Below are 72089 nucleotides of genomic sequence, written 5' to 3'. Positions count from 1 at the left end.
ATTTTCATCTTTTTGGTACAGGAGGAATTTTTTGATGTATCTGTTCTGCATGACTCAAATTAGGCAATATTTTTTTAATCCCAATTCTTTCATGAAGACTAATGAACTTCTCTCTATCCTGATCAATTTGACAACTTACTCTTATCCCAGCTGATACTATATTTCTCAGTAGCCTTGCTGACTGAGAGGATTTAATATCCCTTATTTGACATTTAGAATGAAACTAAAGACAAATTATATTGGAGCTAGATTGATTAACAAGGTCTCCATCTTGGGTGACTTGTGAAGTAGTGTGAAATAAAACACAGGAAAAAAAAATGAACTTCAGATTGCTGGTAATTTCTTTTAAAATGGTGCCCTTTTTATTGTTCCTATTTTTAACAATTTAATACAATGTTTTCTTTCTTTTCCAGTTACAGTAAAGCAATACACAATATAATGTGCTTGCTATTTAGTTGACAATCAACAAAGATCATCCAAGCAATATTTATTAGAATTCACCTTTTCCCTATGCTATTGAGAAATTTTGATCTCCACTACAGTATGGGATGTGATTTGCAAAAGATAATGATTTGTTTTAGAATCACTGTTAAATCTGCTCTTTTCTGTAAGCTAAGGTCACATAGCACTCTTAGTCATAATTGACAACTACATCTTAGTTTGAACTCCAATTTATACCGTTTTTCAATTTATACAGGTTTTCCTTTATACATTTTTTTCTCATATTAGGCAAATAGAATGTTCTTGCAAGTTTAAATCAGTCAAAGGGCAGATAAATGTTGTGTTGTTCTAGCTTCCTCTAAACAGCTTGGCTAACAGCTCTGCCTCAGCAATAAGAACTGTGATTCCCCTTGGGCAAGAATTTCACCATATTTCACTGAAGAAAGAATGGTATGTTCAACATTCCATATTGTCAGCAAAAGGTATTTGATATGTATACTATTAATTAGTATCAGATGTTTCCCCTAGAACTGTCCCTGAAAAATAATTTCAGAAGTCCTGCTAAGGAGACTGGTGTTTATATTACAAAAGGGCATACAAATTTGCTTATGCCAATTTGCCTCTCAAGACAACTAAATGACTACTAGTGCTCCATTTGTAGGTGTTTTCTGGCTCCTATGATTTAGTTTGCTGCTTTCCTGACTTTAGGGTTCTGTGTACAACACCTCTTCACAAACTTTGATATACATAACCCCTAAACTGTTTCATTTTTTATACTCCCCATTTCACTTCAGCTACTTGTAAGAGACCCAGATTTCCACTCCGATATATTTCTAATAAATGACTTAGCAGTTTATCTTGCTTAAGGAAAGAAGATACATTCCTCATTCCTTGACTGTAATTCCAATTTCTTGTTTGAATGCCTTCCACTCATTAGACCCATGCAAATCATCTGCTGAAACTTGATAGTGAAGGAAATCTCCTGTGTGGCGTGACTCAAGAGACCTTTCATGAGGGAAACATAATGTCTTAAAAGGAGAAAAACAAAGATTGATGGTTACAGAAAACTATAAACTCAGCTTCTGAATCCAGAAACTGATGTCTAATGATGAATCTGGTCTTAGTTGAGTCACATCCTTATATAACTGCTAAAAAAAATATATTATCCAATAATACTTGCTAAAGCCCAGTAAAGAAGACTTTATTCAGGGCCATTGTAGTAGATACAGAAGCCTCTGCAATAGACTCAACCCTGAATACAGCATGAGCATGCAGGAATTTATAGCCAAGGAACAATATGAGAGTCTGTGAAAAAAAAAGTTATTAAGAAGAAACATCAAAGGTAAGATGTGCTTCTGATTAAAATGAACTTTGACTCTGTCAAAGACAGAGCAGTGTAATTAGGCATCCCCTGGGGGATGTTAGAAGATGAACAACCCGACAAGGTACTGAAAATGATCATATATTGAAGATGATTATAAATAGAACATGTGGGTTTCCTACAAAACCAATTTAGCAGGATTCTTTTACAAAAACTGGATTTATAAGGAAGTGTTGTGATAGGCCTAGGAGAATGTTCAGAATCTTGACTCAAGTTTGTCTAAGCAATAAATCTTTGTCAATATGCACTCTTGCCTTTGCATTTTTTCTTTCATTTATTTTCTATTTGTCCTGAAGAATCTCTTGACAAATAATAAAAACAATATATTAATATGAAATATGATTTGGTCTCTTCCCTTTTAATTTATCATGAAATGGTAATTACTATAAAGAGCAGGAATGGGAGATACTTAATACTGATATAACACGTACTGAATTATTTTTTAATATAATAAAAATTGATATATAAAATATAAACATGCATATTTATCTCATGTTTCTCTAGACCAAACACAATAAGAGGTAAAGGTTAGGCTTTAATAAAAGTGTTTTCTTCTCGAATTTGCTCCTAAACTTTTTCTTCAGTGACTCCACATCAATTTATTCTTTCATGGAATACTTAGGAATGCTTTAAACAAAATCTACTTGTCTGACTTACTGAAAAGTCAATACTATTATCTTCTCTTATTTTCAGTTTTAGTGCTTTTTCTATCCATTATCAGTGAAGGCTTTTGTGAAAACACTTATTTGAACTCTACCAAGCCATTCTTTAATCCAGTCTACTAATACTTGATTAATGCCATTTACAGCAATTATACTTAAATATTTAAAATCTTTTTTTTTCTGTCTCCCCCTATTAACATTTTTTTGTTAGTCAGGTTGCCATGGCTGTGACAAACTTCCTGAGAAAAACAACTTAAAATGTTGCAACTTACACAGTAAAAGATCACAAAGAGAGGTTGACAGAGGTATTTTTAAGCAAAGCTGATACCAGGTGGAACGCTATCCTATGATGGAAGAATAGTGACCCAGAACTAGCTCATGTACATTTAGGATCTCATTTTCCAAGAAGTTCAACCATGGAAGCTCTGCAAATTGCTCAAGTTCTGTGATATCTCAAGAGGCTTGTTTGCACACTTAAAGGTTTCAAAGTTGGGAATATTTGGCAGCTGTCCTGCAGTACTCAGAAAACCCATTGTACTAGAACATCTGATAACTGTTGGCATCAGAACCAAGCATCAAGGTTGTTTACACATCCTTGCATCTGGTAAGGAATGTTCCCAGGCGTGGCTTTGCGGACACCTCAGGATCAACCAATGGCCATGGATCATGTGCTCTCCACATTAAAGGAGGAAAATTTTATCTTGGCTCTTAGTTTCAGAAGTTTCTTCCTGTGGCCAGCTGATTTCATGGCTTTTAAGTCGAAGCAAAAATATCATGATGAAAGTGTGTGGTGGCAGAAATTTGCTTACCTTGTGGTGGCCAGGAAGCAAAGAAAAAGCAAGAGAAGGTGCCAGGGAAATGATTTACCCTTCAAAAGCATGCTTGCAGTGATCTACTTCCTCCAAATATGCTCCACTTCTAAAGTTTGCATCCCTGCTGATAGCATCACCAGCTAAGAACCATGCCTTTGACACGTGAGACATTGGGGTTATTTAAGATCCAAACCATAATGCATAAAAACTTCACATGAGTGAGAAATGTGTGTAGTCTACCAGGTCCTTCTTGCTCTTATAAAACAAGTGATAGGCACTCAATAAATACTTACTTTATGACTTATATCAATGAACAGATTAATGCAAATAATTTATTATTTCATTTAAGTTTTATCTCTGTATCACTGATGTTAGCATATTAATTCATCGCAAATTCTACAAAGACTTATTTTAGTACCTACTATATGCCTTGCAGTATTATAGGCATTACAATTATGACAAGCTTGTACATTATAAGCCCTGAATAAATATTTACTAAAAATATTCAGCATAATTACATTAACAACGGAATTAACATTCTAGGAAAAAAAAATGGCACTGAATAATTGTTGAACCCAAGGGTTCAGTATCCCTCATTTATTTTTGTTACCCTCATTTCTTAATAATTTTACCTGAAAAAATTAATCATGACATATGAAAAGTGATAATTTGCAAAATAAATAATGTATTAAGTGTATAAAATAAATCTTTAAAAAGTCCATATACTTTGTTTTCAAAATCAAAATTAAATTTTTATTGCTTGTATTCTTTATATTAATTCCCAATGTCAAATTACCATGTGAATATAAAATAATATATGAGGTATAATTTCCTTGTAATATGACTTATGTTTTAAATACTACTAATAAATAATAAGTTCATCTTCCAATTTGTCTAATTTAAAATAAAGAATATATTAGACAATAGGAAAAATATGCTTTAATATGAATTATGCATTTAAAGTTAAATAGAAAATAAGTGCAATTATATGGAAACATTAAGCCAAACATTTATTTTCCATCAGTTCTCTGTTTTAAAAGACAGCAATAAGCTGCATTTCACATCTTTATGTCGTTACTGCAAATAAAATATATGAGATAATATGTTAAATATAGATAATTGTCTTAATGTAATAACTCATTAAATTATAAAAAATGATTCAACACTGTTTAAAAGACTAGTCCTTTTAAAAATTCTCTGATGGGTACAGCCTTTAGAAGATACAACAACTGATTTGGAGTTTTTGTTATAGTAATATAAGTTAATAATTTACAGGATCTTAAACTACTAGAGAATTCTAAAGTATCTTATACTATAGGCAAAAACAGTGGTTGTAGCACATATAACGTGGTTATATGTTGGTATTCTTTGGGTAGGCTTCATGATCAATTAAATTGTCATTAAAATTTAGATTGTCAATTATATGGAGAATTAAATAGAAAAAACAAGAAACATAATTGAGGGAAAACTAATTTGTCCTGTTGAAATGTGTGTTATTAAAAAAAATAGAGAAATCAGAAAAAGAAAATCTCTCAAAGAAAGATTCTAGATAACACAACTTTAAAATATATTTATAATGACAACTTTAAAATATATTTATAAGTGATAAAGTGGTTAATACAACACTATGAAATCTATTGTTGTCATATTTCAATAAAAAATCCTTCCTCTATGGGACAAATTAAATATCCTAAAGTGAAGGTAGGTAGCATGAAAAGAATCTGAGAGAATCTCAAAAGAAGAATTAGTCATATTTAGTAAAGTATTTGATGAAGATTTTATTATAGAGGAGCGTTTGGAATCATTTACGGGAGAAATCTGGAAGACTGTGGAGGAGTGGGCTAGAGAAATCTTATAACCAAAGTAAAAAGAGCTTAATGGGCAATTCTGCTGGAAGCTCAAATGAATGCTCATAGAAATGTACATGGTAAAATCCATGATGATGAAGTTTCAGATGGAAATGAGGATTCTATCAGAAATTAAAGGAAAGCCCACTCTTGTTGCACCATAGCAAAATTAGGATACATTTTGTCTATGAACTGGGATTTTTTAAGAGATTAAACTTGAAGAGGGATGAACTAGTTTGGTGAAGGAAATTTCAAGGCAGCAAAGCATTCTGACTGACATGGGAATTACTGGCTGTCTTTAGTCAAATTTACAATGAGAAGAAAGAGCAAAAAGGGGTAGAGTGGAGAGATTTGAAAACTTTGCATGCACATAATGGTGTGGCTAAGGAAGATGTAGTTGCTTAAAAGATTAACACTGATTAAAAAAAGAAAGAAAGAAAGAAATGTTCAGTGCTTTGAATTAGGGGAATATGAAAGGTGCCTCTAGGGCATCTTAGAAATCCACAAACTTCAGTTCCTATCACCAGCTAAGAAGTGTAGAAATGCAAATTTGTTTCAAAGATTTTCTGGGACAAGATTTTTTCAAGAATGAAAGAATGAGCCTGTAAGTCTAGGCCTCTGGGATTAATTTACCTCTGTTCACCCAGAAAAGCTGTCAGGGGCTACAGCCATGGTTCAAGTGGGCCTAGGTGCAGCTTATGCTGGTGAGAGACCTGGGAGTCATCCACGTGCTGCTAATTTTGCAGGCATGCAGAATAAAAGAGTTATGGGATCATCACAGCTTCACATGAGATTTCAAAGGGCAATGTAGCAGACCAGGAAATGTGCTAAGGGATGGAATTCCCTGCAGAGAAGCTTCAGTGCCAGTGCTGAAATATGCAATGGAGCTGTTGCAATAAAGTTGCAGTGGAGACCCCAGGAAGGTGAAAGTATCAGCAGCATGCAATTCCTATTGAGGAAGACTGAAAGGCAGCATGCAATACCAGCCTGAGAGAGTAGCCTCAAGAGCTGCAAACAGTAAAGCTATTCAAGCAGGACTGGCCAAGCCTTTGGGGACCCACGTCATATTACAATGTTCTCTGAAAGCCAGAAATGGAAATTTAAGAGTTAATGATTTTCCTAATGGGTTTCAGTCTTGCTTTGGACCAATCACTTCTTTCTTTTTGCCTGTTTCTGTCTTATAAAATAAGAGTGGTTACCCTGTGCCTGTCCCATCATTGTGTCTTGAAACTACATAATTTAAAAAGGTATGTAACAGTTTTTACATTTGAATATGCCTTGAGTCTCAGATGTGACTTTGAACTTGAACTTTTTAGAAATGTTTTGAACTCTTAACACTTTACATTACAAGATGAACTTTTGAGGACAAGGGGCATAATACTATGGTTTGAATAAGTGTCCTCCCAATGGTGCATGTGTAAAGGATTAGCCCCCAGAGCAGCAATATTGTAAGGTGTTGCAGACTTTTAAGTGGTGGAACCTTATGGAATTTCCTTAGATCGTAGCGTTCTCTCAAAAGAGAATTTGTGACCCCAGATTCTCAGTTTCATTCTTCTTCCTGATTTGTGATGTAAGCCATTTGCTCAGCTTGTGATCCCTGACATTTACATCTGATGTGCTCACCAGAGACTCAAAGAAATGGACCACCAAATGTTAAGATGGAAGTTCCAGAACCATATGCCAAATACATATTTCCTCTCTATTGAAAAAAACCCATCAGTTTTATTGAAAAAAAAAAACCTAAAGATTTACCTTATGCTTAAATATATTTAAAAATGATGAGAAAAAAAGTTAATAATTACAAAATAATATTTTTTGAAAAGATGAAAATGAGGAAAGAATAGAGGAAGAGAATGGGAGATGCATCTTCAAAATTTGAGATATTGATGGAGGATATACTGAATTGAACATATTTATATACCTTGATTTCAAGAGACTTATAGTTAAAAATGAGTTGTGGAATAGGGAGAATTATTCAAATGTCTATTTACCACTGAGCCAAAGAAGAATTTGCAATCTGCAATAACACTGTTGGTTACAGAAGATCCATGCCAATTCACTGCTTCTCATTTAATTGGACAAAGCAATTAGAGAAACATGACCCTCCCTTATGTGCAAAAATAGAACCAAACTGAAACTTGGTAAGCTATAGTAATGATGGGGATGTCAATCGATAATAAATAAGTAAGCAAATGAATGAATTAATAAACTATAACTGGAAGGACACAATTAGGAAAGCATTTTATAAAGTATGAACTCTCTACTACTACTCTGAAAGTTTTCATGTAAAGTCATAAGCAACAAATTTAGCTATCTACTGGGTCTTTTTTGTTCATACCCCTCTTGAATTCTAAGAATTCAGTACTATGTTTTTATTTTTCTTAAAAGCTTCTCTTATTTTTTTCTCCAAAAAAATTAATAAATTCTTCTGAATTTCAAATTACTACTTTTCTCTTTTTTAGACCATTCAGTAGAAAATGCTCTTTGACCCACAAACATCTTCTCCCCAAGCCCTTCTACTGCACTTTGGCTCCACTTCCAACTGCCATAATAGGACTTTCTCTAGTGTCTCAAATCCATTCTGTCACCTGCATGAATGCCAGAAGCGGAAGGGAATTAACATCCCCAGGAAGAAGTCTTCTATAAATACACTAGCTATGTGATCTATAAATACCCCAACTTCCTTTTCTCCCAATTCAAATAACACTAGTACGCATTTTTTACACTTGAAAAACACTAAAATTTCTCTGCAAGATCAAACATCAGTTTTCTACTAGATGTAGACACTTATTTGATATCTTTCTTATTGCATAACAAGTAGTTTATTGATGAACTCGTTTCCCTGCTTCACTTTCTCCTCTCCTCCCAGTATTTCCCCAAGTCTTCTTCTAAAGAAACTACTTGAATTTAAATCTTTTCTCAGCATCTATTTCTGAAGCAATACAAATTAGGGTAAAAGATTTCAAGTCATTTTTTTTTCACACAACTATTTTTCCTTCACTCCCAAACTCTGTACACACTACCATTATCCATGAAGTTAGCAAGGTGGAAACCCAGATTCATCAAGTATTTCCCCCTTTCTCACTCTCTTCCATATGAGTCTCTGAAATCATGCAGATTCTTGATGACTTATGCCTCATTGGTCAGGTCAAAATCAATTCTCATTCAGATTGCTAAAACAATCTTTACCAGTCTGGGCTCCTTCATTTTTTTTTCACAAAGCAATTTAAATCAACACATTTAAACTATCAGTATTAAATGCATCACCAAAATATCACTGGTTTACCATTGCTTTTAGGAATTTTAAATTCTTAAATGTCTTTCAACTACTTTCTGATCCTACTTCCCATTTATCACTCCAATCTCAATTCCCATTTATTCTTTGGAGAGTATTTTTCAATGCTAGCAAATGAACAGAAGCAAAATAAGCCTATAAATGGGAATTAGAGTTGGTGGAGGAGGGGGTATGTATAAGTGTAAAATACAATGATAGTTGATCAATAAGGGATTTTCTTTTATTGAAAAGAAAACAACAGTTCTTTTTTTTTTAAAGATAGAGTGAGAGAGGAGAGAGAGAGAGAGAGAGAGAGAGAGAGAGAGAGAATTTTTCAATATTTATTTTTTTTATTTTTTTAGTTTTCAGCGGACACAACATCTTTGTTTGTATGTGGTGCTGAGGATCGAACCCAGGCCGCACGCATGCCAGGCAAGCCTGCTACCGCTTGAGCCACATCCCCAGCCCCAAAACAAGAAATCTTTAAAGACAGGATTATTAAATGTGTGCTTTTAAATGTGGTTATGTATATAAAGATTACTCCTTGTAATGTAAAATTATTTATTACAGAAATTACCTAAAGAATAATCTTCAGTTTATGCTGATTGCAAAGCATAAACAGGAAAACATGGCTAGTGAAAATGGAAGTGGGTATAAATTGGTTTGCTCCTTCAATAAGAGAAACACAGATGATAGTACTATTCTTAGAATACAAACTAAATTCCCCAAATTACCATACAGAGATTCTTATATTTTATAATAGTGAAATAAATATTGTACTATATCTTTTGTGCATTATGTGAATATTAATATCCATAGTGTCAATAACTAAATCAACTTTTTAAGTTACAAATTAACACATCCTTACATGATTTTGTATTTCTCTTGTGTCTAGGAACGAGTTGAAAACTAGTTTGGTTCCATAGGAAAATTAGAAAAGTAAATCCAGTTTCTGTTTCTTGGTATTACATAGATTAAATATTATATATATATGTATATACATATATATATATATACACACACATACGTGTGTGCATAGCTATATATGTATATCTATGTATATAGATATATATGTGTATATCTATACACATACATACATATGTACACACACATATGTATACACCAACTTTCATCTGGAGGGAGTGTCATATACATTTACCTTAATGATACAGCTATTTTACACTGTAAACATAATATGGACTAAAATATTCTAACTTACAAACTAATACGTTTAAAAAATAAAATATTTATATTAAATTTGGTCAAATGAACATCATCATATAATGTTGAGATGGGATTCTAACATTCTAACCCAGAAAAATCACTACCATTATTAAATATGGTAAGTCTTGAATGGATTTGCTGCTTTCAATCCCACACTAGACAATTTATTCTACATATGTTTGTACTCTTTCTTGTCTTCCATTTTTGCTTATTATTTTTTCTCCTGTGGATCGAATTCTTTGTTTTTGCCATAAGATTATTGATCTAAATCTAACAACTAAAAGTCATTTCATACTCAAAAACCTTGGGAAAATATTATATAAGAGAACTATAAGGGAAACTGAGTAATGCTTTGTTTTTCTCTCATCTTCATTATTGTATGAAAAAATAAACATCTGCTTTAAAAGCAAGGAAATAAAATATACAGTATAACTTATTCCACAAATATATGTAGATAGTGTTATAAAATCATACACATAGATGCTGCTCTTGACATAGGGAGGAGATGTCATATCCACAGCCCTTTGGTGCTAGGGTAGTGAGGAGATGGTGGGAAATCCAAAGAAAGTGCCCAGACACCCCATGAGATTTATTGGTGAAAGTTTTTGAGAGTCCAATAAGTGCACAAAAGGGCATGGAAAAAAATAATATGGCATTTTTACAAAAATGTAAATATTAGTATTGCAGATTTATAACTAAGAAGTTCAATTTATGGCTTTTATGACTGTATTTAGAAATAAACAAAAATTATGATAGTTAAAATTAAATTATTGTAGGCATAAATGATACATTGCAAGTTGTTGTATCTTTCATTCTTTTTATGCTTAACTCTTTATTATTCCTCAAGAACTATTGTTTATTTCGTAATCTGAACAGGACAGTCCACACTGTGTTCAATTATCTAACACATGATACTGCCCTTTTCCTTGATGTGAATGAGATAAATAACATTTTGTAACTCACACATCTGTGGATGATGGTCCCCAAAGATGATCAATGGTAGAAGTGAAGAAATGTTACATTTGACTCTAGCAAGAATGTGAAGTAAAGAGCTCTGTCTGATCAATACAGAGCCTATTAATTTTGATACAAGCTTGATGATTGCTGTTCCCTCCCTAGAGTTAAATTACTTTAAAACAGCACAAAAACTACTCAGAAAGCTTAGTCAGAAACCACAAAAAAAATGTTCTTTTTCTAACAGTCCAGTTATCACTGAGTTGCACACAATGAAAAGGCGAGAATTTAGTTCTACAGTGTATATTTCCTGCCATAGAACTCCCCAAATGCGCTCCATAATAGAAGCTAATATCAATCTGAGTAATTCCGAAGCTATGCAGTGAGTGCTCTGTAAGAGTTTGCCTTGGGACATTACAGCCCATTTTGTTGATAGGTAGAATGTTGGCTAGGACCCCAAGGACATTCTTTATCACTTCTGGAAATATGCTTGATATTGTTTTTCCATTTCAACTGGAAAAATCATAAGCTCAGTTTTTCAAATGACTAATATGTATTAAGGGCCAAACAGTGGGCACAGAGGACATACAAACATGATTTAAAAGTGGATCTTGTACTCCAACTGCTCACGAAGTAGTCATTTTAACCACCATAAGCATATGATTATAATCAACTTTGAAACTTGGAGACATTCACAGCCCGATCAGAGGATATCTACACATGGATTGAAGTTTGAAGATGTATCAAATTCAAATCAGATGTACCTCTCAGATTTATGAAATTTAAAAAAATAGTCCAACAAAACAAAAATAACTTTTTAGGTACATACATCATAGCATGTCTGAGAAAACTATCATTGATGCATTGTGGTTATATTTTAGGATGTGAAGATATATAGAAGATAATAACTCAGACTGTGTTGTGGAGATTTTTTTTGAATTAAGAAAAATGGAAATACATGAAGCTGGAAAAAATGATGATTCTATTTGGTGTTTTGCAATGAAAATTCTGGCAGTGATACTGTAGATGGATTAAAAAACTAATGAGATCACAAAGATCAGTAAGACAGTGAGGTTGAGATTATTAAGAAAAAAAAAGGGATCGATGAAAGGGTTAAGAGATGGTCAGAGTGAAAGGATTCTTCAAGAATATTTTAGACTTACAACATATTTAACAGTAAGTTTTACAACTTTAGCACTGATGTATTTTTAAGAGTTTTTTTTTTTCTTAAGGTAATGAATAGCTGATTATACAATTAAAGTACAACTAGGAAGATTCTTGGTAAAAGAAACTGATACGATGGCCCATTTTTAACTTGATATTATCTGCAGAGCATTCATGAGACAATATGCTGGAATAGGAGAAATACAGATTCCACAGATCAAGCTTTAGGTGTTATAAGTACAAATAGTATTGAGTGGCATAGGCGATGATGAAAGGCCCCTCAATGAGGAAAGTGAGGACATGAAATGACCAAGAACAGAACTACAGGGAATAGGAAACGTTCAGTATTTATCCAAAGGCAAAAAGGTTCTATATACATATATGTGTAAGTTACACAGTATATGTTAGGAAAAGAGAGATGGAGGGGCGGTGGGGGAGAGAGAGAGAGAGAGAGAGAGAGAGAGAGAGAGAGAGAGAGAGAGAGAGAGAGAGAGAGAGAGAGAGAGACTTAATTAGTGTTATGAGAATGAAGATAATCGGGAGGCAGAGTAATAGACAGCAAGAGAAAAATTCTCTAAAAATGTGCTTACTCATTTCTCTGTGCCCTTAGCCCACTTGTGAGAATACATATTTATCAAGATACCAGTCAAATATCCAAACTCACACTCTAGTTATGTCTCCTTCAAAATTTTATCCTCTAAAATGATATATTTGAAGAAAATGTGTTATATCCGGCAGCAGTTATGCAACATGGCAACTTAGAATACTTTCAGGTTTGCAAAATGAATCCTACGTGTAACTTCAACTTTTAAAGGATAATTTGTGAGAGGCTACACAAGTTAGACAATGACTACATTTATTTCATTTGAGTGACCCGGCATAGCACAAAGAAATAGCAGGTTCTTCCAAATGTTCCCCACTCTGACTTAACTCCCTCTACTGTCACCTGCTCTGTCATGTGGCAATTGCCCAGTAATTATGTAGGAAAAGTATCAGACATTACAATGCATGCTGCTGGTTACTTCTAAGATTTACATAAAATGTGTTATAAAAGTAAATATTTGTATATATGTATGTCCTATTTAAAAAATAATAAAATTTAAAGTAATTCAAACCAAGTTATCATGACTTGTTTATCCCAATGTGGAAAGCAGAATGTAGAATATAGAAAGCAGAATGTAGAATATAGAAATATTCTATAGGCCCTCCCACAAAAAGCAGTGTAGTTTTTATATCAAAAACATATTTATCTCCGAGAGAATGTTGCCTTTATTTTATTATTCAGTTTTATTTACTTATAGTTTATTTTCCTAAAACATACATTGACTTAATTTGAACAGATGGATTAATGTTTTAGATAAGACATTAAGCCACAAGCTATTTTAAATTTAGGCTCTTTTAGAGCTATTTACCATATCCCACCATGGATCCATACACATAATTGCCTATTCAAATCAGTGACGCATTCTGAAAAAAAAATATACATATGGCAAGATGAAGAAGTTACAAACATTGATATGGTCTTCACAAACTAAAATCTCTCCCATTATGTTTAACTTCTGTACTTAAGAGAATTATGTAGCTTTTAATAATACTAAAAAAAAAATGTTGCCTGGCTGAGGCTGTCCCACAACTATTTAATATATCTTTAGCTACTTTTTTACCTTTCTCAAGTGGAAAAATAATAGTAAAATATGCATTAGTAGCTATCTTTTTCACTGTCATTTATTCTTTAAATTGATTTTCGGGAAGGAATTCAGAGTTTAGAAATTATTCCAAAAAAAAAGGTCTTGCATAACATACTTTAAAAGAGTAGAGAATTTCAAATGAGTACAACAAAATATTACAAAACTATGAATGAAAACAAGTTATAAACAGTTACTAAATATTAAAGATATTCTCTCTAATGAGCCCAATCATTAGTTTTTTCAGATGCTATAAAATTGTAGAGATACTTATAAGAGTTAGTGAGTAAAAATTATAAAAACAGTTTTGAGATTTAAGTGAAAATAATCTGCCTCTACCATAATTTCAAGACTTGCATAATTTTTAAAGTTATCGTTTTTTCTCCTCCCTAATCCCTGTCCTTCAATAATATTAAAACCTTATTTGTCTATATCTTTATTTATGAAATTATGACTGAAACAACTGTCAAACAAAAATACAACCTATCAATAATTCATTTCTCTGTATATATATATATATATATATATATATCAATATACATATATATGTAGAATATATTATGTTAAGAATTGGAGATAGGGCACTGAATAAAACATTCAAGATATCTTTTCAAGACATTTTAATGAGAATTCGTAGCACTTAATTGTTTTAAAAAATTCTCATATGTGGTTAATATATATGGAATACTAAATGGTTTGTTAAACAGTGCATTAAAAATTTATATTGTAATCCAGATATGATTTTATGTGACCTTTCCTTGTTGCTAAAGGGGAATATTAATGCTTACCCCCATGGTTAAATTTTTTAGTGAATTAATGTGATCAAATAATAATATTTACAGAATATCATTTATACTACTCCAAAAAACCAGAGATACTGTATTTTGCCCAATAATCTTTCATCAATATTATTTCTATCAATCAGATTTCTTAGAGAATAGATGTTTAAATTTTGCAAATTGTGGTTTCACTGGCGTTCTCAGTGGTATTTTATATGGTGGTTTGAGGATAGATTCTTATACTTAAAACAACAACAAAAAAGTTTAAAAAAATAGGCAGTTATAAAAAAAATTGAGATTCTAATTTGGATGTTCAATTTGTTAAACAGCCCTGAGAAATTCATCAGAATAGGAGAAAGCAAAACCAAAATTTTCTTTAGGAAGCAATTTTCTACTACAATACATGAATATGTTTCCCATGGTGTCTGTAAAATTTTATATCAAAAATCAAAATGACTTAAGCCCAGTTAATTTTCTAAGGAATTGTCTACAGAACTTGTAGAGAAATCCTATAATGTTCCCTTTGTGCCCTAATTACATGCAAAATAGTTTCTTTCTGAAGCCAGTGAGATGAACTAATGGAAAAACATACTCGTAGATGACTACATTGATTTATTAAACATATGTAGTTATTTGAACTAAAGAAATATGACTTGCAGACTGAATTCCAAATATAATTTGATTTTAGTTTTGCAAATTAATCTTTCTGACAATAATTGTTTCTAGTATTAATTGTCAACTGAGATGAACAGTGTTTCTTGAATTGAAGAATGATCTTCACAGTATAACTTTGGAAACCTTCTGAAATGTCCAATATAAATATATAATAAACATACATGTTTATTGGTATATTGGTGTAGTAGAATAATGCATATTTATTAAAACAACATCATTGAATTATTTTTCTCAGAAAATTTTTTATTATACATTGTAAATTGACAGTGCTGATTGTATGAATTTGATTATTTATATACTCCATTAGCTTAAAAGTTACATTAGAAAAGCAAAACACTTATTACTTGTGGGCACATATTAACTGTGCTTACTCTGAGTGACAATAACTAATTTTATTGCTTACTTTCTCTGTGTTCTTAATGTTTAAAAATGCATAGCACTTTACATATCACTCCTCTTAAACTTATTATTAGAGTAAGTAACTCTACTCTTAAAAGATTTCAAAATACTTTGATAAAATATTTTAAAATAAATATTCATTTAATTTTCTGCATAATGAAAGAACATTTAAAAATATATTACTTCAAAAAACACTCAAAAACAAAAGAAAATTGTGTGAAGGGTTATTGTGAAGCATGGCAGATAAATCAAATATATTTACTCCTATTCATACTAAACCTGCCCCAAAATTATATCAAATGCATTTTGTTAAAAACATAACATTATAAGGTAATAGAAGAGAAAATTATATAATCCAGGAAATCCTCATCCTGCTTTTATGAAAAGACACAAAACAATAGAAATTAGATCATAGAACACCTGTACCATAAAAAAAAAAAAAAACTTAGTAACGGGCCACACTAAGGAGTATGAGACTACATAAAGAGAATTGAATAAAAGGCATTTTAAGAATCCCTGAATCATTTCACACGCAGCATGTCAACTGACCTCACTCCTTCCAGATAAAAGATATTTTTACCCTATAGAAGATTTTAAAAAAATGCAAGAAGGTTGAGAGCAAACACCACCCACTGGGAAAGAAAGAGTAATGTCTAAAATCAAAGGTTTCATGATGCTGAATAATGTGGCCCCAGCATTCTGTTCCTACTCATCCCTAGCATGCTGGCAGCCAGTCTCATAACAGGCAGTCAGGTGTCTGAAAAAGGCTTATCTGGAGCAACAAAAAAGAGAAGAAGACTATAAATACTGACATCTAGGGAGTTCCCAAGAGAAGAATCTGACAGTTTAGTGAAAAGTAAGGCCGCGATTAAGAACAGAAAAAATAAAGATAAATGGTTGGAAAATGAAATGACAATCGAGGACCAGTTTAGAAAAATATTATCTACATTATAAGATTGTTCAGACATGAGAAGAGCCAAGCACAGTGGTGCATACTAGTAATCCCAGCCGCTCAGGAGGCAGAGGCAGGAGGATCATGAGTTCGAAGCCAGCCTCATCAACTGCTAGGCAGTAAGCAACTTAGAGGTTGTCTCTAAATAAAATACAAAATAAGCCTGGGGATGTGGTTCAGTGATCGAGTGCCTCTGAGTTCATCCCCAGTACCACCACTTCTCCCCCAACCCCCCCCCCAAAAAAAAAATGAGAAAAAAGAAAATAGAAAAGAAGAAATGTGGGCTAGGGAATGTGAACTTTAATTAATGTCACATACACAGAGGACTAAGTAAGCAAAGAGAATACAGATGGTATCTGGTTTGCAAAAGTTTGACTTATGATTTTTTTTTTTTTTACAGTAGAATGGTGTGAACATGGCATGAATTCTGTAGAAACTATACTTTGGATTTTGATCTTTTCCTCAGCTACTGATATGAAGTAGAAAATTATTTTGTGGTATTGAGTAACCACAGCTTCAAGCCACAGCTTCCTGTCAGCCATATAATCAGGAGGGTGAACATTTGGAACTCTACAGTGTCCTATGTCATTAAGCTATGCTACTGAGTAGGTTACATACAAATGCATTCTGATTTATGGTATTGTGGACTTATGATAGATTTATTAGTAAGTAACCTTGTTGTGCTCATCATAAGTTCAGGAGCATCTGTATTTCTTTCAGAGAAAGCATGATTGTAGAAAAGCATACATACTTTTGATAGAACACATGTAAATGATATTTTTATTGTCATAACTTCTCAATTTTAAACAAAAATTAGTAAGTAAATATTTTGAGAAAAAGAGGACAGAAACAGTGTGTGGCTCAGATAGGGTAGTGTAGTCAAGGAAAGAAAAAAAGAAAATTATTTTCTAATGAGGAAAGTTAAAAGACTATCTCTAAAATTGAATATGTATTTGGTAAGTGTCCCCTAAAGACCTATGTGGTGGGGGCTTAGTTTTTGTTCTTGATAATATTTGAAGGTAATAGGATGATTAGGAGATGGGGACTAACAAAAAGAATTTAGGTCAAGGGGACGTGCCCTTGACAGGATATTGGGATCCTGGCCCTTCCTCTTCCTTTCTCTTTGATTCCCAAATGCCATAAGGTGATAAGCTTACTCTGCCATAGGTTCCTGCCATGATTTACTGCCTTGCCCAAGCTCAAAATCAATGAAATCTTCAACCATGAACTGAAATCTTCAAAACTATGAGACTTAGTAAATCTTTCCTTCTTTCAAACTAATTACCTCAGGTATTTTGTCACAGTAATGAAAAGCTGATGAACATATTTAGCAGTATGATTGGTTGTCATAAAATAAATAGCTCTAAAAGTTCAAATTCCTTGTAATCTAAATAAAAACAAGTTCTATAGATTATTTGACTCTTAGTTATAGCTAAAAAATTCATATAGTAATGTATTCATATTTTTAAATGGCATATATTCATACATGCAAATATTGAAATAATAGTATAGAATATTGACATTTATAAGGTCAAGGTCATGAGTTATATGAATCGCAATACAAATAAATATTAATAATGGGCTAAATAAACAGATAAATAAAATTTTAGAGTTAAAAATCAAAATAGATACATCTGTTTGATAACAGCTGAATAAAGCTGACAAATATAGTTCAAAACCTAGTGAAGGGAAAAAATTTGCAGCCTACCTAGTAAAACAGGAGAATACCGCCCAAAGGGATTTCAAATTTTATTTAACCATAGCAACAACAAAAAAAGTACTACAGCATGTTTTTATTAAAGGGAATGCATTCTGAAATGTCACACCATACAGTATGACTGAGACAGTAGCTGAGAAATTTTTAGATTAGATTCAGACTAAATACACTCAGTATAGTTTAGATAATCATCTTAACGGCCTATTGTCAATGCATTCAGAATCACAAACTCTTCTTCTTGTCAATTGTGCTGCATTCTAAAGACACTTTACAACCCTCATCGCAATAGACTGTGAGCAGTCCTTCAGTCCGGCAGCCACTCAGTTAGTGTTATCAACAAAGATGTGAAATGCTCTATAAAGGTAAACCAGATAAAGTAGATCAATATGGAGTCTGGCAATATACACCCCGTGGCATATGTGAAATGCCAGGATGATGCAGGCTCAGCAGCTGATATTGTGCTACTGAAAGGCTCTCAATAAAACCTGCAAAAAAGACAAACAATCAATCTGGTAAAAATCCCTGCAGATGTTTCAGAATCGAACTGAAACATTGCTGTCTGAGAACCTCCCATAATGACCCTTCAACATGATTAATTCATACATAGACTGTCTTTTAGCCAGGTTTCCCCAATTCTCCCAGCTACCGTCTGAGAATCTACCTCAGCTGTGTCAGAGTTACACTTAGAAAGACTAGACCATTTCAAATCTCCGTAGCAGTCCCTGGACATATTCTGTTTGTGGCTTGCTTATCGCTCCATCCCAGAGAGCTTCTACATCTCCAATGTTATCTTTCATCAAAAAATTCTACTCGGAGTTTTTCATGTCTAGTGTGTAAGAAGCTTATGGGTGGCTATTCAAAATAAAAAAGCAGAACAAACTGAAAAAGCAACAATCCTGAGATCTGTCAGAGAGTGAGAAGGCAGGTCAAACTGCTGCTCCCAGAATTGAAGTGAAAGACAGGCAGACACACAGAATCATAACTCACTGGAGCAGAAGCCTCTAAGAAAACCAGCATTGGGGTAGGAAAACTTAAAGCATAACTTAAAAATTTACTAGAGACTCACTGAGAACATTTCTAAGTGTTGAAACTCTGGGAACAAAGTTATAGAGGACCATTACATTTTTGTTTCTTTCTTTTCTTTTTTAGTTTAATTTCTTGGAGTTCTACTAGATGCTCACAGTAATTCCCTCTTGCTGCTTGGAGTAGGAAGGGGCGAGGGGAATCCCACCTTGAAAAATAGGATTCTGTTCTCAAAAAGTCTTGCAGAAGAAACTATTTTACCAGAGCCTAAACTTACTGGGATTATATAAGAGGCTAACATTGATGAAGAAAAATAACCAACTGAAGTCACCTTGAACCATCTTGTCATACCTAAGGTGGTGGAGAAACAAAACTGAGAAGCATTTGTGAAGCTCACAGCTAAGAGACACAGCTCATTCAAGGACTGAGATTGATTGGTAGAACTATGGAATGCTTCTCCTCCCTGTCCACACCATTGAATAGACCTATTTGTTGCAATTCCTTTTATACTGTATATCATGCCCACCTTTCTTTCTTTTTAAATTGTTTTTAATTGTAGATGGACACAATACCTTTATTTTATTTATCCATTTCCATGTGATGCTGAGGATCCAACCCAGTGCCTCACACGTGCCAGATCTTTCAACACAGAAATTACAAGGCATAGTACAGGACAAAACCACAGTTTTTAACATATTAAACAAGTGTTAGAACCAAAGTAAGATATGTTAGGAATATTGGACTCATCAGACTAGAATTTAAAAAATGTTATCAATATGAAAAAAGTAAACAAAATACAAGAACAAAGGTATAATATAATTATAGAGATTGGGATTTAAGAAAGAATCAAAGAAGAAATACTAAAAATCATAAACAGTATAATAAAAATTAAGAATGCTTTGGATGGGCTCATTGGAGGCCTGGATATGGCAGAGGGGAGGATCTCTGAACTCTTGCACATGTAACAATAGAAACTCTCCATATTGAAGAGTCAAAAGAAAAAAGACTAAAGAAGTAACCAAATATCTGTGGAAACTATGGAATAACTGAACAGAGAGTAACATAAAATATACAGTCATCTTTCAGTATCTAGAGAGAAATGGTCTCAGAAACCCTTGGAATGCTGAAATTTGTAGATGCTCAAGTCCCTTATATAAAATGGCATATTTTTTTTGCATATAACCTGTGTACATTCACCCACAGACTTTAAATCATCACTAGATTATTTACAATTCCTAGTGCAATGTATATGCAATATAAAAGGCAATTGTACTGTATTTCTTAGGGGAAAGTGACAAGAAAAAGTCTGTGTATGTTCAGTAGAGATGCCATGGTTTTAAATTTTCTGAATATTTTGAACCATGTTTGGTTTTATCAGTGCATTTGGATCCTGCAAATATGAAGAACAACCTGTAATGGGAAGCTGGGTGTGGTGGTACATGCCTGTAATTCCAGAGGCTCAGGAGGCTGAGGCAGGAGGATCATGAGTTCAAAGCCAGCCTCAGCAAAAGCAAGTTTAAGGCAATCAGAAGTTTTCCATATTTATTCTGATAATTTTAATTAAAATTATAGTGATATAACCCTCAAATGGATTAATTTCTTCCTATAAAATTGTATAGTTAAAAGTTGCTTTCAGAAATATTTTCTGAGTGGGCGCTTCCCAAGGCCATCCTATTTTTAATAAGTCATATTGAGTGTTCCCCATAATTAGCAACACTTTTTAGAAACAAATTCAAAAAATTATTAATCTTTAATACATTTAAAAGAAAAGCTTCAGAGTTCAAAATTAACTCTCTATTAAGCATTACATACAATGAATCAACTATATTAAAATAATAAATCTGTATAAAACTATGTCAGTCTAAGATAGTTAGTGGAATAGGATCATTGTACAATAATATAACATTAAAAAATCTGTTGAACACGCAACTATACTGAAAGATCTTTACCTATAAAGAAATTGAGCTCAAATTGAGCTCAAACATTAACATAATTAACATTTTTCATTTGTCTAAATTTATTTATTTTTTTCTTGAGTTGTTATACTCTTGTTTCTCAGCAGATTTTGAGTATATGTATACATATGCACATATAAGCACCTGTTTGTTTTATACATGTGTCAAAGAATTTTCCACAAAATTATATTCATTCAAAATATATTCATCGTATATTATTAGAATATGGGAGACCCAAGAATTCCAGAAATTCTAAAGTTATTTGTCTTCAATTCTGGGCTACTAATTTCCATAAAGACATTGAAAATGTAATTTCTTAGAGTTTAAATTTAATCAACGTTCTCCATTTCAAAGCTGAATATTGGCATTATCATTTGTCAGCAAAGTAGACTTGCATGCAGCCGGCCAAATTATTTCATGGTTGGTTAATTATACAGTACTTAGCATCTCTGCATTTGGCTATCTTGGTCTGTAGCAATTACCACACTAATGATAGACACAATTTGTTCCTTGATATACAGCATCTCTTTGAAAACTTATACAATGAATTCACATTAAAATACACCTTGTATTACAAAAAGAAACTTTATGCTATCCTGTGATTCTCTAACCCAGTCAGGTTGTTTCAAGTATGTGACTGAAAGTTTGGAACAACTTTAACATGGGAAGAAAAAAATGGTTTATTATTTCTCTTATTTGAAAATCGATGTTTTACTCATAATTCTAGAATAAATAGACATTTATTTAGATAATTAAGTATGACAAATCAAGAAGAAAGTTTAATTAAATATTAAGTTATATTTCCCCATTAAATCTGGAGGCATGCCAATTAAGTTTATTACATCAATCAAGCACTGCACTTCTAACATTGATTACTCTCAATTTATGAGTAACATCATCAGGTCATAGTATTACTAGTTAAGTGCTTCTTCCGCCCTTCTGGGCAAGGTTTGGTCCTACTTTATCAAAGTGGAAGGAATCAATGTCAAATGAGATGTACAAAATCATTAAATCAATGGAAAATTATCAGGCTTTTTACCCTATCACCAATTATTTCCCAGAGAATGACAGTTATTTTCATAATGTTTATTGATGTTTTCAGTTTACCAAAGAACTTAAACTTGTAGCTTAATATAAAAACACTGAGGCTATATATGCACAGGCACACACACCTAGAGACACACACACAAACACACACACCCTAAAGCTAGATGTTTATATTTATTCAGACCAAGAATAATAGTAAAATGTTTGCATATATGATGCTATTTGAGATATATAAGAAATGATTTGGACATTTATAACTTCCTTTACAAGATATTTTCTTATGTCACGTACCTATTTTGATGAAAGCAAGTATATATTCAAGAAAATAATCAAATGCATATTCTTGATTAAAATTGGTAATGATATTTATATTTAGCATTTTTTATTTTTTAAAAAGTCAAATAAATACATTTAACCAAGAACAAGGAAAAGGCAAATCCTAATGTTCTGGGTGTAAAATAAAATAATAAATATATTGCAAACATACTTAGTAAGTTTAGTGTTGTTTCTGATTCTAATTAATTGAAGATACAAATAATAACACATTCATTGAGAATTCCAATCTTTGAAACCATAATCTTAAGTTATTTATCAGAAAAGATCCTCAAGTCAAAACCTTCAAATTAATTGAATTCAGGCATAGTAATAGGACAGGTGCAGCTTGTTACCTATGACAATTGATGAACTGCTTCCAAATGTTAAATTTATTAAATAAAATTAAATCATTACAGTTTTACATGCAGGTTATAAAATAGATTATCTCCTACTGAGCTATAACATCTGTACTTACTGATAACTTATTAAATTGGAAGACGTTTTCAGTTAAAAATGCTATTGAAAGTAGTTATTTAAAAACTGGAATTTTTTCTCATCCTCAAATTTTAGTTTCATAGTGTAAAAGTTGAAAGTTATACAAGCATAGAATATATTTTATTCTAGTTAGGGTCCCATTCTTATAGATGTACATGGTGGTGGGATTCACTGTGTTGTTTTCATTTATGTGCATGGGAAAACTATGTCCAATTCATTCTACTTTCTTTCCTTTCCCCATACTTCCTCCCTTCATTCCATTCCCCATTGTCTAATCTACTGCATTTCTATTCTTTCCCCCAACACCACTCCCTTATTTAAAGTCAGCTTGCATCTATCAGAGAAAACATTTCACCTTTGATTTTTTTTAGGAATGACTGGATTTGCTTAGCATGATAGTATCCAGATCTATCAATTTGCTCTCAAATGCCATAAAGCCATTCTTCTTTAAGGCTGAGAATACTTCATTCTGTATACATATGACATTTTCTTTATTCTCTATTGAAGAGCACCTAGTTTGGTTCCAATTGAACTGCTATAAACATTGATGTGTGTATATCACTGTAGTATGCTATTTTAACTTCTTTTGCTATATACCAAGGAATAGTTAGGTCAAAAGTTGGTTCCATTACAAATTTTGGGAGGAAGCTCCATACTGCTTTCCATAGTGATTGCACCAATTTGCTGTCCCACCAACAATGTGTACCTTTCCCCCATATCCTTGCCAACATTTATTATTACTTGTATTCTTGATAATTGCCATTTTGACTCACTGTAGTTTTAATTTGAATGTCTCTAATTGCTAGAGATGTTGAACACATTTTCATATATTTGTTGTCCATTTGTATTTCTTCTTCTGTGAAGTGCCTGTTCAGTTCCTTTGCCCAATTTTTGATTGGGTTATTTGTGAAATTTTTTGGTGTTATGTTTTTGAGTTCTTTATATATCCTGGTGATTAATGATCTATCTAAAGTGCAGGTGGCAAATATTTTCTCCCATTCTGCAAGCTCTATTTATGTTCTTAATTGTTTCATTGCCATGAAGAAGCTTTTTACTTTAATGCCATCCCATTTATTGATTCTTGATTCTACTTCTTGTGCTTTAGGGTTTTTATTAAAGATGTCAATTCCTCTGAACAGACACTTCACAGAAGAAGAAATACTACTGATGAACCAGTATATGAAAAAAAGTTCAACAACTCTAGCAATTAGAGTAATGCGAATTAAAACTACCCTGAGATACTATCTCACTGAAGTCAGAATGGCAATCATCAACAATACAAGAAACAATAAATGTTGGCAAGGATATGGGGAAAAGGTGCACTTATACATTGCTGATGGGACTGCAAATTGGTGCAACCACTCTGAAAACTAATATGGAGATTCCTCAGAAATGAATAGAATCACTATTTGACTCAGTCATCACACTCTTAGGTTTAAACCCAAAGGACTTAAAATCATCATACTACAGTGATGCTGTCACATCAATGTTTATAGCAGCTAAATTCACAATGGCTAAACTATTAAACCAAACTAGGTACCCTTCAACAAATGACTGGCTAAAGAAATTGTGGTTTACATACACAATGGAATATTGCTCAACCTTAAAGAAGAATGAAATTATGGCATTTGCCAATAAATGGATGAAACTGGAGAATATCATGTTAAGCAAAATTAGCCAATACCAAAGAATCAAGCCTTGATTCAAAATAAGAGGGGGAGAAATTAGGGAAGAATAAAATTACTTTGGATTAGACAGATGAGAGTGAAGGGAGGAGAGGCATATGAGGGTAGGAAAATTAGTAGAATGAAACAGATGTTATTTTCCTATGTGCATATATGATTATGCGACCGATATAACTCTACACTATGTACAACCAGAAGAATGAGAAGTTATACTCCATTTATGTATGATGTGTCAAAATGCATTCTACTGTCATGTAAAACTAATTGGAACAAATTTTTTGAAATTAAAAAAAAGAATGTCACTTCCTTTCACTTTCTGAGCAGATATGTTGGAGTGTGTGGCCTACCTTTCTTCTAGTATGTGCTGGGTTTCCTGTGTAATACCTAGGTTCTTGATCTACTTTCAGTTGATTTTTGTGCAGGGTGAGAGATATGGATTAACTTTACTATTACTTATAGATTTCCAATTCTCCCAGCACCATTTGCTGAAGTGGCTCTTTTCTTCAATGTGTGTTTTTGGCACTTTAATCTCATATAACATAACTGTATTTTTGCTGGTTATTCTCTATGTCTTTAATTCTGTTCAATTGGTCTTCTTGACTATTTTGGTGCCAATACCATATTGTTTTTGTTACTATGGCTCTACAGTATAATTTGCAGTTGGTATTGTGATGCCTCTTGCTTCACTTTTCTCAGTAAGTATTGCTTTGCCTATTCTGGGTCTATTTTCCAGATGAATTTCATGAGTCCTTTTTCTGTTTCCATGAAGAATATCATTGGAATTTTGATGGGAATTGCATTGAATCTGTATAGCACTTTTGGTAGTATGGCCATTTTGACAATATTAATTCAAACTCAGATTTATTGCACAAGTATTAAGATTATTTAAAATTCAATAGCTTTCTGATAAATGTGATTAATTATAAACTTCAAAGATATAATAAAAATATTAGGAATATAATCCTTAGCACAAAAAAATGATTTCAACTTTCCCAGAAACCACAATGGATAACCATTTTATCATTACTAGTCAACATCATCATAACTGAAATATAAAATAAAAATCAATAATAATACTAACAGCAAAATTTTGAAAACTTAAGAAGGAATAGAAATGTTGAAAAGTGAGGCATAATACTCTAGCATTCTTTCATTACATGGTTCAGAGATTATGAGTTCTAGATAAAGATACATTTGTAAGCAATAGAATTTGGCAGTATTGTTACTTTCAAGATCCTCATGTGATCTTTAAATTATGAATAATTTTATTTTTGCAAAATTTTGAGGTAAATATTTAAATAAAATAAGGGGAATGTATTTTTAATGTTGGCAGAACTGTAATAATTTAAGATTTTTTAAATAAAAATGGCAAGCCAAATTACATTTCAAGCAAGAGAATAAGCAATCATATTGTAGGGAAGACTTCAGATAATAAAAATGGCCAATAACCTCAAGTTAATATGTAAATTTAATGCAAAGTTATATTTTCAACAGTGTTTTGGTTTGTTTAGTAGATTAAATGAGGAAGGGTCACAAAATCATAATAGCTCCAAAAGACATCAAATATAAAATACACTATATGATTTTTATGATATATCAAGAGCTTTGTAATATTTTGAACAATTAATAATAAAAAATAAAAAAATAAATCAATATCGTATTGGAAATAAATACATATGTCCATATTGACTTGGGAATAAACAAACACATCAAGAGAACTGAAATTGGGACCCAAACAATCCTGATATATATAAGTGTCTAGAATGATAAATGTGGTAATTCAACTTGAGGAGAAGAAGAGATTAGTTAATAAATGGTGTTGACATATTCTCTCCATCTGGAAGAAAATGAAAACTGGATCTCTATGTTACACTCTCTATTACTGAAAGAAAATGCAAATGTTTTCAGACTGAACATTAAAAACACGTTACTCATAAATAGATCAAGAAAATTAAAAAGACAATATTTAGAAACTAAAAGCAAGGAGAAGCTTCCATAACAAGTCATATAAATTTAGATAAATTCAAACATAAATGCACCATTTAAATAAATTAAACATAAATGTAAATTTAAGTAAAGAAACATTCACTAAATTAAAAATTTTAAAAAGTTATGTTTAAATATGTTATAAACAAGATCTGCAAAAGTTTGGAAATTGACAAAATGATGTTTGCTATGAAGATGACAAATATGAACACTTCTTAGAAATACAGAGTAAAATAATTTGTGACCTGGTAAAAATAGCTTATGTCACTCACAGAATAATAAATACAAATGTCCAAATACTGAAAACTTAAAAAAAAAAAAAGATGCTGTAATGATCACCAAATTGAAGGGACAAAAGGATGGTAATATGTTGAGTTGGTGATGGTGTACTGTAAACATAGTAGTTTACATATTTACTGCTTGTGGGATTTTATGGAACATTTTATGGAACATTTACTGTCATTTCTTGGAGAATATGTGAATTGTTTTAGTGTTTTGGAAAAATATAATAATATCCAATGAAATATTGCAAATTTATCTTTTATCCAGCCATTATATGCCTAGTAAATTTAATCAATAAAAGCAATATAGCAAATTAAAATAATTACAAAGATGTTATTAGCAAAATATTTCTCATGGGCAAACTTAAACAGCAAACATAAATTAAGATAAAAATGCTAAATACATCCCCATCAATGGCGACTTATTATATACACACTGAGAAATATTATCTACCTTTAAAAGAAATTATCTACAAGAATAACAATTAACTGATGTTGATTTCCAGGATATGTTTTTAGGGAACTAAATATTGGTATATGATCCTATTGTTTTGTAAAATAACAACAAAAATTCTACAAACATATTTGTTTATGTGTGTATGTTAAATATGATCATATCTTCGTTTTTGAATAGAATAAAAAAACACATGCTGGTGATAAAATGTACTAATATTGATTCCATGCAGGCATGAAAAGGGTGAGGTAAAGCAAACAGAAAGTGAAAAGGAAAAAAAAATGATTTGGAAAAACATCATTTTAAGTAACACCAGTTAAAGTGGGAAACTATGTGGGAGTGTAGGGCAGTTATTGTAAAAGCTTTAGAGTCAGATGAGAATTCATATTTGACCAATATGTTTCTTATTATTATACTCTATTTTTATTCTCAAATATTATAATTATATCACAAGATGATTTATGAATATGATTTAAGAATATAATGTAGAATAATTAGCTAATTAAAATACTTAGTATTTTTATCTTAACAATGTTTGAAGTTTGTTCTCTAGAACATTTTGAATTGTATATACTTGATTGGTTACTATATTCACCACACTGAGTCATTTATCTTTATAAAAAATTCTCTTATTTTACTGAGATTTCAGTACCCTTTGAGCATCATCTCTTTATTCTTTCCAGCCTCTAGCCTCTAAAATTCCCATTCTACTCTCAGCTTCTATGAAATGCATTGTTTCAGATGCCACATATAAGTGAGAATGTGATGGATGTCTCCGTCTTTCTATAACTGGCTGATTTCACTTAGTATAATGTTCTCCAGTTCCATCAATTTTCCTGCAAATAACAAAATTTATTTCTTTTTAAGCCTTTACAGTATTCCCTTGTGTACATATGTCACATTTTCTTTGTCCTTTCATCCATTAATGGACAATCAGTGAGAGTCCACACCTTGCTGTGTGAGTTGTGTTGTAAATCTGGAGTGCAGATATCTCTCCCATTACTCATTTCATTTCCTTTGAATAAGGAAGATTGCTGGAAAAATATGATGAATCTATTTTTTGAGGATCTTTCATGCAGTTTTCCATAATAACTATTTCTAATAATAACTATTTTCACTATTTCTAAGCAATAGTCCATAAGAGTTCCCTTTTCTCCATATTCTTGCCAACATTTGTTATCTTTTGTATTTTTGTTGATAGCCATTCTGACAGGCCTGAGGTACTATCTTATTGTGGTGGAAATTTTCATTATCCTAATTCCTATTAATGTTGAGCATTTTCTCATACATCTGTTGGCCATTTATATATTTATCAATCTTTGTCATCCCATGGTTGACTGGGAGTGGAACAGAAGCTCACTGCCACTGCCCAGCACTGATAGGGAACAATGTACAGCATGTTGACAGCCTGGAAAATTATGAAAATTCAATACTTGAAGTATGGTTTCTACTGAATGTGCACAGCTCGTACACCATCACGAACTCCAAAAATCCTTAGTGAACCATCATATATTGGGTACACTCAGCATGGATTTATTAGTTTTAACACTTTTGATGAAGTCTGTATTTTTTTCCAAACACAAGATTATATAATCTGCAAAGAAAAAGGACTTATTTTTTTTCTTTCCTATTCAGATGACTTTTAGTTTTATCTCTTTCCTAATTGATCTTGCAAGGATTTCCAATACTGTGTTGAATAGAGGTGTTAAGAATGGTCATCCTGTCTTAAAGTCTTTGAATTTTTCATCATTTAGTGTGCCATTAGCTTCTTATATATGGCCTTTATGGAGTTAAGCTTAATTGTTTATATACTTAAATGGGTAACAATTTTTAATCACGAAAGGAAGCTGACTTTTGTAAAATGCTTACCTCCATCTAATGAGACAATTGTATGAATTTCGTCGTTCAGTCTGTTAATGTGACTTGTTACATGTCTTCATTTGTATATGCCAAACCATCTTCGAATCCAAGGCATGAATCCCATTATCTATGGTGGACAATCTTTGAAATGTGTCGTTGAATTTGATTTGTTAGTATTTTGTTGAGGACTTCTGCATCTGAGCTCCTCAATAACATTAGCTTATGGCTTTATTTTATTTTATATCTATCTCATAATGTTCTTGTCTTGCTTGAGTAATAGGGAAATATAGGATTCATAAAAATAATTTTGAGGTAGTGTAATTTTTTTGGAAGAGATTGACTAGGACTGGTGTTAGGTTTTATTTAAATGTCTGGTAGAATTAGCAACAAAGCCATCAGATCCTAAGCTTCCCTCCCCCCCCGCCCCCCCGCCCAGAGAGATTTTGTGCTCTGATTTTTCTTGCTAGTTATTGGTTTGTTCATATTTTTTATTTCTTAGTGATTCATTCTTGGTAGAATGTGTCTAAAGATCTATTTCTTCTATATTTATTGGCATGTAATTGTTTATACTAGTTTCTTATGATGCTGTATCTCTCTGTGGTATTAGTTGTAATGACTGCTTTTTTATTTCTGATTTTGTTGACCCGAGTTAACTCTCTCTTTTTCTTAATTAGTCTGCTAAAAGGTTTGTTGATTCTGTTATCTTTTTAAAACAACTCTTCATCTTCTGTTTTTCTACTTTCTACCTTCTTTTCATTTATCTCTGCTCTGGTCAATATTTCCTTTCTTCTGCTAAATTGAGACTCATTTTGTTATTTTCCTAATTCCTTGAGTTGTAATGTTACTTCTGGATTTATCCACTATGCTCTCGTTTCTTTGTTTCTATCTCACATTAATATGCCAAATTCCTTCTCAAACTGACTCTTTCTCATGATAGCAAAACTGCAGAAGTAATTCAAGGTATTGCATATGAACAAACTATCATCTGAAGTAAGAGACAGATTTTCCTTCTTTAGATTGCTCAGAAAAATATCTTTAATTTGTAACATACCTTCTATCATATTCACTCTTTTTAATCAATCATTTGTTCAAATGAGAGATCTAGGCCCTCTGGTTATCAAATTTAGCTTTCCTTGAAACCTGTGAATCCCTCAGAAGAAAAACAACACCTATAGAATGAATAAAGCAAATCCTAGTAGAACAGAAGGCAAATCCAAAAGAGTCTACCATCTTAGTTAATCAATATCCACATGCATTTTTCTTTTGCTACAAAATATTAAAAATGGACATGCTTGGCCGGATGTGGTGGTGCATGCTTGTAATCCTAGCAGGTTGGGAGGCTTAGGCAGGAGGATTGTGAGTTTGAAGTCAGTCTTTGCAACAATGAGGCACTAAGCAACTCAGTGAGACCCTGTCTCTAAATAAAATACAAAATTGGGCTTGGAAAAATGAGAATTTATATCCTATTTGAATCAAATGTATGATATGTCAAAATCATTGATTGTCTTGAGCAACTAATAAAAAAAAATTGGGCTTGGGATGTGTTTCAGTGGCCAAGTGCCCCTGAGTTCAATCCCTAGTACCCAGTACCCCCACCTTCCCCCCAAAAATGGACATGCTTTTATGAGGTACATTCATACCCTCCATAAAGGAAAAATAATGCAATGACCTTATATTATAATCCATGTCTCCAGGGATTTTCCTGGTTCAATTCATTGTAATAGTCTTTATTGTTCATTATTTTTCTTAACATACTTGAAATAACCATTGGAAAACTTTGAGGAGCTTCTGTATTTAAGGCGGCTTTCTGTTTATGAAAACTGTCAGAAAACCAATAATCACCATTCTTTTATTTTGGTCCATGTCTAACAATTTAACTTCCTAAAATCTTGACAAACCTATGGTACCAGAGCATTCTGTGGTCTGGCCTCCAAAGCCAAAATTCTTGTCAAAGTCTATTCTAGTCAAATGCATCATACATTAGTACTCTCGCCTCTTTATAGCACTAAGTTGATTCATTGTAATACTCTATCTTAAGCAATATGAAATAAGCTGGGATGAGGAGGCACAAATAACTTACAGCAGTATACAAGTTTTCCTTCTAAATTCGTCTGCAAAATTATAGTTATTTTCTCTTTTTATACGCAGATAAAATAAGGATCTAGGTGTGTATGTGTGTGGAGGGGCGTATTTTCAGGATGCAATTATTTTTTCACTCAGATTGCCACCTGAAGGTTTGCTAGCATGACTTGTTTATAAGTCCACATACTTTGGCTCTCATCACATAAAATAGTGTAAACTAACTCGTGTTGGAGTCCATTCACTGAAAGAGCATTTTAGAAAACAGAACAATGGAATGCATTAGAACACTCAACCTTAGTGTTTTAGTCAGCTTTTCTGCTGCTGTCACTAAAAGATCTAACAAGAATTGGGGAAGAAAAGTTTATTTGGAGGCTTATGGTTTCCGAGGTCTTAGTTCATAGATGGCCAGACTTCTTTCCTTGGGGCCTAAGGCAAGGAGGAACATCATGACAGAAGTATGTGTTGGAGAAACATGGCTCACATGATGATCAAGAATAAGGTAAACTTCACCTGCCAAATACAAAATATAGACCTCAAAGGCAGCCCCTCCTCCAACTGAGAAAAGAGCATCTTTAGGAAATAGAACCCACCTCCTCCAGCCAGACCCTATCTGCCTTCAGTTGCCATTGATGGGGATTAATTCACTAATTGAATGAAGGCCCTCATAATCCAATCATTTCACCTGACTGTTCTTTGATTTAAATTTGTTATTTTCAGTTATATATGACAGAAGAATGTATATCAACATATCAAACATTCATGGAGTATAACTTCCCAGTCTTGTGGTTGTACATAATGTGAAGTTACACTGGTCTTGTATTTATAGATGAACACAGGAGAATTATGTCCTATTGATTCTCCTGTCTTTCGAAGTCAGTCTCAACAACAGTGAGGCACTAAGCAACTCAGTGAGACCTTGTCTCTAAATAAAATACAAAATTGGGCTTCCCATCCTTCCTCCTTTCCCTATATTCCCTTTGAGTAATTCAATAAACTTCTCTTTGGCCCCCACCATAATCCCTCCTGAAATTCCCCTCACCTCACTCCCACTTATTGTGAGTCAGCATTCAGATTTGAATATCATAGAGAACATTTAGCCTTTGTTTTTTTTTTTGGGGGGGGGGGCATTGGCTTAATTCAGTTGGCATGATAGTCTCCAAATCCTTCCATTTACCAGCAAATACCATTGATTCATTCTTCTTTACAGCAAAGTAATATTACATTTTGTGTATGTACCACCTGTTCTTTATCTATTCATCTGTTGAAGGGCACCTAGGTTGACCCCTAACTTGACTATTGTGAATTGAGATGCTATAAACATTTATGTAGAAATGTAACTGTAACATGTTAATTTTAACTCTTTTGAGTATATGCTGAGGAATGAGATAATTGTTTCAAATGGTGGTTCCATTCCAAAATTTCTGTGAATCTCCACACTGTTTTTAATAATAGTTGCACCAATTTGCAGTCATGACAGCAATGTATAAGTGTACCTTTTCCCCCACATCATCACCAACATTTATTGTTACTTGTATTCTTGATAATTACCATTCTGAGTAGGGTGAGATGGAATTTCAATGTAGTTCTAATTTGCATTTCTCTAATTGCTAGAGATATTGAACATTTTTTTTCATATAGTCATGGACTGATCATATTTCTTCTTCTATAAAGTGTCTGTTCAGTTTCTTGGCCTGTTTATTGATTGGGTGATTTTTAATTTGGGTTTTTTTGTTTGTTTGTTTGTTTGTTTATTTGTTGTTCATTTGTTTATTTTTTGGCATTAAGTCTTTTAAGTTCTTTATATACCCTGTAGATTAATGATGTATTTGAAATGCAGGTGGCAAAGATTTTCTCCCATTTTGTGGCTCTCTATTCATAGACTTGACAGTTTCCTTTGCTGTGAAGAAGCTTTTTAGTTTGTTACTATTATGTTTATTGATTTTACATCTTGTGCTTTAGGAGTTTTGTTAAGGAATTCAGTTCTTAAGCTGACGTGATGAAGATTTGGGCCTATATTTTCTTCTAGTTGGTGCAGGGTCTCTGGTCTAATGCCTAGCTCCTTGATCCACTTAGAGTTGTGTTTTGTGCAGGGTGACAGATAGGGGTCTAATTTCATTTTGTTATATATGGATTTCCAGTTTTCCCAGCATCATTTGTTGAAGAGGCTATCTTTCCTCCAATGTATGTTTATGAAGTCTTTGTCTAATATTCAATAAGTGTATTATGTGGGTTTATCTCTGTGTCTTCTGTTCTGTACCATTCGTCTTCATGTCTGTTTTGATGCCAGTACTATGCTATTTTTGTTACTATAGCTCTGTGGTATAATTTAAGGTTTGTTACTGTGATGCCTCCTGCTTCACTTTTCTCACTGTAGATTGCTTTTTCTGTTCTGGGCCTCTTATTTTTGCAAATGAATTTCAGGTCTGCTTTTCTATTTCTATGAAGAACATTATCAAAATATAAACAGGAATTGCATTAAGTCTGTATAGCATTTCTGGTAGTTCAACCATTTTGACAATATTAATTCTTCCTATTCATGAACACGGGATGTAATGCCATCTTCTAAGGTCTTCTTCAATTTCTTTAATGTTGTGTAGTTTTCATTCAAGAGGTCCTTCACCAGGTCTTTCATCAGATTGACCCCCAAATATATTTTTAAGGCTATTTTGAATGGCATAGTTTTTCTAATTTCTCTTTCACCTGATTCATCACTGGTGCCTAGGCATGCAATGTATTTATTGGAGTTAATTTTATATCTTGCTATTTTGCTGAAATCATTTATGAGTTCTAAATGTTTTCTGGTGGGATTTTGGGGTCTTCTAAATGTAGAAACATGTCATCATCAAATAAGGATTTTTGAGTTCTTCTTTTTCTATTTGTATCCTTTAATTTCTTTCTTATGTTTTCTCTGACTAGAGTCTCAAGGACTATGTTGAATAGAAGTGGTAAAAGAGGGAATACTTGTCTTGATTTAGTTTTTAGAGGGAATGCTTTCAATTTTTTTCCCATTTAGAATGATGTTGGCCTTAGGTTTAGCCTATACAGCTTTTCAATGATGAGGTATCCTCTTACTATCCCTAGTTTTTCTAGTATTTTGAACATGAATTTATGCTTTATGTTGTCACGTGTGTTTTTTTTCCTGCATCTATTGAGATTATCATGCAATTCTTGATTTATGTCTATTGATGTGATGGATATGTTTACTGATTTCTGTAGGTTGAAACAACCATGCATCCTGGCATGAACCTCACTTGATCATGGTGCACTATCTTTTCAATATGTTTTTGTATGTAATTGGCCAATATTTTATTAAGAATTTTTGTGCCTAGGTTCATCAGGGATATTGTTCTGAAATTTTCTCTCCTTGATACATCTTTGTCTGGTTTTGGTATCAGGGTAACACTAGCTTAAAATAATGAGTTTGGAAGGGTTTCCTTATGGAATAATTTGAGCAGTATTGGTGTGATTTTTTTCTTTGAAGGTCTAGTAGAACTCAGCTGAGGATTTGTCTTGTCCTGGGCATTTCTTTCTTGGTAGGCTTCAATTTCATTGCTAAAAGTTTATCTGCTTAAATCTTCTGTCCTCGTGATGCAATATGGGTAAGTCATATGTCTCTAGACATTTGTCAATGTCTTCAAGATTTTCTATCTTATTAATTAGAGTATAAATTTTTAAAATAGTTTCAAATATCACCTGTATTTCAATAGAGTCCATCATGAAATTTCCTTTTTAATTACTAGTTTTAGTAATTTGAGTTTTCTCTCTCTTCTTTTCAGTAGCATGGCTAAGGGCTTATCAATTTTATTTAGTTTTTTAAAGAACCAACTTTTTGTTTTGTTGATTTTTTTGAATTGTTTCTTTTGTTTTAATTTTATCAATTTTTATCTCTGATTTTAACTGTTTCCTATCTTTCACTGCTTTTGGTGTTGATTTGTTCTTCTGTTTCAAGGGTTTGGAGATGAAATGTTAGATTTTTATTTTTGGTGACTTTCTACCCTTTTAGTGAATGAGCTTAATGCAATAAACTCTCCTATTAGAAGTGCCTTGGAAGTGTCCTAGAGATTTTAATATGTTGTTTTGGTATTTTCATTTACCTGTAAGTATTTTTTTTTATTCATCCCTGATTTCTTCTACTATTCTTTGGTCATTCAATAACATATTATTTAGTCTCTAGTTGTTAGAGTACATTCTATTTTTTTATTTTATTGTTGATTCTAATTTCATTCCATTATTATCTGATAGAATTCAAGGTATTATCTCTATTTTTTTTTGTACTTGTGAAGAGATTCCTTGGGGCCTATGATATGGTCTATTTTAGAGAAGAATCCATGTGCTGTTAAGAAACATTGTACTCAGTCATTGTGGGTGGAATATTTTTATATATGTCTGTTAAGTCTAAATTATTAATTGTATTTTCTTTTAGTTCTTTAGCTTCTTTTTAAAATTTTGTTTGGATATTCTATCCAGTGGTGAGAGAGGTGTGTTAAATTCACCCAGTGTTATTTTGTTGTGGTCTATATTTTTCTTCAAATTAGGAAGGATTTGGTGTACATAGATGCTCCATTGTTTAAGGCATAAATATTTGCAATGTTTATGTCTTATTCATGTATAATTCCCTTAAGCAGTGTAGTTTGCAAAAGGGTTTACAATTTGGAATGGTGGACAGGGAGAGAGCTGTATTGATGTAGGTTGTAATGACTATGAGGTAGGAGAAGCTAGAAGTAAAAAACTTAGTGGAAGAGTGAAAGGGCAAACAATAGAGATTGTCTGTTAGCAGAAGAGAAGAAAGACATCAAGGGAAACAGATAAGTGAGAGAAAAATCTATATAAAGTAAAAATTTAAAATCTTAAAAATAAAAGAATACAAAACAAAACTGAAATGTACTAATCAAACTTTCTAGTCCTGAAAAAAACTGATCCGTGAACAATAACTGGTTTCAAAAATGCTAGAAATTTTGAAAGAAAAAAAACAATATGAATATGCATAAATGCCCCTAAACTCTTATGGTCATAATTAAGAAGAGAAAAAAGGGGGGGGAGAATCCCAATGAAAAATTAAAGAATTGTTTATGTTGGAGTTCAAAAGATTCTCAGCTACTACTCTTCTCAGCAGTTAGGTAGTTAGGTGGGGTTTTCTGGTGTACAATGCTTGCCCTACCCTCATTGTGGATTTGCTAGGGTGAGAGAGGTAATCCTATAGTCAGAATGCTGGAGGCTGGGTTTAGTCTTAAGGAAGTTCCAGGCTCTTTGCTGAAAGCCAATGGGTCCAGAGATTCTAAATCAGTGCACCTCCAGGGCCCAGCAATTGCCTCTCCACACTGGAACACTGCACACCAGGATCTCTCCTGGGTTACATCCCTGTGGTGGAGGAGCCAATTCATAGTCCACTGTGTCACCTAAGGATCCAAGTTCCCTAATCTCAGTTTCGGTCTCCAAACTCAGTCTCTCTCTCCACCACCTTTTCCAATTCCTGACCTGGTGCTTCTCTCCCATCTGGTCATGCAAGCAGCCAGATTAAAAGTGGTGAAGGAGAGCCAAGTGTGTTTCACAGACAAGTTGTTCCTGTGTAAACCTCTCTCCACGTTTGATTTTCACTCTGTCACTTAGGCTCACTCTACGTCATGCAGTGTGTGTTTGTCAGGCCTATATTTCAGACCAGACTTTACAGAAATCAGCTCCCTTAACTGTTGGCCGCCAAGCTGTGGCCACAAAATAATTTCTTCCTCTATCCTCTACAGACTATCAGGGGAGATGTGGTTTCTTTCTCGCACAAGGATATTGTGCAGAGTGCCTTTCAGTTTAATCGGGCAGTGTCTTTGATCTCAAAACTCTCAGAAACCAGACTTGCCTGAGTCCTAAAAATGTAAGTTTTTTTTAATTCACTTATCCCTCTCCTGAGCTTGTGGAAGGACCTCTCTGACTGGTACCTCCGACCACAGTAGTGGTATAATAATGTAATACATATTATACTATATAAAATACAAGAATATTTTCTTATATCCAACCTCCTTAGTCCTCAATCTGCTTTGAGTGTCCAGTTTTAAATTCCAGTAAAGGCCCCACTCTCCCTTTTTTGTTTTTGTTCACCCCCCAGGAAAGCAGCTGCCTGTCTGCTTTCCTGGTTTCAGGCCACCACAGAGCAGCCAAAAAAGTGACCTTCTCTATTCCACCCTCTTGAAACCTCCTTAATGTTCTTGCATTGCCTCGCCCAAGAGCTTCTAGGGGACAACAAATATCTAAACCATAACACTTAAGAATTTCTCCTCTGTAGAGGGCAGAATCAAATTATTTTGGGTGACATAAGAGCATTCAGGTACTATTGGAAAGAGCAATGAACTTCTGGTAGTAAATGACAAGTATTTACTCAAATAACCAACGTTTGTTAGTTATTTCAGCAGAAAACTCTTTCTGATCCTGAAACACATAGTCTTTCACTCTGTTACACTACCATCAAGTTATAATCTAATCGAAGCCCATGCTTGAAAAACCAAAACTGGTTAAAACAATGTTAAAATTAAGGACTATAAAATGTATTTCATTCAATATTAGGTCATCATATGAGATAATAAGGACCAGAATTCAGTTGCTAAGTAACATGCTAAAAATATTTTTGAGAAATTCTTTTCACTTGTAAATCCTGTTCATTTTGTATATCTTCTTAGCTTCTTAAAAACACAGTTTTCAAAACAAAGAAAATAAATTTAATAAAGAATTTAATGCCCCATTAATACTATAATATGACTGAAAATTTAAGCAATGCATTTATCTAATTTGAGCCACACATTCATTATTATAAAATGAAGACTTTGAGCCAACCAATTTCTAATTTCCCATAAATGTTTTGGGCAATCATTCTGTCAATTAAGTAAAAATAATTAGAACTGCAGTTTAAATTTATAGATTCAATCTGGTTTTATGAAAATGGGAAATTTCACATTCAACAATAGGCTAAAAATACTTTAATCTATTTTTTTCCTGTTCTTCATAAAATCTGTGAATTGTTTCTTGATCAGAGATGATTGGCAAACCTCACCAAGACACAGACAGAGAGAGAGGTCAAGAGAAAGGGCAATCCACTTTACGCAAATGACTCTTCCTTATACCTGATGCTTAATCCATGAGAAGAAAGTTGATTCCTAAGAAAAGGCGAACTCATGGAGCTTAATAGAAAGAGCTTGATCTTGTACTTGTAAGCACCAAAATTTAAATGTCTCTGGCCCTTATTTTTAACTTCAAAAGGTTAGTTCTTTCTGGGACTCTGTTTCCTTATTTGTAAAATAAATATAATACAAATTGCCTTGCTGGAATTATATAATGTAATTTCAAGGACTCAGGCTAATGATAGATGACCCATATTTTATGTTTCAACATTATTCATATTGTCATAAAAGTTAATATTTTAAAGAAATTATAAGAGATGAATGCATAAGAAACTATAATATAGAATATTGGTCAAACACTGAAATGAAGAAGCATAAGCAGACAAATTAAGAAATTTGTATGGACACAGTTTTAACAAAAAGAGGGGAGAAATTCTGTGATAAGACTGTTAAAATGTCAAGTGTTCTGAGTTGGGACTAGAGGACAGTTAGACTTAATTCGCATGTTTGAGGAAATCACTTCAACTATAAAAATCAAAGCTTTCATGGGAAACTTTCCCCCATACCAGTTGATCATTCTATTAGTTTCATGGGCTCCTGGGTGTAAGTACAAATGCTGCATTATTTGAAAGCTTCTTAGATCTGATCTATGGAACTCTGTTGTATTTTCTCTGAATGATTCTTTTTATTGACAAGCTTACTGTAAGTGAAGAACAATTGGAGACATTAAACAGATGTTTCAAACATGTGTTTAGCAAAATGTGTTTTTCTGGCAATCTGAATAAATTTGTGACTTCTGTCAAAGTCTTATTTCCCGCTCTTCAGAATAAATTAAAATATGATATAAATATAATTGTCATAATAATTATAATAGTTAATGTTGCTGAATTTTAAAAAATTGGTAAATACTTGATCTAATAATTCCTATGTTCTAAGAGAAACAAATATTTTGTGTAGATAAAATCATACTTTATATTGTCATATACCATATTTTTATTATAATCACTAAAATCACATCCATCAAGCACTATGGGAATAACTTTTGAACTTGATTATGTCATGAACTCTGGCCAAAATGCATGCTCACACTGAATATTAATTAGTCAATGTCATCAGGAAAATTCTAATTTTTTTAATAATTTACTTTTTTATCAGCACATTATAATTATACATATTAATGTGATTCATTATGTCATATAGTATATGCATATATTTCTAACAATCTCCATCCCCAATACCTCCTTTTCTCTTTCCTCCTCCCCAGTCCTTTTGTTTAAAAAATATTCAACAAGGCAGAGTTGCTTCTGGAAGACTTTATGAAACATTTACTGTAAACTCAGATACATGGAGATAGGCCAGCCAAAATGCCACTGATATACTGAGAAAATGAATTAAGCACTGGGGGCCAAATTTAGTAACTACACTCAAATAATTGGGATTCTTTCTCTAGTAGTAAGATAATATTTCTTTAGAATATGCAGTTGGTGTTTCTTCCCAGGTGTGATAATAGATGACTGATTTAGTCACTCTTATGCTTGGGAATCATGATAATAATAATAATAATAATAATAATAATAATAATTTGACAGAATAATGAAGCTGGCCTACATTAGTGATAGGACCTCTAGTGATTGCCAGAATTGTTTCTCCATTATTTTTTTAAAACTTGACTTTATTCCTTCAAATTTTGTTTTTACTTAAAGGTATCATATTAAAACTAAACCTGGTAACCAATCCTGGTATCATACACTATGCTATCAAGGGGAAAGCAGATAGTTTGTTAGACATTGAGACTTAATCTCAGTTTTATCTTAAACAGTGAAAAAGAAAGAGAGATCATTCAATCATGAATGTTTGAATTATCTACTGAATTCATCCCAGTTTCTAGATGATATTATATTTGTTACTTTTCTAAATTAAATAATTGTTTAAAAAATCACATTTTGTATGATGATTTATCTATCATTTCCTTATATTCATTTTTATTTAATTTGAGAAAAATATTTTTAATAATTAAATTGGTAAATATATTACAAGATGTAAAGAAAAGAATTTTGTCTGTGCCTCCTGGTGAGGAGGTGTCTGTACCTCTTCCATTAGCAGAACCCTTTGAAGCTAAATTTTAGCAGGAATTCAGCTCTCCATCACTGTAATAAGGTAAAATAGGTCAAGCCTGCATGGGGCCAAACTAAAAGAAACCAATTTTCTAAATAGTTTCCCTAGCTGGAGGACAAACTAAAAAACAAAGTAAAACACTGCCTTCCTGGAAAGTTGCAATAGGTTGTAATTGAGTAAGGGAAAATAAGAAATGGAAGAGCTTTGATAACAAAGTGGGAGGGTATCTTTCAGAAAAGGGAAGCATATATCACTCCTTTTATCATTTTCCTGGTCATTTAAATAGTGTGCTTCTGTCAATGTCACGTTAGGTATTGTACGACAGATAGGCACTGTATAAGTAAAATAAATGAAGTTTATATATGATGCATATATTAGGTTACAATAAATCTGTAGGTGAACAGAATGACACATTTACTTTTAAACAGGTTTTTAAGTTAGAAGTAAAAATAAGATAGTAGAATAAGGTCATAGTGCTTAAAAGCTTTTCACAGTGTTTTGGTGTTCCTATTCCTATTTAAAAGCCAAATGGCTGGTAAATTCATTTTTAAAAACAGCCTCTTTTTCTTATCATACATTTAGATTATTGGCATCTTGGGCAGTTTAATTTGATTTTGGAATATCCTTTCATTTTTAAGTTTTAATTATACATTTAGAAAATTATATTAGACCTCTTAAGATAACTAAAACTTCCCCAAGTGTCTCAAAACTAGAATTGAAAATCACTGGTTTCTTTAATCAGCAGTACAAGATCTATGACCAGTGTTTTTGGTGAAGACAGTCAGCACAATTTATCTCTTCTCAGAATGATATCTAAGTTTTGTCTATCATCCATTCATTTGGCTTTCTTTCCTCAAGCTCTCATGGGTCCCATTTGTCTGTATTTGTGTTCATTTATTTATACAGTAAACATTTTTGCTTATCGAGTTCTACTTGCCCTCATAGGGCCTCTGCCGTCCCTCATTCCTCTTATCTCCACTTTCCCCTTCTTTTCCCAGCCCCTGCCTCCATCCATACTTCCCGTCTGCCCTTCTGCTGTTTCATATATCTGGAAGCCTCTTGCTCAAGTACCTCCTAGTGCTTAATTGATCATTTTGTGCAGTTCTCGAATCAAATGTCACCTCCTGAAAAAAGCTTTACCAGATTATGCTGTATAAATCAATACCTTCGTTTTTACTTGTTTTTCTGGATGTTTTTTAATAGTTCCTGTTAACTACTTGAAATTACATTATATCTTTAAAATTTTTATTTGTATTCTTTTGTGTTTCTCTCTCACAACAGATTGTAAAATCAATGAAGCCAGCTATTTTGTGATATCAAAATTGTATAGCTTAGTGGCAGAGCAGGTGCTTAGTATTCATAAAGACCTGGGTTTGATCCCTAGCCCAACCTGCAATAAGTTATATTTGCAGCATGTGTAGAGCCTTGAATATAAGAAATAGTAATTGTTGAATAAAGAAAAAATAACTTTTAATAAGGAAGTAAAAATAATTGTGTATAACTTTTTAAGACATTAGATCCAAAAATTATGTTATGCTTTGTTTTGAGTGCTTTATTACTGAGCTAAATTCTTCACAAAATTCTTTTTTTATGCATTGCTTTTATATGTAATCTGAGACATTAGAATAATACAATGAAAAATAACTCCTTAGGTTTTATTCCTTGATTTAATGATAGTATTTTATATATTTATATAAACTTAAAATTTTCTCATCTGACTTTTCTTGATGACTATCTTAAGCAATTCAAATAACAGGACAGGAAACAATAAATATTAAGACACGTACCTTAAAAAATCATTGGGAAAAAGAAAACGTCTTAGAAGAAAACTTGCCATTATGTGAAAGTGCCAAATGAAGTTACCTTAACTCCAGATTAATATGATCAGAAGACATTGAGAGAGAGGCCCTTAGAGTAGAATAATTACAAAAGAATCAGAAATTCCCTTCTTAAGAAAAATAGATGCATTTTTAACATTCTCAACATATGCAACTTAATGGGACAATTCTACCATATAAGGTGAACTTTTGCAATTTTTATATTATTCTAAGTAAGGAATTAGCTTAGCACAGGTATTTATTTCAGCCATCAATATGCATTTATTGTGCCTAAGTGCTTTTAGCTTTAAAATATGATTACATAGGTGAAGAAAAAGTGATTTTATTCTTTACATGGACTTGCAGAATCTGTTCCAGTCATTTGGGCTATGAAGTAGAAGGAGCAAACAGATGGGTCTTCTATCTTCCTGTGAACATTCAGATATCTGAGATAATTTTAACTTGATAAACAGAGACATGCAAAAAACCCAGGTCTCGGGTATACCCAAATTTGTATTGTCTCCTCGAAATTTTGTTTCTTTGTTTGACTTGATGAAACTAATCTTTTATAATGGTATCAGACAATTAATTCTCTTCCTTTTTTTCTGAATATTTTTATCTTTAAAGTTAACATTGTGTAATTTAGGATGCATTTTGTTTTCAATTATTTTTGTAGTAATTATTACTCTATTAATTTTTTCCTCTAATTATATCACAAGGCTTTAAAAGCAGGATTTATATCCTCTACTCCTTCTATAGTAGGCAAACATATGTTTAAATTGGTAACATATTTTGATTTGCTACTAAAGTATGTTATAAAACATAAATTCATCCAAATGTCTAGATATGCAATGTGTTAGACATAAAACTTTACATCTTACATAAGCCCTCAAATCTCCTCCAAAAAATAATACTATGTATCCTATGTTTATGTATTTGTTACTAGTGAAATTCTTTGCTCCTTCATTCATCCTGAATATTTTATATTCACCTTTTTTCTCCTCTATTTCTACCTTAGACTTTGAATCCAATGGCATCTAGATGTTTGCAACTGTGCTTAGTTGACTTTTCATAGTCACATTTTATTTAGATGTCAGTCTCCTGGTTCATATTCTCATGATTGTCTTTTTTTTTTTTAGCTTCAAATGTCTACATGTTGTATGATACCTTTTCTTTTCCTGCTGGATTTGTTTTTCTAAAATGGATTTTAATCAAACATGGCACTGATAAAACTTACACTGAATCCCATTGTAAGTAGATTAATGTTTAAATTTCACATCCTGCATTTAAACCTAACCTACCTTTCAGTACTTATCTATAATTATTATTCTACATTATGTCATTTTCAATAAAAATACTTGTTCTTCCCCAATAAATAATTTATCTTCTTGCTTTTATGCACTAATTATTTTTATCATTCTCCATAAAATGCATGATTTCCCTTCTCAGTGAAATGAAATACTTTAAATCCAGCTCAAATACTTCCTCCCTGACTGCTTCCTTTATCCTGTTAGTCACTACCTTCATTTAATATAACATTTATGCATTATTTTTTAATAACCACATTTCCTTCAATATTTTATTGCATACTGTTCTATCTTACTTGTAGTCCTCAATTTCCTTTAAATGCTAAAAATGTCTTATTCAATTTTGCTTTTCTCAGAGGCAAATAAGATAATATCTTACATGGGGTAAATTCTCCATAAAAGGAAGTTAGTGAAGTAATCAATTAATGACAAAACACTGGAAGAAAGAACTGAACCTGTGTCCATGTGCATGCCACATTTAGGAAGACAGAGATTATGGAAAGTAGTTGAATACAGGAAGATCAGATTCAAGGTGTGAAATTATAGAGCAATGAAAAATAAAAGCTACATTGTTTTGTTTGTTCTTATTCAAGCATAGTTAATTCAGCCTTCCCTATGCAATTGTGAGACCCATTTATATCCTTAAATACTTTCCTCTTGAATGTTAATTCAAAACATATGCTGCCCCTTAGCTCTAACTAAACTGTCATCGTTTTGGACATGACCATGAAAGGCATTATATATTTAACTCTCTTTTATACATACCTATTATTTCTTAATGACAGCAATTGTATTTTTTAAACATTTATTTCTCATTCTTATAATACTTATTATTAGTTTACAATGAATTGCTTTGCTGTAATTTGATTGCCTTGGTAGGCCACTGTAAATTATCTAAGCTGATAAGACATCAGTCTATTCTGTTAGGGTGTGTAATTGTCTATTGGGGGTGGGATGGGAAATTCCATCCACAGTCCATGCTATGAAAATTGAACTGCTCTGTCTTTCCTCCAAAGACATTTATGATAGTTGTATATCTTATACATTAAAATGATGGGTAAAAAAATATAAAATAACTCATAAAAGTCACACAGTTAGTAAGAAATAAAAGTTTTGAAGCTTTTCAAACCAATTTCTATGTTATCAATGAAGAGTCCATCTTGCTATGCCAATTTGACATCTATTAATGATTGGGTATTAAAGAGCCATTTATATCACAATAACTATACAAATATATTTAAGCTTTGTTTGCTTTAATAGAACAATCTTGTTTAATTTCAAATTGAAAAATTAGGGAGAGGAAAGTGAAGGGATTTTTTTTTTCAATGCTTAGTACACCGAACTGCTAATTCTTTCCTAAAACCACAGGCATCTGAGTGATATTAACATGATCTATCGTGGCAGGAAACGGAACTTTAATTGATCCACGATTTCAATCTGTGTTGTAGTGCTAGGAGAAAGATCTGAAGTACTAGCAGTTACTTTGAGGTATATCAATTGACTTTAAAATTTGAAATATCTTTATGGTTTTGTAATGATTACTACAACCTTAAAGTTGAAAGTTTCAGAGATAAATATATTAAGTAAATTTTGACAATCTCTTAATATTTTTAAATGAAAATAATACTTAAATTGAAGCAAATACATGAAGTCAAAAAATAAAATAAACATGTTAAATTGTAGGCTATTAAAATATCATTCATTTTCTGAACTCTTACAACTTACTGAAAACACATTTTCCAAGCCATAATTATCTAGACCAGTTGTGCCTCATTTGGTGATGATGATGACCATGATGATGATGATGATGATGATAATAATAATAATAATAATAATAATAATAACACTGTACAAAGTAATTTCTAAGCTCAGGATTTTCTCCTTACTACCACATACAGTTTACATAGTAGCAAATCTTTCCCCCACTGAGCCAACCAGCCAATACAATGAAGTAAGGGGAGAGTGGAAGAAGAAAGAAATAGAGAAGAGACTTATTCTTGCCCATGATATAAGAGAACCTGTAATTGCTACGTCATCTCATTTAGTATAAAGAATCACTGTCTTTTTCTGATAGATAGCAGTCTATTTTCCCTCCTTCTTCCTAGCCATAATGACAAAAGATACTTCAGAGACAGCTCAGGTTTTAGCTTTTAGCATCTGTGAAAATGTTGACTTCAAAGTACACATTAATGCTTTGATTTAGCATTTTTCCCTTCCTTCCTGAAATTAAAACTTAAAGGAAGTCCAGGCTCTTTTAAAAGGATTCTGAAACCACAACTAAAAGTATTCAAAGGATACAACATTGTCCATGCAAACCATTATCCCAAGCAATGTTACCTTCATCAAGGACTTCAGAGACTTCTTAGGATGCTCATGTAAATTACCTGGTAGTGAGGATAAAATAAATACCTGAGCAGCTCCAAGGGGGGAATATGGTAATCAAGGTACTGAGCTCCAAGAAACAAAGAAAAAATACTTAGCCTTACATGAAAGTGAACCTAACCCCAAAGGTCTATGACCATGCAGGTGAAAACTGGATGAGAATGAAGAACATAGTATGTAAATATAACAGAATTCATATTGTCAGCTCTGTTAGAACTGCCAAAATATAGGTTCAACAAGGAAATTAATTCTCAGATATTGTAAAGTTATGAATTGCACTTGAAGAGATTAATGTTTTATCAAAAAGTATCATGTGAAGGGGAAAGACTTTGTAAGCCAAGGGTATAAAAAAGAAATCACTACCATCTCAATGCCAGGAAGTGTAGATTTTTTTTTTCTCCATTGACTTTAATTAATCTCTTTTTCTCTCTCTGGACTTCCATGAGATGGAAAAAAAGGTTTATTTTTGTTTTTAGCTCTTGCTTGCCAGATGGGGTTCTTTGAACTATCACTGTTCTAACTCTGCCAACGACAGCATTCATAGCAAAAGATTTTAATTTGTTTTACAACATGACAAAAGTGGAACAAGAAAGTGTGTGGGCAGTGGATTGGTGGGGTGAGGGTCAATCCTCAGGATACCAAGGACTATTAGTAAAATCGGCATACAGTACTTGTCTCTATTTCTTCTAATTATTATAGAAAGATCCCTGGTGGCTGAGATTGAATTTTTTTAACCATTTGTTGCTATCTTTAAAATAACAATGATCTAATCAGACCCTTGATTTTTTTTTTTTTTTACAATATGCAGTACAAGGCTTACCCATAGTAGTTGATGTATGTGATTAGTTGCATGGATTTAAATTGCACAGTGGACAATTTAAGTCAAGATATATTCTTTAAGGAAATATATATTATAAAAGGCAGGTAGAAAGCCTTTTATAAACACTCTTAAATGTTGTAAAAATATGTGATGAATTTAATTCTAAAATGATTTACTTCACTGAAACTTATAGCTTTTATATTAGTCAAAAAGCAATTCAGGGGCTAGAGAAGTAGCTCGGTGGCAGAATGCTTGCTTAACATGTATAAAACCCTGACTTTTGTCCTTCCCACCACACAAAAATAAAGCAATTCATACCAACAAAGGGATTTGCTGAAATTTCCCTTGCTGTACCACCATCCCATGTTACATAAATGTTAATTCAGTAATGACATTCTCTTTTCTCCTAGATCTAGAACAACATGTAAGGAAAACATGCAAAAAAAAAAAAAACAGAGGCAGTTGAATGTAATTAAGGAAATATATTTGTTGCCTTTAAATTTGGTTTTGAAATCAATCAATTTGATTTTGAAATCAATCTCCTTGTTGAACAGAGGGAACCAAGTAGTTTCATAGCTAGACACTGACCAAATCAAATAACAATAATCCTTCCTTTCCTCTCTCCCCCTCCTTATCTTGTTTCTCTTTCTTGCTTGCTTCTACTTCCTTTTTTCTTCTTCCTGCATCAAACATTTACTGGAAAACCTCCTATGTCAAAATTAATATGATAAATATTAAACATACTAACGTCCTCTTAGGAAACAGACCTGCTTTTCATTTACAAATTTAGATTCCAAAAATAATGAATAATAACCTGTCATGTTGCTTTCTGTGTTAAACTTTGGAGACTGACTGGCAATCAATAGAGACACACTTCTTTTGCTCATGTACTTTGGTATTTAAACCTAAACAGTTAGAATTTAAAATTCTTCCAAGTAAAGGAATACAAGGAGTCAGTGACAAAGATTGAGGTAGGAATCATAAATCTAAATTTGCTATATGCATTATTTGCTCTATTCTAAATGTGAATAGAAACTAAGAGAAAAAAATATTTGCCAATGATTCTGATGTTCAAGGACTTACAGATATAGCAGTCAAAAGCATCCCAGGAGCCAATAAAAATTAGTCTGTCTATTGTTATAGAAAATTCTATAGTTAGGTAACTATATATCTATATCATATTTCTTCTTTCTCCAACATTTTATTATGAAAATTATAAACATATAGTAAAGTTAGAAAACAAGCAATCATATAATTGCCATCTAAATTTTACAAATATTTTGATATGTTTGCTTCAGACTCTACCTTAAAACATGACTTTAACATAAAATAAAATAGCATGATTAGAACATGGACAACTAACCACATTGAAGGTAATTCTATAGCCTTATTAGACCATAACTATTTAATAGAAAACCTAAAGGAATCAATTAAGCTTTGGTGAGAAATGAATGGTGATAGCATCACATAAACATGACACTCAGTGTTGATGTTTATTGTAATAAAATTATTTTTAAAAAATCACGTTAAACAAATTCTTAAACTATCTTGACATATAAAGGTAGAAACAAAATTAATAATGCTTATTCCCATTTTGATTAAGATTTAATTACATGTAAAGGGGAAATTTTGAAAAGTCAAAGTAACTTAAAATAGCTTAATGGAAATAAGTGAGTTTGTTTTCTTAACACACTATGATAGCCTTCCCCAAACTCTTATCTTCATCAACACAGCAATGATATTTAAAATCACTTAATTCTTTATATGCACTTACTATTATTAGGATTTGCAAATATTAGTTAGATGTCACACAAAAGAGGTGTAAAAAGAATAGTTTTGTGTGGTTGCCGCAGTCTGGCTGGGCACAAATCAAGAGCCACTCAAGCAGGAACAAACTTTATTTTTGAACTCCACCAGCACACTCCACACATGCTCCCGGGGAACTCTCCTGAACGCCACCCACACCGCTCCTCCAGGAACACACCACACACCAACCGGAACTCCCACCACCAGAACTTCACCAACCAACTGGAACTCTTCAGGAATCCCCGCGTGAGCTCAACCAGAACTCAACGGGAACTCCGCGAGAACTCAAAAGTCATCATGTTAATGTCTTGCTGGCGTCACCTCTCAACCACTACATCTGGCAAAAATGCCATGTGTCATCCTGACTCGGCTGTGGCCCTCAACATCTGGTAAAAGTGGCACATGTCTGGGAAGTTGCAGAACTGCATTCTAGGCAATGCTATATGAGATCCTGGTTAAGTAAACCTTGAAACATCAGATTTCTTATTGCTATCTTTTTTAAAAAGAGATTTTTTTTTTTGTGTGTGTGTGTGAGAGAGAGAGAGAGAGAGAGAGAGAGAGAGAGAGAGAGAGAGAGAAATAGAGAGAGAAAGAGAGAGAGAGTTGAATGTATCTCTCTTTAAGGTTCCTACAGATAAATCCACTCTATCTATAGTCTATAGTGGCACTAATGTTACCTTGGGGATTTGGATCCTTCCAGTAGAAGTTGCAGAAATTGATTAGAGCACATAGTTGTCTTTATTCATTTGAGCTACTATAACAAAATACCATAAATTGGAACATAAACAGCAGAAATAAATTCCTCATAGATCTGAAGGTTGAGACATCTAAGATCAGATGCTGTCAGATTTGTTATCTTGCTAGAACCTACTTCCTATTCTGAAAATAGTTGTCATATCAATGTTTCTTCACAGGATGAAAAGAAGAAGAGAGTTCTCTGGAGCATCTTTCCTAAGAGCACTAATATCATTCACCATTCGTGAAGTCTCTACTCTCAGGACCTAATCACCTCGTAGAGACCCCACCTTCTATTACCAGAGATTTGGAGATTACAATTTCCACATATGACTTTGGTGGGAATGATGCAAACATTCAGACAATAGCAGTAGTCATTTATTATTCTTAATTTCACTAAAGAAAAATTTCCAGACTCAGAAAAAGTTCATCTCAGGTTCTTCTCCCATTTCCAGGATTATACCTCATTAGTTTCAGGCTAATTTTTTTTTTTTATAAATAATAACCTTGACCTCAAACTTTGTCTTTTATATATTAATCACCCATACTTGTAGCCCCCATCCCTTTTATTTCAACTTAGGGAGGAAACATACTCCCCCACCCCATTTCTCAATCATTAGTTACCATGTTTTCTAAGGCAAATGTCTGCTTCACTTGTTCTCATCAATATAGTACATATATTTTTCATATAGATCCATTCGTTTATTCTAAAGCATTCATTATACAGAAATTTATGAGGTTTTTCGATGATCTGAGAATAAACCAACATCACTGCAAATGTAAAACAGGATATCAATACATGGAAACTATCTTATAACTTCCAGACTGAAAATCCCATTATAGAATTACTTCAAGAGTGCTGCAGATTTGATCTTCACAGAGATTATCAGGAAGACAGGTTAGATCAAAAATTTGAAGAACAAGAAACTTAACAGTTTCCTTCACCCATGTATTTCAATGCCCAACAAATTCCATAGTTTGAAAGTAATCTCTAAAAGTAGCACAAGAATAACAGTGCAAAAGTTCAAACCTGTCATAGCACTACTATGTAGCAACCCCTCTTATAATTGCTTTATATGTACTTATTTAATGTTCAAAAACTCTCAGGTAATGTGACAGTTGAGAAAACTGAGTCACAGATAGGTTACATAAGGTCATGCATTTAAGAAATTGTAGGTACCAGGATTTGAACCAAAGCCCTTTGCTTCAGAATCTCATCCCAAATTACTTTAAGAATACATTAAAAATTCTGCTCTTGTTTTTGCACTAATAGACCAGTGCTAAACTCTGTGACCTATAACACTTAAAGCCTTTCATATTTGTCTTGTCTAGTTAGCTCCATTGCTCATCTTTTGTCATTTAACTCCTTTTGGGAATGACTCCTCTTCAATGTCATCCATTTACAAATTCATTTAACAATAAGAGAACTTACAAGGCTGAACCATTATTGTTATTCCAGGAATCAGAAATTCTATTGCTTCAAAAACTGTAGATTCCTTTTTGAAGCAGATAGAATGACCCACATTAAGCACAGAGGTTACTGAACTGTTGTTTAGAGCATGTCAAATGTAAAACAGCTGTCTATAATCAATGTTTGGCATTAAGCACCATGTGCCCTTCTGAAAATATTTATTTTAAAAATCAGAATAGAGCAAGAATAAAGAAATCATTTTGAAGTTTTTCATATTTGAATACTAATGTATCTCTCTCTCTCAATATATATATATATATATATATATATATATATATATATATAAACTCCATTTTATCAGGGTGTTTTACATATCTAGAAAGAACCTTTAACTATATATATATATATATATATATATATATATATATATATAAAAACTCCAATTTATCAAGGTGTTTTACATATCTAGAAAGAACCTCAAATAACCCTCTAGCAATTAAAGGAAAAGAAGAAAAGAAAGAACATAAAAAGTTGTATAACTTTTATATTTCTGTATATTCCCTGAATATAAAAATAGAGGTCAGTTATGTAACCAAAAGTATGGGGATAGGTATAAGAGAACATTTATACAAACTTCATGATATTTCCTAGGTCCCTAAATTCACAACCAGAATATGAAGTTAAAACATCATAGAAAAATCCACACTGCAACTGGAATCATAATTATATGTGCGCCCTATGTGCTGGCTCTGCGTTATTCCAGTGATAACAATACACAGGTTGACATCAAGCACCATCTCTATAATGCAGCCTCAGAAAAAAAAAATCCACTTCAAGTTAAACAAAACCTGCATGATCAAATTAGTAGTCAGCACAAATTTTATGTCCCTAATTAGATTGTATAATAATCTTTTGATAGGGTTTTACAACATGATTACAAAAAGGTACAAACTCCTGAAAGGAATTGAAGAATTATATTATGTAATGATGACCATCCAAACAGAAAAAAATAAAGAAAAATTACTTAATTTCAATATAAGTGATGCAATGAATATTAATTATAGTAAGAATTTCTGACTAAAATTAATATTATCAAGTAAATTTTGCCCAACTTTTTGAATATAATTAATTTAGATTTTAGAGATAAAATTTATTTCATGTTCTTATTTTTGTTATCTAAATTTTCTGAGAATATTTTATAATCTCCTATATAAGATCCTATAAGTTAATAATAGCTCCATTTATTGAGGATTAGCATCATTTTAAATACTTTTTATACTTCATTTAATAATTTTGATCATTCTATGAAATAGATACCAAAATAATCCCTGATTTTGAAATGATTGAAATTGAGTACGTAAAATGAGTAAATTAACCGAATTTATTCAAATAGTAAGCGCCAAATCCAGTATTTGAACATTGAGAGTTAATGTCTTTCTAGTGAATACAAAATAGAATGCATTCTAGAGTACTGTTAAAAGAGGTAAGTCACCTTTACACATTTTAAATGCTATTTCATAATTAATTATTTTAATATTGATTACTTGTAATATATGCTCTTCTCTGAAGTAAAATTTGTTTTTCTTAAATCCACATTTCTATTTTTATTATTATAATTTTGTTTTTTCCATCAGAGTTAATCAGTATTTGATATGCTTTCTATAACATCAAAAAATAAATATTTATTTTATAATAATATAATAATAATCTCTGAATCAAAATGGAAATAATTTGACAATTTAAAACATTATACTGTATATCCTTCTAACATTTTGTTCTGAGTACAGAAATTTTTTCCTTCATTAATATTACATTGTACAAGCAACTTGAAATGTAATTCTACTTAACTATTAAGGTGATGTTTTTAATCATTTTGATTAACATTTTTCTCTCATGCCTAGAACAATAGAACCTCAACAACTAATTGCTTAATGATTTGTTCTTGAATGAACCTCATTTATAACTTATTGCAAAAACTTTCTACTATTCTTAATTTCTCTTATTTCTTTGAACTTTACTGCCATTTATTTCTTACTCCATTGGGATTTCACTTAGTGAATAAATATCTTTATAAATAATCACATTGCATTTTTGTTTGTTTGTTTTGGTACTGGGAATTAAAACCAGGGGTGCTAGTTGCCTTGCTAAGTTGCTGAGACTGCCTTTGAACTTTGAAATCCTCTTGCCTAAGCCTCCCGAGCAACTGGAATTATAGGCCTGCATCATTGCTCTCTGCACAATCTTCTTTTAACTTGATCCTTCATCTTTCATCAACTTTTGTAGGATGTATTTTCTGTGTTAGGGTGCAAGATTCAGCAATTCATCATTGGTTTGTTCCTTTGATTCCATTTCCATGTCCCACTCCTTACCAAGAGCAACATTTTTATGTTATTAATATATACCATCCTGTTTTTATACATTCCTATAAAATGTGTAATGTTTTAACTGTATAAATGTTTTTTATATTGCATTATGTTTCTTATTTTTTTCATCAGTTTTAATGTGTTAAAGTCCTATCCATCTTGAGACAGATATATAGATACCCTAAGAATTATTTATTATGGTTAAATTGTCCCTCATGGTGTCTTTTCTTTGCTTGTTCTTCAATTTACCTCCTCCCAGATATGGACACAAACGTAATCAGTTACTCATTTCCATAAATAATGTAGCATTAGCCATTGGATACTTTATGTATATATAGTAATATATTCTATATATGGCTGTATCATCATTTGAGTAGCTGGTTTTGTAAATTTATTCTCGGTTCCTCTCTGAATATTGGTCCAGTTTATTTCTATTAGATTGTTTTAAAGTGCCTTTGGAAAGGCCACAGAGACTCGGTAATATGACTTCATATTTGTTAGGAATTCCATCATTCAGATAAATCTCTCTTAGTAAATCAAGTAATCAATACCAATTACCTTTTAATGAAATGGAAAATTCAGGCTGGATGAGTAGCTCCATGGTAGAATGTGTGTTTAGTATGCTGGAGACCCTAGAAAGCTATAGAAATCTCCAGAATCAAAAGGAAGGGGGGGGGAAACAAGCAATGGAATACAAGTGTCCTGCTTCTAAAAATAAATAAATAAATAAATAAATAAATAAACTATTATTGAGTCATTAGAAAGAAATAATACAACCACACCTCAACAAGTTCTTTGCATTTCCAGTGATGCCCATGTGTAGCTACAAACTCATATCCATTTTAAGAAAAGCCACTGAATATCTTTGTGTCCTTGTGTCCTATAAGCTAACCTATAAATTGGGAAAATCTTATATACCAAGGTGAAGATAATTTAAATATCATGATACTAATACGTGTTGAAGTTCTCTTAAACTTATACTGAAACCCCATTTAAAAGTAGTGAACCATGTATGCAGTTGTGGTTTCTTTCATACCTTAAGTTCCATTGCATAAAGACAGGTTGCTTCAGTACTTCCACTGGCAACAATTTTGAGTGAGAATAAAGTGGTACATGGACTTGGGGGTTGGGTGTTAGTGCTTTAATGTGGGAACAAATTTCAATCTTTGTTATACTACCATTTTCAAAATATTTGTTTCTATCCTATCTGGGATATCTATGCTGAAATGTCTTCTGTGATTCATTCCAGGTCAGGTTCTCAGGCAAACCTACTGGTAATCTGCCAAGGAATCACTTTCCCACACAACCTTATCTTTAATACCATTCTCTCATACTGGGACCAAATGATACCAAAGTAGAAAAATATGTTTTAGCCAAACAATGCTGTTCATTTATATGAAAAAAAACCCAGCAGGATTCGGGAAAGAGATGTTATATAGAAGATTATACTCAGGGGAGGAAGGAACATTGCCTTAACTTTGTTCACTCTCATACTATAGAAAGCCAAATAATAATCCAACCATAAAATTGAAAATGCACTTATTCATAAGCCAGATACGTTGATAATCAATTGTATCTATTGTTTTTCACAGCAGCACTCTGTTTCCATACAAAAAAAAAATTTGCATCAATTGCATCAGCTCATGTACAAACTTCAATTACCAGGTTTACTGGTTATTGAACTAAAGAGAACTGAAGGTGGGAGTTGCTAAGGGGTGGAAAATCAAGACTAAGATGTCAAATGTTCTTTGAACTTTTTCAATTTATACACTCTGGTCTCAGTTTACTTATTAGACTTATTAACAAATGGTGACAGTAATAGTATCTCAGTGGAGATTTTATGAGTCAAAAAGAAAAAGAAAGAAACAGTTACAACTTTTAAAGCAGATTAATATTTGAAAAGTGGCTGTAAGTAGATTTTAGAATTTGAAAGTTGATTTTAATTTGATGCTTTATGCATAACTGCCCAGTTGTTTTTATCCATAAAACTGAATTATTGCCAAGATGATGATTCCAAGCAACACAATCTCCATCAAAAACCTCCTTACTTCCAATGTTGAAGTGATATCTTGTATCAACATGAACATGATGGTCAAAGCATTGGTCACCATCAATTGCATAGCAGTAGGGTAGAAGTACTTCTTCAGAAGGGGTTAAACTAAGAAGGCGTATACATAAAACATGAAGAGCAATGAGTTCCCCAGAACACCAATGCACACCAATTCAAAAGTCAGAAGACTTTTGAATAAGCCTGAATAATAACTGAAACATTATTTTATGATTTTTCCAAAGAGGATGCAAGTTTAAATGCTGTGTTTTGTTTTGCACTTTTACTGAAGACACTGAATACTTATGCTTAAAACTGTTAATGAAATATTTGGGTTTACTTAATTTTCACATTATTTACATCTGTTTAAGCAAATTTTAATTTTGATTACATTATCAGGGTACAAATAACAGGATAAAAATAGGCTTCTTTCAATAAAAACTGGTTAGAGAAATCCAAGAAATAGATGAAACACATAAACAAGAATTTGTTGTGTGTGATGTAGCCAAAAAAACTTTTTAAATAGTCCATTTTAATCCAAAAGCAAAATATGGATTTTAGAAGTGCTTTTTTTTCCTTTCTTTTTTTTTTCACATTCAATAATACTGCAAGTCAAAAAAAACTGATTGCACTATGTCAGGGTTTATGAGATGACTGGATTATTGGTCACATTTAGGGACTTGAGGCTTAAAACAGCATAAGCTTTGACAAGGAAAATATGCATTTAATTGTATTAATTTAGTATAATGTTTCTTGATGTAAATGAATAATTTTAGTGAATTGATGGAAAGTGTCATGTCAATTTAAGTTGTGATAATTCAGTTTTTCTTTCTTTATTCTTTTTCTTTTTTTTTGTTTTCCAAAATATTTACTTTAGCAGAAGGCATGAGCATACCCAAGACCAGCCAGAGTGAAATTGCTAATGTCTGTAATGGTTTCAATAACATAGAAGTAGACAACGATGTTGAGAATTCAGAAGAAAAGGAAAAAGGGACAATTCCATATGTAGTGCTTAAATTTAAGCCACACCCACTTAGAATTACTGGGACTGACAGGTTTGAAATGCACTCAGGAGACAGGTGGTGTAGATGGAAACACCCTGGGTAACTCTGTATGAGAACAAAACTGCCTGATAGCCAACCTCCATCAAAAACCACCTTACTCCCAAGGTTGAAGTGATATCTGGTATCAACATGAACATGATGGTCAAAGAATTGGCCAACATTCATTGCATAGCAATAGGATAGATGTGCTTCTTCAGATGGGGTTTAATTAAAAAGGTATACACATATATCGTTAAGAGCAAAGATATCCCCAGGACACCAGTGCACAGCTGAGAGATGAAAACCCCAAAGATTATGTTGTTTGGAATCACCATCTTCGAAATAATTCAGTTTTATGAATAAAACAATGGACAGTTATGAATAAAAGCATCAAATTAAAATCAACTTTTAGATTCTAAAATCTACTCAATAGCCACTTTTCAAAAGTTAACCTGCTTTAAAAGTTGTAACTGTTTCTTTTTTTTGCCTTATAAAATCTCCACTATAGTGATACTATTACTGTCACCATTTATTAATAAGTCTAATAAGTAAACTGAGACCAGAGTGTATAAATTGAAAAAAAAAAGCCATGCAGGTGTTAAATGGCTCAGTTAGAATCAGATCTAGATAATTTAATGATACTATAGATGATATTAAATTATTATATGGATAGATCAGGGAAGTAAAGAGGTGACATTCTGTCTTCCAGGTAGAGGAAAAGGAAGCAAACAGATTACAAAAATACTACATCTCTTTCCTGTGCTCATAGAAGAGGAGAAAGAAAGGGTTAAAGACTTCCCTTTTTCATGATCCACAGAAACTCCTATTTATTCACTTCTCATTCTCCATCACAGCCATTTCACAATCATTCTTTGCTTCACCTCATCAGTGAAATTTTCTTCAAATTCTTAGGTCAGATATTTTTAGTTTGGGAGAAGCAATTTTCCAGTTATCAAAGTGCCTGAGAGCTTTCAGAATTTCTTTTCTGATAACACTTTTACCATTTTCTAAGTTATCACAAAGAAAAAAATTATAAAGTAGATTTTTCTCTTGCCCATCTTAGATTATGTCTTTGTTAGATATAAAGTCCAATGTGCTATTTTACACATTTGAATTCCTTAACATCTGTTTCCAAATTTTATCAGTATCAACTGCTTCCTGAGTTTTTTCATTTAAGCCAAAGCACATTGTCCTTTTGTGAGGAGCTGATCCCATACTCTGGCTTCTTCATTTTTCAAAACCATCTCTGAAGTCACTGCTGGAAGCTGCTTTTCCTTAACAGTTTCTACCCCAGTGGGAGAGGACATCTCTTCAGAAGGTGATGTTGATAAAACTGAATGGCCATATACAAAGGTATGAAATTATATCCTTATTTCATACTATATCCCAAAATGAACTGAAATGGATGAAGGACTTTAATATAAGACCTAAACCCATGTAACTTCTAGAAGAAAACACAAGGGAAAAGCTACATGACTTTGGTCTGGGTGTATTTTTTAGATTTTACCTCGAAAGTGAGAAAATATAAACAAAAGTAGGCAAATGGGATTACATCAATTAAAACAACAAAGCAAGGGCTGAGGCTGGGACTCAGTGGCAGAGCACTTGCCTAGCATGTATAAAGCACTGGGTTCTATTCTTAGCACCACATATAAAAATAAACAAAATAAAGGCATGCTGACCATCTACAACTACAAAAAAAAAATTAAAAACAAAGCAAAAGGCTTCTGGACACCAAGGAAAGAACAATGTGAAGATATGATGTACAGAATGAGAAAATATGTGCAAGCCATACATTCTTTAAAGGAGTTAATATCCAAAATAATATAAGGAACTCAACTAAGTAGCAGGAAAAAGGAAACTGGTTTATAAATGGATAATGCACCTAAACAGACATTTATCCAAGAAGACATAGAAATGGGAAAAAATATTTGAAAATGATTTCAACATTACCAATCATTTTGAAAATTGAAATCATAATGATGATTCTTAGGATGGCTATCATCATAAACATGAAAGAGAACCAAGTGTTACTAAGGCTGTAGGGAAAAGGGAACACTAATGAACTGCTGCTGGGAATTTAAGTTAGTGGCACCATTGTGAAAAACAGTACGGAATTTCCATTGAATAAATAAATACAGCTAGAATTTCCATATGATCCAACAATCCCATTTCTGGGTATTTACCCAAACGATTTGAGATTGTTCTGAAGACATGTCTGCTTATTCTCTCAAGTACAGTGTGGCACCATTCACAGTAGACAGTTATGGAATAGCCTCAGTGTCCATCAAGAGATGAGTAGACAAAGAAAGTATAGTTCATATCTACAAGAGAGTACTATTAAGTCTTTAAAAAGAAATATTGTCATTTGGGACAATATAGATGGAAGTAGAAAAAATTATGCTAAGTGAAATAAGCCAGGCACAAAAAGACAAATGCCACATGACCTCACTAATATATGAGAATCTAAAACAATTTAACTCACACAAGCACAGAGGAGAATGGTGGTTACCAGAGGCTCAGGGATCGGGAGAAATGGTGAGATGACGGGAGAAATGGTGAGATGATGCTTAAAGGGTACAAATGTCCAATAAGGAGAAATTTATAATTTATATTGATATCTCCTGTACAGTGTGCATAATATAGTATATAATAATGTACATTCCAAAATTGCTAAAAGCAAATTTTAAAATTCACACCAAATAATAGGCATTTGTAGATGTGGATGTATTAATTAGCTTGATTTAATTATATTATATTATTTAATTATATTATAATATTATTTACATTATATTCAGGAAACAATATCATTTTGTTCTCTATAAATGTATAAAACTAATAAATAATTAGTCAATTTAAAAGTAAAAAATCAAATAGTATAATTCTAAAAAAGATCATTTTGATTATAGTTTGGAAATATAACTTATTGGTTAAAAACATGAGATTTGGTGACAAAAGACATTGGTTTTATCAATTCCTAGTTATTCTCTTAAATCTATCTGTTCTTAATCTATATGTGCCAGAGTTTTCTAAGGCAAAAATTAGAATAAAAAAAGATGAGAAAAAAAGAAAAAAAAAGCTTCTAGGTCATGGTTTTTATTAAAGTTAAAATAATTTTTTAAATACTTAAAAATTTCCCTGATCTAAATGTTTGTAATGAATATTTACTATTATTATTTGAAAAATGTGCTAGTGTATGAGTTTTATGAGAGGAATTTTATAATTAAAAAAGTATTAACTAAAAGTTAGCAGGCTCTATTGAAAAATTAATTTGCTTAATTAACCTACTTACTTCCACTTCACCTTACTTTAATTGTGTGTTGATCCATTTAACTGTGTCTGTGTTATTTTGCTTTATAGTAAATGTTTTGTTTTTTTATGATAATAAATTCATATACAAATGATTTAAGAGACTGCTAAGATAAGGAAAAGTTTTAACCTTAAATTTTAAAGGCAATAATTCAATCAAAAGTGAGCATAAAATGAAATTTTAATTTAAAATACAATTAAACCAAAATTAACCATAAAAGGTGTGATAAGATCATTTAATAGCTGTTAATCTAAATAAATATGCTTTTAATCATCAACTGGCATTTAATTAACCTGCAATAACTGGCTTATTAAATTTAAATTAAATCATTATATGAGACTTCATTTAAATTGTACATGAATGCTATATTTTTCTGCTACTTTGCACTTATCTAATGTATTTCAGATGTGCTAAAAGAAGGTTAAAATAATTTTTAAATTTTAACTTTTCATATATCCTTACTGCAAATCTCTATTCTTACTGAACAAGTTTAAATGTTGTGTAAATTATGGGGCAAAAAATCAAGAAATTGAAAACAATGCTATAACTTTTAAAAAATAGATAGAAAAAAAAGAACAACTAGCCTAGAAATTATATGATTAATTTATCAGCTTTATTGTTCCCAAATATATTTATAAATCTCTGAGTGCTGAGTGTGCTCTTTGCTCATGGATTTTTACTGCTTCTAGACTTTCTTAATGTTCAGTGTTAGTTATATAGTACATATATAGTTATATTTACTCCATGTCTACACAAATATCTATGTATTTATTTCTTTGTGTATGCATGTATGTTTATATGTGTGTGAATAAACACATGCACACACACATATTATGCACAGAATATATATATATATATCAAAAGGCACATGAGTTCATACTAATACCTAGACTCCAAACCAAAATTATAAGATTTATTCTAACATTTTCTCTGTGATTTTTTTTTCAATTTCTTTCTCAGGGAAAATTTCTCTTATATTCCTTCTAATACCATGATATATTTTTTGATATTGCTAAGTTGTATAAATCATGTCAAAAACAAATTATCTATATATAACTCTCTGGCATAGATTCTTAGAATATGTTTTTAAAGACTATCACATAACTACATTCAAGTTGTTTAGTTTAATTTCTTTCTCAGACTACTGTAATGTATTTGAATGACTACTTTTTTGAAAGTACTGCACAGTATACCTTATGAGCTCTTGCTTGCAAAAATAGTTGGCTAAAGAAATATTTCTTCAGTAGCTATATTTCCCCCATGAAAATTAGATAGCAGTATTCCATTACTTTTTTATGTAATTAAAAAACAAGACTATACGTTAGTTCTAATAAAATTTAATTCATTGATAAGAAGTTAAATTTTGTTTCTAGATAATGGTGGGAACATTTCTTTATCAGAATCATCAGTAAATGTTTTAAGTGTTATCTTTTTTTTTTCATTTCTCAGTGCTTTTGCAGGATAATACATTGACAATTTAATCTAAATTTCCAAATATATTTTCTGCACAAAAATTATTTATATTAATACCAGGCAGAGTGGTGCACACCTATAATTCCAGTGGCTTGAGAGGCTTGCAGGAAGATCATAAATTCAAAGCAAGCCTCAGTAATTTTACAGAGACCCTGTCTCAAAATAAAAGAAATAAAAAGGATTGCAGATGTGGCTAAATGGTTAAGCACCCCTGGATTCAATACCCAGTACCAAATAAATAAATAAATAAAAAGACTAAATAATTTTGTTTCTGTGATTATGCTTTCTTCTCACAGCAATGTACTTTTTTAGAAATATTTTTAAGTTGTAGATGGACAACATAACTTTATTTTATATGGTGGTGAGGATTGAACCCAGTGCCTCACACGTTTGAGGAAACTGATCTACCACTGATCTACCGCCCCAACCCCAACAATGTTCTTTTCTTATAGAGTTTGGTTTATCCCATTCTCTCTGTTATATTTTTATTTTGCAATAAATAATTACCCTGCCTTTTTTCATGATCTAATTATAAGAAATTATGATCTCAAATTTTAATATTACAACTTATGGATTTAAAATTTCATAGTATTGTTATAGGAAAACTGCTTAAAAAACATTGAAAGACCAAAAAATTTTGAAACAAATTAGAGAGCTTTATTACCTGGCCAGGGGCACTAATGCCATGCCCAAATGGCCTTCTGAAAGAAGCATGCCAGCCTGTCTGTGCTTCTAATACTTAAGGAAGAAAACCACATCCTATGGAATCTGCAAATTACAAGCAAGCAGGGTTGAAAAAGTAGTTAGCAGAGCAGAGTTAGACAACCATATCCTGGGTTCCAGCACAGTTTTGGTTGAACATCCTGGGTTCGGGTACATTTGCAGATGAATGAAGCACAAAAACACATGTTTTAGATGAATCTTAAAAATAGATTATGTAACAGTTTCACATGGGAACCATAAAGATGGAGTCACTATGGCTATACTATTAGTATATATTTTAATCTATTATTTATAACTTATTAATTGTACTGATTAATTCAGACCATAACAGTATGCACTACAGTGCTGCTATTCATAAAAAAATACATGCTCCTGATTAGTCAGTAGGGTTTGCTTCTTTTGGAGTCCTTTCCTTTCAAATGCCTTTTCCTCCAAATTTACTCAGAGATAAATCATCTGCATATCTTGTATTAAGAAGAAGATATGTATTAAGAAGTACAAATATGTACTGAGGAAAGAGGTAATCCCTCTTTCCTCATAAGGGTCATTTATGTAGCTATTCCTAACATTCCAAATGGAAGAGGAATTCCTATTTTAGTGTATTAATGCTGGAGGTGTTCGTATGCTATGCTGTATCACTGGTAAGGGCTTCTCTAACTGAAAGAAGTCTAGGGACATTCTCTCATCTTTGAACTTTCTGAGTCAGATATAGGAAACTGCCAGCCTGTGGGGTCAGGTGTGTTACCTTATTCTTATTTTCCAATTCGTATAGCTGGAAAAGTGAGAGAATTCAAGACTTTCTTTTCATTTCCATGCGCTATTTTGGTGTTTGATTTAGAATAGTAAATAGAAGATCAGCTTCTTGGAGTCTAAGCTCTTTCTTCAATTTACATTTATCTGAAAGCCATAAATTAGAGAATATTGGAAATTGGTTTTGATATTAATAAAATTCTATGTAATCCCCTTTTCATTTTCAGTGTATATAGTCTTGAGAACACACTGAATTAGATTTGTTTCTTTACTAAAACTTATCCTATAATATTGCTAAAAGGGTGGGGAGTTCTGAGAAATTGAGGCAGTAATGGAGTCCCCCACTCTTCAAATAGCAATTTTTTAAATTTACTTTTTATTCTAATTGTTATATATGACAGCAGAATGCATTATAATTCGTATTATATAGAGAGCACAATTTTTCATATCTCTGGTTGTATACAAAGTATATTCACACATTCCTGTCTTCAAATATGTACTGAGGATAATGATGTCCATCTCATTCCACTATCTTTTCTATTCCCTTGCCTCTCCCTTCCCCTCCCATCTCTTTGCTCTATATAGAGTTCATCTAACCCTCCCATGCCGCCCCTCCCAAACCCACTATGAATCAGCCTCCTTATATCAGAGAAAACATTCAGCCTTTGGTTTTTTGGGATTGGCTAAATTCACTTAGCATGATATTCTCCAACTCCATTCATTTACCTACAAATCCCATGGTTTTATTCTCTTTTATTACTGAGTAATATTCCATTGTGGATATATACCACATTTTCTTTATCCATTCATCTACTGAAGGGCATCTAGGTTGCTTCCACAGTTTAGCTATTGTGAATTGATCTGCTATAAATATTGATGTGGCTGTGTCCCTGTAATATGCTGTTTTTAAGTCCTTTGGGTTTAGATCGAGGAGTGAGATAGCTTAAATGAGGCCAGAAAATTTTCAAACATCTCCCTCAGAAAAACAGAAATGAATTTATTGGAAGGGATAAGTGGGACATTCCCAAGGGAGAGAGTAAGTCCTCTTAGAGAGGAGAGAGATGGTATGTCTCTCCCGCCCTTCATTTTTATTGGGATCCTAGGGAAGTTTTCACAGAGCCCCACCCAAGTCTACCACTTGACTTTTGAATGACATCAGACTTTCAAGTGCTCACTGACATGATAACTCATGGTAACTTTGGTGCATACTGACCAGTTCTAGTTGGAACATGTTCTTAAGAGATTTTATGACCAAGGGGAATTATCTTTTCCTCCCTGAGTTCTGAGATCTGGTCTGTGTAAGAATCTCAAAAGTTCTTACCCTCCTTCAGGATAACTTGTATTCTTTTTATCCAAATTTTGATTCTGCAGTTCCTTTGCAGATATCATGCTGTTTGCTGAAGAATGTAACATATCCTGTGATTTAAGCCAGACAGAGCTGCAAGTAAATTGCCCTTTAGAAAAGAAAGCATGTGAGGGTCAGAGCAGTAGATTCAATGGATAGAATTGTTCTCCTACTCTCATGTTCATTCTCTTCACAACTATCTGTTCGCTATCAATACCAAGCATGAATCCTATCAATAATCTCCTATTAATGAGCTTTGTGGAAGAATATATAAAATTTGAATATGTAAGAGTTAAAAAGGCAAAAAGTATTGAATTTATTAAATTATACATTATAATATTATGAAACCAATTTTAAAAAGATCCCATACAATTTTTAATTTTAGGAGTCTTCCCGTTTCACTTCTGAGGATGACAGAATAATATCATAACCCAAGAAAATGGACCGATATACTTTTCCTATATGACTATTTAATTTTAGTGAATTGGACTTTCTATTATGTGTACCAGAGCCTACAAATTAATATTCCTTAAAATTAGTTGAGTATTGAAATTGTAAGAAAAATGAATTTTAATCAATATTGGTTCATAATAATGCAAACAGATGGTTTACATATAAGATATTTTTATCCCTGATGCATTATGGAAATAATGTTGTCAACTACTAAAGAAGAAATTAAAATTTAAAGGATGGTATAATTGGGCTTTTAGATTTTCTTGGAAAGTCAATACATACCATGTAAAATATAAAGGAACATTAGTCATATTATGATTACTAGATAAACATATTTTATTTTCTATGGAATATATTCCAAATATTTTCAAATTACTGATTTTTTGATGGTTAAGCAATAGTAGAAAACATAAAAATTACAGGAAAGAAATTACCATCTAACAGTAATACCTATGTATTGGTTATCTGGCTGAATTTCTAGACTTTCTTTTCCAATATACTTTACATACCCTTAACATGGTTTAATTCAAGAATAGCCCACCTTGACTGAACTTTTGAAGAACTTCTCAATAAAAATACATGAAAAGCAATACACAATACTTTGTTGTTCAAAGCAACATTCATGAGCAACTACCTCAATAAAACCAAAATGGCCTGCGAACATATCTGACTTAAGTCCAATTCATTCTCACAGAAGAGACTAATTTACATGAATTATGGTTTGACTGACATCACCAACATAGCAATTTAACATGAGAAATATGCATCTCCATCAAAAATGAAAGTAATTCAAAATAAGCATTCAAAATAAATTCAAACTGTTTGTTACAAAGAATATCGAAGGAATATCAAGAGGAGACCCTGATTAATCAGAAAGTTCAGGATTGAGCCACAGCAATTAGAAGAAAGATATTAAAGGGATACAAATAGGAAAAGAACTCAAACTATCCCTATATGCTGACAACATGATTTTATATTTGGAAGACTGAAAACACTCCAGCAAAAAACTTCTAGAACTCATAAATGAATTCAGCAAAGTAGCAGGATATAAAATTAACACCTATAAATCAATTGTCTTCCTGTATATCAGAATCAACTGAAAGTGAAACTATGAGAACTGTCCAATTCAGAATAGCCTCAAAAAAAAATATTTGGTAATCAATCTAACAAAACAGGTGAAAGACCTCAACAATGAAAGTTGCAGAACACTAAAGAAATTGAAGAACTTAGAAGATGGAAAGATCGCCCATGTTCTAAGATAGGCAGAATTAATATTGTCAAAATGGCCATACTACCAAAAGTGCTATACAGATTTGATGCAATTCCTATTCATATGTTCTTCATAGACATAGACAAAGCAGACATGAAAATCATTTGCAAAAATAAGGGGCCCAGAATAGCCAAAGCAATGATCAGCAAGAAAAATGAAGCAGGAGGCACCATAGTAACACATCTTTAATTACACTAGAGAGCTATAATAACAAAAATGTCACAGTATTGGCACAAAACAGACAGGAAGACCAATGATACAGAATAGAAGACACAGAGACCAATGCACATAAATAGTTATCTCATACTAGACAAAGGCTCCATAAATGTACATTGAAGGAAAGATAGCCTCTTCAACAAATGGTGTTGAGAAAACTGGAAATCCATATATAACAAAATGAAATTGGACCCCTACCTGTCACTTGCATGAAACTCAACTTAAACTGGATTAAGGATCTAGATATTAGATCAGAGACTGTACACCTACTAGAAATAAAGTAGGCCCAGCATGTCAGCTTAGGAAGAAAATTCCTCAAGAATCCTAAAGCACAAGAAGTAAAATCAGGAATCAATAAGTGGTATGGTCTCAAACTAAAAAATTTCTTCATAGCAAAGGAAATAATCAAGAACATTAAGAGAATGCCTACAGAATGGGAGCAAATCTTTGCCACCTGCACTTCAGATAGAGCATTAATCACCAGGATACATAAAGAACTCAAAACACTTAACACCACCAATAATAATAACAATAATAATCCAATTAATAAGTGGGCAAAGGAAATGATCAGATACTTCACAGATAAAGAAATATGACTGGTCAATAAGTATACAAAAATATTCAACATCTCTAGCTATTAGAGAAATGCAAACTAACACTACACTGAGATTTTATCTCTAGTCAAAATGCCAATTATCAAGAATACAAGTAACAATAAATATTGGTGATGATGTGGGGAAAAAGTTACACTCATACATTGCTGGCAGGTCTGCAAATTGGTATAACCATATGGAAAGTAGTGTTGAAATTCCTCAGAAAATTTGGAATGGAACACCCATTTAAGCCAATTATCCCATTCCTTGACATATACCCAATGGAGTTAAAATCATCAGTGATTTTAAAATCTACAGAGACGTGGCCACATCCATGTGTATAACAACTCAATTCACAATAGCTAAGCTATGGAACCAACTTACATGCCCTTCAACAGATATATGAATGAAGAATACATGGTACATATACACAGTGAAATATGACTCAGCCATAAAGAATAACAATGAAGTGATAGCATTTGCTGGTTAATGGATACAACTGGAGACTATCAAGGTAAGTGAAATAAGCCAGTCCCAAAAAAACAAAAACCCAGTGTTTTCTCTGATATGCAGATACTGACTCAACAATAGGCGACAGGGCAGGGAGAAGTGGAGGTTCACCAGATTGGACAGGGTGGAGTGGGGCAAAGGGAGGGAGTATGAGAATGGGAAAGAGAGTAGAATTCATGGGACATAACTTTCCTATGTTTGTACATGAATACAAGAGCAGTGTAACTCCCCATCATGTACAACCACAAAAATAGAGAGTTATATTCCATGTTTGTAAGACATGTCAAAATACATTCTACTGTCATGTATAACTAAAAAGAACTTTTTTAAAAGAAAGTTCAGGTTTGATTCCTGTCTTTTATATGTTTGGCTTTGGAAATTTAGATAATTCTAAGGGTTCATATAAAAAGGGCATATTAAGATTTCTAGAAGATGCTTGTTAATACTTAGAATATAGTGTACATCAAAGTCACTGGAAATTCCAAAACTATAGGTTCATACTAAATATACAAAATCCTTAATTTAATGCAGGAAAACAATGAAATATTTAATGTTTTAAAGTAAATAGCCTTTTTAAACGAAATAACAAATGTTGCCATTAACCATTTGCTCCAAGTTCCACTGACATCACAGCTAAGAGGAAAACCCTTCATTCTCATCTGACTGAAAATTGTGAGAGGCTCATTTGTCTATTTAAGTGATGAAATACATTTGGGAATTAAAGTCTTTCTTTTCTTGTTGTTGTTGTTTATGCTATCATCAGACCATACGTGGGAAGGTGTTTGCCTTTGATTCACCTAACTTGGAAATCACTGTGTGCAAAACCAGTGGGCATTTCTGGCAAACATTGTAAGACAAATGAAAACCCCATGGTCACTTGGAGCAAAAGATTACAGTTGAAGCAAACAGAGCACCAAAATCTCAGAGGGAAAAAAAAATAGAAAATTTCTAACGGAAGTCAGAGCAAAGTAATTTTCTAAGGGAAATCAGGGCAATGAAAAGTACCTGTGTAGACTGGGTCTGGTGACTTGGAAAGCCATACCCATTTCCAAGGTGAAACACCCCGGGAAACACTTCTTAGAAGAGATCTGAGAAATCCTCAACATTCACCAGCATATAATCACTAGGCTCAGTGAAAAAATAAAATGCGAAGATAGAGTTTTAAATGGTGTGGATCAGCAATGAAGAATGTACTCTACCATAGAAGCAATGAACAAAGACTGAGGGATATTTTTCTTCAAATTTGTTTCTCTTCTGTGTGTGTGTGTGTGTGTGTGTGTGTGTGTGTGTGTCTAGCTATTCCATAACATCACCATTACACACTCCTCAACTCCCCCCCCCCTTCTATTGACATTCATTGAATTCCGTGGAACACCAAAATCACACAATTGAAAGAAAAAAAGATTTCAGAGACAACACAAATAATACAGACTTTACAATAACATTTTGAAAAATCAGTAACAAACAGCTATGATCTACAACAAGAAATAAAAACAAATCACGTGGAAGGGAAAGACTCTTATTTTCATAATTACCACATTATAATATCCTCAATGTTCAGTTTTGAAAAATTAATTATAAAGAATGCAACAAAAAATAAGAAAATATATCCTGTCCAAGCAAAAAAAAAAAAAAAAAAAAAAAACTCAATAGAAACTGACCTTATGAAAGCATAGATATTGGACTGCCTACATGAAGATTTTAAATAAATTTCCTTAAATATGCTAAAAGAGCTAAAGGAAATAATGCACAAAACTAAAGGAACTAAGAAAATGAATAAAATAATATGTATTTTCAATAAGAAGACTGAAATCATAGCAAAAAATTAAATTATGCAGCTAAAAAGTATAATAACTAAAATAAAAACTCACTAAAATGATTCACTAGCATATTCTAGATTTTAAAAAGAAATATTGAATCTGAAGAGTAGCCAATTAAAATTATCCAGTCTAAGTAGCAGAAAGAGATAAAGCACAAAGAAAAATAAATAAGATTTAAGCAATCTGGAGGACACCATAAAGCATACCAATATAAAAACAATAGGACAGATGACAGAGAGAGTAGATCCAAATATTTAAATTAATAATGAACAGGAACTTCCCAAATTTATAAGATACAAGTGTATGCATGGGAGAAATTTAGAGAACTACAGCTTAGAGTGAAGAGATCCACACCAAGACATATTATAATTAAATTTTTGAAAAGAAAAATAAAGAAAAATAATCTCAAAAGTGGGCTTAGCAACTCATTATAGACAAGGAATTCCCGAAAAGATTAAGAACATATTTCTTACCAGAATCCATTGAGGCCAGGAAGGAATGAATGACATTTTAAAAGTACTTAAAGAAAAAAAGAAAAAAAAGAAAACTTCCCGACCAATTATTCTCAACAGTCATCCTTCAGACTGGAGAAATTAAGACCCTGTAAAAAAACAACATGCTGAAATGAAAGGACACTAGAAAGTATCTTGACTCATATGAAGACACTAATTTCAATAAATGTAAGCACATAGGTACAAATCTGAACAGAAAAACAGAGAAGCCAGTATTAATGCACAGTTTGTCCTTAATTGTATTTTAATTTCATATATGATTTAAATGACAAATTCACAAAATTTGTAAATCTGTGTTAACTGGCACACAATATAAAAATTGTGATTTTCATCAATAACAACATAAAAGGTGAGGAGAAAGAGAAATGGATAAGAGAAAAAAATGTGTATTTTGTATTTTATATTAAAGCTAAGTTGAAATTAATTCTAACTAGTCTCATAATTTTTAGTTGCTAGCTTTAATTCTTATAGGAATCACAATATCACACATAATATTCCATTTAAAAAATATTATAATAATCCCCCTCACATTCTAAGATATCATATTATTTTCAACTGAGATAGTTTCAGGTTGGCATACAGTTATAAGAAATAGTACAGATAAATTCCACATACCCTTAACCTAATTTCTCACTAGTAACAACTTACAAAAGTAGAGTACATTATCACAGCCAGGATTTGGTAACCTCCCTTAGATGTTCAGCCTCCAATGACTTCCTGCTTGGCCCCAGTATTTAAAGGTTCTACCACCTGCCAGTAGCCCCATGCTGAAGACCACGCCTCTAATAAATTGGCCCTTGGGGAACCCTCACAGATGCAAACTGTAACATGCCCCTTCCACTCCTTATTCTTGGCAACCGGTAATCTCTTCTCCATTTCCACATTTTTGTATTCAGGAAGGTTATCTAGATGTTATCTAATCACACATTCTTATACCATGTAAACTTTTTGGATTAGCAGTTTCACTAGGCACAATTCTCTAGAGATTAATTCAGATGAATGCACTACAGTTTAATTATTCAGTCATTAAACAACACGTGGATAGTTTCCAGTTTGGAGCTATTCTACTTACAATAAAATTGTCACAAATGCATATACAAATACAACTACTTATACATATACACGTTGGTATACAGGTTAATGGGTGAATCTAAGTTATTTCTTTGGGATAATAGCCCAAGAGTGCAACTGCTGAGTCATAGATTAGTTGCATTTTCAGTTTTGTAAGAAGCTTTTCAAATTACTTTCTAAAATATTATACCATATTATGTTCCCAAGAGTAATGTATGAGTGATCCAGTTTCTCACCAGCATTATTTTTTAGCCATTCTGATAGATGTACAGCAGAATTTCCTGGTGGTTTTCAATTTCAATTCCTGAATTACTTGTGATGTTGAACAGTTTTCCTTTTCATTGAGTTTTCCTCTGTTCTATGGATTATTTAAAATTGTGTTGTATAATTCCCAGGTGTTTGAGTATTTTCTTTCTCTTGTTTATTTCAAGTTTGATTCCTTTATGGTCTGAGAACATAATTTGTATGGTTTTAAATTTGCTGAGGTTTCATTTAAGGGCGAATATATGAACTTGTTATATGTGTGTTGGCAGTTGAAGTCAGTGTACAATCTACTGTTGTTGAGTTAGTGTACTGTAAATTTTTATTACATCCTGTTGCATGATGATGTTCAGCACTATATTTTTGCTGATTTTCTGTCTAGCTAGTGATAAATTGTTCAGACAAATATTTTGAGGTTTTCAGTTTGTGAATTTCTCTTTATCACTTCAGTTATATGGGATTTTTCTTCTAATTCTGAGCTATATTGCTTCATGTATAAATAAATAGGATTACTATAGGTTCTGCATAGATTGACTTTTTATCATCATATACTTTCTCTGTCTCTGATCATTTTATTCTCTCCAGAGTCTCTTTCATGTGAAAATCTGGCTTCTCCTCCTATGATTCAATTACTCGTTGCATGCTAGATCTTTTTTATGTTAACTCACTTTCAATCTGGGTATACTGTTACATTTGGAGCAAGTTCCTTATAGATATCACAGGGTCTTATTCTTTAATCATGTTGTCAGTTTATTCACCTCCAACTTTGGGATATTTAAAGCAAAAATGAAAACAATAAACTCACAAGTATTACACACTTGTGTCCTAAGGATTGATGTCAGTGTGTTACCTTCTCACCAACTTTCAGAAATATCTTTTGTTTATTTCATAAAAAAAAACATTCTCTTAAATTTTTCTTAGCAGGTGGAATTGGGAAAAGTATGTCTACACTATGTCTGCAGCTTAGGAAAATATGTTGATTTAAAAACTTTTATGTGGTGATGGTGGGTGAGAAAACACTGTCTTTCTTTTCTAAAAATAATTGTTGTCAGAGAACAATATAAACAGTTCTAGTAACACATGCCTGGTTGAATTTTCCTAATCTCATCATCATTGATATTCAAAGTAGCACAGATACCTAGAATATCCTTTATAAAGATCATTAGTAGTGATTCCATATGTTGCTACTTACAAAAGTCTTTCTATTGAATTCTCTTGTTAGATTCCTATAGCTTTTGTCTTTTTTAATATTAGGTCAAAATATAGACTCAAAGAAAATATATGACTATAGGCACAAAAAATGCTTGCTACTAGGTGTATAAAATACTCGATCAACCCAGACTATGCAGGACACACGCATAGGAGACTTATCTAACTCTGCAGACCTCCTTCAACCAGTAGAAGGTACTGGTGATCATCAGCAAGAAACTGGAGTTAGGTGGGATTTAAATCATATAGCAAGTGATTGTCAAAAACAAGTCCAAGGTGAACACTTTTTATAGCTCAACTCTATCAACAAGGACTGGGCTTTTCCTGACCTTTCACTATGAATTTCTATCATATCCTCTTTTCTCTTTCTAACTGCAAAACTGATGCTTTAGCCACACCCAGTCAAGAGAGAAAATAAGAGCAAAAGTTATAAGACTATTTATCTCATGTGCCTATTGCTTTTGGGGGGGATAAAAAT

The sequence above is a fragment of the Urocitellus parryii genome, chromosome 2, assembly GCF_045843805.1.
Source record: "Urocitellus parryii isolate mUroPar1 chromosome 2, mUroPar1.hap1, whole genome shotgun sequence".
Lineage (NCBI taxonomy): Eukaryota > Metazoa > Chordata > Mammalia > Rodentia > Sciuridae > Urocitellus > Urocitellus parryii.
This window is presented reverse-complemented; position numbering follows the sequence as displayed.